The sequence below is a fragment of the Silene latifolia genome, chromosome 1 (genome assembly GCF_048544455.1).
Source record: "Silene latifolia isolate original U9 population chromosome 1, ASM4854445v1, whole genome shotgun sequence".
Classification (NCBI taxonomy): Eukaryota; Viridiplantae; Streptophyta; class Magnoliopsida; order Caryophyllales; family Caryophyllaceae; genus Silene; species Silene latifolia.
The window spans coordinates 200510057-200582145 of NC_133526.1; the positions used below are offsets into that span (position 1 = coordinate 200510057).

General features: G+C 39.0%; 2 protein-coding genes across 6 annotated transcripts; one reads left to right on the forward strand and one right to left on the reverse strand.

The window, feature by feature from the left end:
• The first annotated feature begins 10295 nt into the window (after positions 1-10295).
• Positions 10296-11312, forward strand: LOC141622797 (uncharacterized). Its single transcript, XM_074438846.1, has one exon. The coding sequence runs from the start codon at positions 10377-10379 to the stop codon at positions 11067-11069; it is 693 nt and encodes a 230-aa protein (XP_074294947.1). The 5' UTR covers positions 10296-10376; the 3' UTR covers positions 11070-11312.
• An 11662-nt stretch (positions 11313-22974) lies between these two features.
• On the reverse strand, positions 22975-33264 carry LOC141617466 (uncharacterized). 5 transcript variants are annotated; one of them, XM_074434684.1, is made up of 9 exons: positions 33142-33264; positions 32902-32985; positions 32602-32673; positions 32074-32139; positions 24678-24725; positions 24221-24289; positions 23775-23844; positions 23500-23640; positions 22975-23327 (listed from the first exon to the last, which is right to left on the reverse strand). In XM_074434684.1, exons 1-9 carry the CDS (start codon positions 33189-33191, stop codon positions 23253-23255), a joined length of 675 nt encoding a protein of 224 aa, XP_074290785.1. In that variant the 5' UTR covers positions 33192-33264; the 3' UTR covers positions 22975-23252. The 5 variants fall into 5 exon arrangements, with proteins under 5 accessions (XP_074290785.1, XP_074290771.1, XP_074290780.1 ...); XM_074434670.1 differs by having other exon boundaries at positions 23433-23640; XM_074434679.1 differs by having other exon boundaries at positions 24648-24725.
• Between the last annotated feature and the right edge of the window lie 38825 nt (positions 33265-72089).

Genomic DNA, 72089 nt, shown 5'->3' on the forward strand with positions numbered 1-72089 from the left:
CTAAACATGGGGGTAGAATGGTAGATCCATACTTAATCTAATATGTTTTCATAATATTGCTTGCTTGTTGTAGTTTCAGCTTATGCACATGTTATGCTTGATGAATTGCTTGATTGATAACCTTGGATGAATCTCTTATCCATTCAACAAGAGTTATAAGATATAAACTAACTCAAGGCTTGTTAGACCATGCATATATTTGAATAGGAAGAAACTAAGTCGACTTGTAGATGTTGTACAGTCTTGACCGACTCAGCTCCGGAACCCAAATCTTCCTAGGAATTGTAAGACATAAACTAACTCGATTCCACTACAACAATAATTTGCTTGCATCTATGTAAACATGTTTGTATGATCACCACCATGAATCCTCTATAAACCCATGACACCCTAGTGCCTTAATCAATTGTTTACAACCCCTATTTGTTTACTTGCTTTGTTTTACTTTCATTTCTTTACATTTCATTTTTAAGTAGTTTAGAATGCAAACCTCAAACTCAACCCGATTCGTGACACATCAAGACATAGCTCTCTACAACCGATAACTTGATTCAATACCCGTCCTTTGGAATCCGACCTTTACTGCCACTCTACTAAGAGTAGTTAGTTAAGTTTCTCATAAAGATGGAATTTTGTGTTTCATCTTGGATTGTTATTGGGGTTTGCTAATGACCACCCTTAGTTTTACTCAACTTGTCCCTAAGAATTTTTTTTTTTTTTTTTGCCCTTGAGTAACTAAAATCCCATATACCACCCACTAACTTTCTTTTCTTGCATTTTCGATTTTAAATTTCAAATCTAAAAAAAAACGCTTTAAAATTGCTTCAAAAATTAACAAAAATAAAACCGTCTCATACTAATACGACGTAGCGATTTAAATTGGGACAAAAATTGACGACTAAGAACGAAAACACTTTAAACGGCCATAACTTTGTGCTCGGGTATCCGTTTTGCGACGATTTGTTTTTTCAAATCGCTTATCGGCGAACGCAATGGAAAAAAATTAAGAAATGGTCCATTCATGCAAAACACACGAATTGGCCTACGCCGTTTCATGTGGTTTACACAAACCAGCCATGACCAGTTCGTGTAATCCACATGAACTGGTCATGGCTGGTTCGTGTAAACCACATGAACCAACCTAGGTCAGTTTGTGTTTTTCACAGGAATTGACTCACTTTTCAATTTTTTTACCATTGCGTTCGTCTCATCGAGTTAATAAGTTATTTGAAAAAAGAAACCGTCAAAATCGGACACCCAAGCACAAAGTTATGGTCGTTTGAAGTTTTATGTATTTAATCGTCATTTTTGTTTCTAATTTAATCGTTGTTGTTATTAATTATCGTAAAATGGGTCACCTTCACTCATTTGTCGAATTACCGATAAAAATTAGTTTAGAGAGTGTTTTAAAGTGAAGGGCAATTTTGACAAGTGAAATGAATATTAGGGGTGAGATGAATAATACAGAGACGTTCTTTTAGCAATTTATTGTTATTATTGGGCTACATCATTTTTTAACTCGTCCTTATGGTTACGGAAGCCCAACTACATTCAATTTGAGCCCGCATTAACACCTCAAAATTGTGGAAATTTTTTATCCTTTTTTTTTTTAAACAGATTCTGATTTAAAAGGATAAAATGTTAAGTATGATAAATGAGACAAAAAAATATCTAAGAACTGACAAAAGATTTGTCCTATATAAAAAACAACGATAGCATATTTAACTTATTTTCATCTTAAGAGGGATATCTTTATCTTAACAGAGATTAATTTATACCTTTCATGGGTTAACCAAGGCCTTAATATTAAAAATCATTACATAATCAATCACATTTTTTTGTCTTATTTCTAAACAAAAGAATAATTCATTAATAGAACGTGTTACGACATTTACAAAAGATATGTATAATCGAAAATCAATCTAATGGATACCAAAAGTAATTCTCTTATAAACTAATATGGATTTCAAAACATGATATGACAATTCGGCTCGTATTCGTATCGCTATCTTAATGCAGCTTTTGAGGGGACCCTTCGACCTTCGTTTAATTCATTATGAGTGAATTTAATTTACCTCTTTTTGGTTCCAAAGGTCGTTGACAAATACTTTGTATCCTTTAAAAGAACACGCGACACCATCAATGAACTAGTGTTTTCTTTCTTACCGATGAAACTAAACCCACGAATAAATGAAAACTCCTAAAATAAGGGATTAAAAAACGATTCTCACCAAAAGGGAGACTTTTATTAACCAAAAAAAAAAAAGATATCCATACTATTGACTAAAACATGATAATGACTTGGTTTTTAAACAATAAGGATCATCTATCTCACTTTTGTGTCTCACTCCATTTATCTTCTGACATATCACTAATTAAAGGATAAAATATGCAATATATATACCCAGAAATTAATTAATGTGTCAGAATATGTATGGAGCGAACACCAAATAAGACAGATGATTATTAGTGGTTTTTAACGAGAAATTTTTAGAGAGTGTTATTGATCCATATTTTTTGTCAATGGGTCATTGATCAAATATGGTTAACAAGTCCAAGTTCAGTCTTGCTTTTCATATCACTCAAAGAGAGTTGGAGAATAGGGTGGTTGAAGTTTTAACAAATTAATGAAAACGTCACTAGTTTTCTAACCACAAGCTTCAAGAATATATCAAGGTCAAAAGCTTATAACCTATAAGCACATTGTTGGGCACGCATTATTCCCTCTTTGTCAAATTCACAACTCCCATATAGCCATCGTGGCACTTGCTTAATTAATTAATATAGGAAAATGAAAGTGTGTAATTGGGTGATACTCAATTTGGGCGTGACCCTTTCATATAGGGTGAATGAGAACCCCTTCAATTAAGAATGCATGTCAGAGGATGACACCCAATTTAGACGCCATTTGGTAACGCCCTATTAGTGTCAATTAATATATAGTCTGTATATTGCATGTAACAAATAGGTAATAATTAATGCAAAATAAAGATAAGTCATAGTTGTTGACTGTAGCATCCCCACGGCGACCAAACCATAGAGTTGAATCACGTAAATGTCATGAACTACGTAGTACTACCAAATATATACAAGTATACTATTAAAATGTCAAATAGAAACATCCCAAAAAGTCAATTAAAACAGATGATCAATTAGGAATCTAGATTTTGATTTTGATAGTCACCATATGCGTAAAACTGATCACGGTATATGTCATTCTAGATCACTTGGAAATATCCATTTTTGATACTACTACTATCAGCTAATTTTATGATAAAATTTGTGAGGCGCAGCCCCCACCATAGCATGATCTGATCGAATCAAGACTATTACAGTATTTCTTTTATTTTTGTCATTCTTTAATTTAGTATTGAACTTATCTTTCATTTTTTTTCCAGTTTTGTATAAAATGAACTAAAAGCGTGTTAATACAAATAACATTTTAAACCTAGATCATAAGTATCATTTCGTGATATTTCACTAATGAGTTATTTGACATCTACAATTTCTTTTCTTCACGCAGTAGTATGCAATTCGTTGGTCATTCGTGAATCCTCTTAAATTAGTACTCCCTCCGATCCACACCAAATGTAACACTTACCTAAAACGGACGGTTCACACCAAAGGTAACATATCTTATTTGGCCCACAACATTACTAAATTGTCCTTATACCCATTTCATATTTACAGAAAATGCAATTACATACCCCACACACCATCGCATAATTAAACCAACAATTATATGACCCACCTATTTTTTTCCTCTTTACCTTTACTTTTTTCTACATTTTCTTAAATACTCCATTTTTCTTTATGTTAACTTTGGTGTGGATCGGAGGGAGTAAGTTGGTCATATAAATCATGATTTATGAAACGCATTACTAGAAGGGTAGAATGTTCTAAAAGGAAGTAACAAGAAATCATCAGTGGGGGCAGTGTTGTAATCGCGAATAAGGAAGCCAGGTTTGAATGTGACACTTCTGGTTTAGATTTGGTGGGGTGTAAAAGCGTAATTAGCCTGGTATTGAATGGTGTACAACTACATACACTACATGCATATAAGAATACAAATCTAGAATACATACAATACATTTTGTGTGAACATGCATGTTGACATGTTGTTTTAGTTGGTGACGGCTTAGGTAAGACTTGACGCTGCACCGCGTTGATTCACTACCAACATTCCACTTCCGTCCCAATATTATATTACTTTTATACCCCTCAACCTTATTCTGACGCGCCATTTTACGCAAACAGCTCCTTCTCCTTCTCCTGCCCTACCTATTCTTTCTTTTTTTCTCATGCTACCTAGTCTTCCAACATTCAATATCATCCACTTCGAAATTTCTGCTGCTTCTATATTTGTTTACGCAACATTATTGTTTAATATGGTAATATGCATGTGAGAATATATCTAACCCGTTTTCACCTTAAGATAACATTATCGTTCTAAGAAAGACATTATACGTTTGTTTATGCACTCTATTCTATATAATTATTTCACTCTAACTTTATGAGTTGTATTGTGAATAAGAGAAAGTTAGATGTTTATGTTTGCATATTTGAACGCTTTATTTTATCTGCTTATTTCTTACCAATCTTGCGTGTACGAGAATAGAAAAGAGACGATAAGAGTAATTTCATAAGGTGTATTTTAAGTTTAGATGCGGAATTTCGAGTATTTTTCATAATGCCAACAAATTTATATATTTACCCTAGAAGATGCATGTATATATGCATCTTTATAAAAAATACTTTCAGACGAATTAGTTGATCAGGACGGAAAGAGTAAATTAATTGATCAGGAAAGTGGATAACGTTAGAGAAAGGAGATGCAGATAACTAAGTAGATAAGCAAGGAGAGACATATTATGATTATTGATTTATGAATAAAGTGGACTATGGACTATATTGGACTGTTTACCGATTGGTCTGCCGCAAATAACTCCTTACCTTGATTGGTTTGCTCACGCCACACGTTGCTGTAATCTAATACCACAAGTTTACCAAGTTACTTACTATAGCTCACGCTGAGTCATACCTGATGTACTCGCCCCCAAGAGATAAAATTTTGACATAATAATATCTTTACTTGATACTAGTTTTACACCCGTGCAGAAAATTGCACGGGATTCTTTTAAAATTCTGATATTCCACGTCTGATAATTCATATAAATATAATGAGATATAAATATTTAGGTGAAGTACTTCATGATTTCTCTATCTAACTTCTTATTACATATGATTTGTTATTCTTAGAATTATGGATTTGATATGATAAAATTGAATGTTTGAATTATAACTAAAAAAATGTGAGATGTAAGTTAGTTGTTTATACTCCCTCCGTCACAGTTATTTGTTTGCTTTTCTATTTTAGGGATGCCTATAATAGAGAATTGAATCCTCGATACTCAATTTGGTCCGCTTGTCATCTAATGATTGACCTACCCCTTTTTTTGTCTATGTGCTAAAGCCAAAGCAAACAAATAACCGAAGGCAGTACCGAATATGTCGTAGCTTAAATTATAATCCGGAATTAAGTTCTCATATTTTTTATTGACAAAAAGTGAAATAGTAATGAAATCCAACTATCCATTTATCCAAGTAGACCAAGCAAAGCTGACCCGATCCGAATGATCCGAGACGCGAAAATGACCGGAAATGTATCACCCGAAAGTGACGCAATACACCCGAAGTGACCCAACCCAAAACTGACCCGATCCAAAGTGACCCGATTGACCTAAAATGACTTAATTACTGCAAAATTATGACCCAAAATAACATAAACGACCCAAATTGACCTGACCCAATATAACCCGATTCGAAGTGATCATATAAATTATTGGGCCGATCCGATGTGACCCGACCCGAACTCAACCTGAATATCCCATTTACCACGTCTATATCCAAGTATACCAAGCCCAACCCATCATAATTACTAAACCTAAATTCTTGAACATACTTCCAAGTTCCAATCGCCTCCTTCACTTACTCACTTGATCACCTTCTATAGTTCTATGACTTCTATCACATTAACCTTGTATCCATTAACCATTTATTCATAATCAAAACCTCATATATATTCCTCTTATATACACAACCCGTTTAATTCAATCTCATATTCTATAAAACACATTAATTATTAAATACTCACACAATACAATGGAGTCTTTGCACAATTTATGGACTTCCTAACATTCACATATCTATCTATTTCAATCTATTTTTACCTTAGATCTCCCTGCTTTCATGATTTTTTTTTTGTTGAATGCCTCCAGGTAAAATTTTTGATTGAAACTCAAGTTCTAATCATCGCACCAATTTATTTAAGTTGTTCAATCCAAGCTTCATTTTTTTCAACCGGATTTATTTATGTATTTAATTTGGTTATAATTATTTTGATTTTGTAATCATGCCGACATTATTTTTTTCTAAATTATGATTTATGATATTTTTTTAGTGATTTTGTATTTTAAAATCATAGCAATGTAAATTTAATACCACTATTGAATTTTTTAAGTGGCATAAATTTTAATTGGGCATTAAATTGTATCGTGAAGACATCAGTAACAAATGAAGATTTTTTTTGTTTTGTAATTATAATAAACGTAGTATATTGATTTTGTAATTGGTTATTTTGGATGTAATTATTAATCATTTTAATTATTGATTCACGGATTAATTATGAAATGAAAGCATAGTATAATGTTAATTAATCTAATCTTGATTTATTTATGAATCCTATTCATTAAAAGAACAACCACAATGCTGAGTTGTCAGCACGTGGTTGTCTCTTGACTTTTCAAAGCAAAATTTATCTTCCTTATTTTAAGAAACCACTAACTTTTCCTGAATTAATTACACAACCTTAATTTAATTTACGTATACAATGTTCTATTAAATACAAAAATACAAATACCACTTCTACAATACAAATTTGATGTTTTAGTTTATGGAACCCACGTTTTCTCCCTGAATTTAATTTGCTTGCTTCATCTATTTGAGTTTGATGTTTTCTTTTTTTTGACACTTATGATAAATCTGATTGCTTACTTTAATAAAGTCAATTATACAAGAATTACTGCTATTTGAAAAATTGAAAAAAAATGACTTATTTACATGAAGAAGATTTTAATATTCGAAAAATAAAGGAGAACCTTACATTCAATATTTAAACGACGCTAAAAATTATAAGGAAAAAAAATGTAATACTCAAGAAATGAGTATGTTTTATAATATATTTAGAAAAAAAATAAATCATTTCACATCCACCAACAACACCCTAAATTAAAAATATAAAAGTTGAACTCATCAAAATGTAAAAAAATAGTACAAAGTTGGACGGTGATCTTCCAAAAATTAGAGATCCACGATTCCACACGTGAGTTTCGAGAAAAACTGGGTATAGATTTGAAAAAGAGGTAATAAGACGGAGAAAAAAAATTGGATGATTCTTTCAGAAAAATAATAAACCAGTTATAGCACATTAAGACCACTTATTCAAAGTAATAGATGGTGAAAAACAATACTCACGAAATGACAATTTGTAAAAAAAAATAAGAAAAACGAAAAAAAGATAATCACTAAATTTATAATACATGACATTGATAATATGGTGAGAAAAGGGTTGAAATTGCATGTGTGACTGGGTGTGGTTGAAAGTTGAGTTATGAGTGTGATCAAAAACTAATGGTGATCTTGAGGGCTTCTTTTTATACGGAGGCTGATAAATTGTTAGGTTTATTATGTCTTTAAATGGGCTGTGTTTTTGGGCCATGTTTTCTTGCGATGTATTATACGAATACAAATGTACAATGTGACTTTAGACCTGTCAAATGGGTCAGACGAGTCGCGTTCCATGTCAATACGGGACAGTCTACGGATCGGGTTTCAGATCGGGTTAAGGTTAGAACACGGGTAAGAAAATAGTTTCCGGCGATTTTTATTTTATCATTTTTCAGTTAAAAACATACTTTTAAGAATCAAATTAAATATTAATAATATGATTATATTAATTGTTTATCCTATATTAAAACATTTTTTTAATAATTTTATTTATTTATTATAGAATGATATAAAGTTATACTTCTTATAAAATTGATTTTTAAATTAATTATTTAACTAAAAATATTAAAATAATTTTTTATTTACTATTTATCAAATAAAGTATAATATAAAAATATTAGTAATATTTTAATAATACTCTTGATTTATCGTTGACCCATCGGCTCAAACGTGTTAGATCGGATTTCGAGCCTAAAATAAGGGTCATCTCGCGTTCGACTCATTTCAGGTCACCAAGATTTACGGGTCTTTGACCTAAAAATGAGGTACCGTTGGATCGTGTTTTAACAGGTCTTACTGTAACAATCGTGTTTTATTGTAACATATATATGAGAACATATCGTACTTCAACAACTACCCAATCATCCAACCCGAATCCATTACTTACGTTACATGATTACTTTTTACCATCTCCATTACGCCCGATGATTGCAAGGTAACCAAGTGGTTCAAGTCAACCAGTTATCGATCGCGCAACCTGATTAGTCATGATTTGAGTACAGATTCGTGTGGATAATTCAAGACTCATGAGTATTCGAGTAGGGTTAGTTGATGATGACGAAAGATTTATTTTATAGAGTATAATATATTGGATTTTATACAAAACTTAATCTGACATTATTTGGTAATAACAAAACTTGAAATAACAAGCCCTTGCAATATGACATTATTTAGTTACGAGTTACGACATATGTGTCTCTACTAAGACAAACATATTCGTTCTAACCTTAAGACGGGTCAGGTAGTATTAGTAAGACAAAAATGAGTTTACATTTCACCAAAAAAAAAAAAAAAAAAAAAGACAAAAATGAAGTTAATAGGGACTAGCAAAATAATTATTCTATCTAGCCAAATGAAGTAGTATTGGACCTGTTTTATTAGACGGGTATATCAATTGATCTTATGGAGGCCAATTTCCGAAAAGAAGTGATACAAGGATTTGACATCATATACATGAATTATGTTGGTCTTTCAAAAGACGGTCTTACAATATGTAGTAATATGATAAGAGTTTTATAACTATCCACTTTAAACAAAAAAAATTCAATAATTTAAAATAACTATCCAATTATATGAGTCGATCTCACATAATCTTATTGTAAAATAATCTTTTTAATAGTATTTGTGTACATAGCCACACACTTCTAATCTTCATAATTAGGTAAGACTTCTTAATGTATATCAACAAATGACTAATTAAAACATAACAATTGTTTATAATACAATTTAAAATTTAAAAATCTTAAATATGATCATTATTTTTTACATTTTTTTTAATAACAAATTTTGTAAAAGCAATTCCGTGCAATTTGCACGGGTTTAAAACTAGTTTATTTATGAAAGCAGGAACCTAGTTAGGTAGAAGAGAGATGGTAATTAATCTATTTCATAGAACGTGGGTTGCATTTTGAAATAAAAGATTTTTTACCCCCTACAAATCAGGGACCAATCACAATCCTCTAATTGCTTCAGCTTTTATAGATAGGGGATTGCGTGTTATTTTTTTCCCGTTCCACATAAAAGTTTTGGAATTTTTTCCAAAATAGCATTTTAATAAATTATTTTTAAAAATTGGACCGGAAATAAAAAAAATTCAGCATTATATTTTCGTGTACATATAGGATCTATCGTTTTGTGGGTCAGGGAAGTGAGGTTGAACCGTCATTAGACAAGACAAAACCGTCATTGAGCTAATGGCTTGCGATTTTTATTTCGTGGATAGTATAAACAAAATAAACCGTCACCGGGTGCGTGGCGGTGGTTGAACCTAATAAAAAAAACGTTATTTCTAGTGGCGGTTTTCTCGACTTAGCCAAGCCCAAATTAAATGACAATTCTAAATGGACATTTGTTAATTACTCAGTTTTTATAAACCCATTAATTTTTTTATATTGGCCAAAGTCTAGTAAAGTATATCAATTTAGAATAAAATAATTCTACTATGGAGTTTGGAGTATATTCTATAATCTATAATCAATGAATAAAAATAAAAATAAAAAAGAAGAAGAAAAAGTGATTAGTACAAGCGCGTAGTGATTAGTAGTACGGAGCACTAATTAGACTTAGACTAAAATATCTTAGCCCCCAAGTCAATGAGGACAAATTCGTAATTTCACACGCTCACAGAAACACAGAATAGTCCTACAAAGTCGGTTTACTTACTTGCCCCACACTTCATACCTTACCATCTCCTATAAATACTCGGCAACCAGCACCATTCTCATCACACACAATTTTATTCATTCAACCCCCCAACTACAATTACTTACACTCATTCAATTCAACAGATAATAATAATAATAACAATAATAATGAATACGTCAACGATTCCTAGTCATTTTTACAAAGGCGGCGCCGATGAATTAGAGACATTCGTCATGGAGAATTGCTTAATGCTCTTCAAACAACAAGCCGCCGCAGCCGCAGCATCCGCCTCTAGAAACGCTGCGTATCATGTATCTGACGATGTCGGAAGATCTTACCCGTGTAAAACGTGTGGAAAGAAGTTCCATTCTTTTCAAGCACTCGGCGGCCACCGTGCAAGTCACAAGAAGCTCAAAGTTGATAACAATACTACTGACGTGGCGTCCACGGTGGCAGCGAAGCCGAAAACTCACGCGTGTACGATATGCGGTGTTGAGTTTCCGATTGGCCAGGCGTTAGGAGGTCACATGCGCCGTCATAGGGCGGTGGTTTCAACAGCGGGGTCTGCTAACGTGAGCACGGTGACGGCGGAGGTTAGTGATGGGAATAACAGCGTAAAGAAGCGGAAGAACGAGGATGTTTCGGATGGGGAAGTGATGCCGGTGTTGAAGAAGTCGAATAGTAGTAAGCGTGTTTGCTTAGATTTTAATTTGAGTTTTGCGCCGTGGATTGGGAAAAAGGAGGAGGAGGAGGAGAAAGCTGGTGGTGAGGTTGAAGGAAGCGAGATTGTTGAACAAGAAGGCGGAGATGAAGATGAAGATTTTTTGAAGCTGGAGTTGCGACCTCCAATTAGGGTTTGATTAGGGAAATTAATTTGTTGATTAGGAATTAGTTGATTTGTTGATTGGTTGATGATACTGGTGCTTAACAGTCTGATGGTGTATAGACTTTAGGTTCAGAAGGATGTTATTATTAGTTACTCTAATTACATTGTTAGGGTTAGTTTTAATTTCGTTCCATGCCATTATTTGATTTGTTGATTATATATATTTTACAATTTATGTGATATTATATAGAAAATAAAATAAAATACAGTTTATTATTATTGGACAGAGTTTAATGTTTTGTAATTCAGTAAATATTTCAAGTTTAGTGATTCTTTGATTTGAATGAATGGATCAAGTCATGACAAGGCAAGAACGTAATATGCATGCAAAAGAGATTTGCGCCATCATATCATATGCAACACAATTTTCCGGGACTAGTTACTCCAATTGTAAAACGAGGGTTATATGCAGTCATGAATCATGATCCATCCATAGATCTAAAGTTAAGTTAATATAATTTTCACATTAGGATGCTTCTTATTAGACTCCGACTCCTTGACTATGACATTAATTTTTGACTTTTGGCGGTCTCTATAAGATATTTTGTAACATCTAAGGTATATATTTCCGTTCATATTTAAAAAAGATATTTTTCAATATTAATCTTTACAAAGTTTAAATCTAAGAAGTCAAATAGGAACATTATAAGTAAATTGAAGAGTTCAATATATAGTCGGTCGGTACTTCAAATTTTTCATGAAATATAAAAATAAAACTTATTGATAAATATGGTCAATCGTCAACAACAAGATTGTGAGCCAAGAAAATGATTTTTGTCTCATTTTCTTGGCCGGTTAAATTTTACCTGTCTCATTTTCTTGGCCGGTTAAATTTTACCTTTAATACTACATCCCTCGACATACATAATTTACACATTCTTTGTTATGGCAATCTATCATAACTATAATTAATGGTAGATGAGAGAAGATAGAGAATATATCACTCAAATTGAATTGAACAAATTACTATGCATGGTTTACATTGGAAATTCTCACTTCAAATGTTAGAATGCTAAAGAGTAAGTTCAATCGTAAGCTAGTAGCTTATCTTTGCTATATGAAATTTTAAGCTACAAAATTTTTTAACTAACAATGCATTCCAATGGTTTGACTTAATTTTTCACTAGCGATTGGACCCTTATTTTAAGATACTAAGTCCATTTAATCAAATTCAAGCAACTAGCTTAATGAAGCTAGCTAGTAGTTTAAACAAAGCTAATTTATATGAACATTTCTAATGACTTGACTACTAGCTTGCATTTTTTTAAAATTACAAGTGATGGGGCATATTCTGCACCCGCTGACCAAGTCAACATATTGAGCAAGGTCAAAGATATCCACAGCAAGTCAACGGCTTAGACAGCCTAACCAACGAGGCCTGTCGGCCTGTCTCTCGGGTCCCGGCCGGGGCAACTAGCCAGCCGGGGCACACATCCGCGAACTCATATCCAAGACCCCTCGGCGGCGAGTCAACTGGGCCCGCCGGCCTGCCATGGCCCCTCGGCCGAGGGTAGCTCAGTCTTTCCACCTGCTAGCCACTTGGCCACTTGGCCACTACGTGACAAAAGGTGAAAGTCTATAAATACTCCTCAACTATCATTGAGGAAATGATCCATAATTTAACCTAAGAATCACTATTCATCTGGTAATATCTTCCTTATCTCTCTACAATACATACTTCGCCAAGTAACAACAACTTATTCTCTCTAAGTTTACTGACTTGAGCGTCGGAGTGAGTTCGCTCGGCCCAAAGCCGAGCCCTCAGTTTGTTCATCGTTTCAGGAGACCGCAAGGAGGATTCAACTAAAGACGTCATTCTACAAGCACGGGTGGTAACTATCACTGCTCTGGAATTACACCCGGAACAATTGGCGCCGTCTGTGGGGAGTACGATACTAGAAGCTAGTCACATTCATTCCCAAACAAAAAAGAAAAACCAAAACAAAAACCCACCCAAAAAGCTAAGAAGATGTCAAAACAACAAGAGGTATTCGTAACTGACGAAACCGAGTTCTGCCAAGATGATACCGTCCACAATTCTGGAGTTGCGCAGCCCTCCACCGGCCGGGTAATTCAACCGGAGTACGGGATGCCAATAATACCAGATACGCCGCTGCCCGCCAACCAGGTCACCATCATGGGACGTGTGGTTGATGTAGCAAAACTGAAGCTACTCCTGGACCTCATTAGTAGTACGTCGGCTCACACTGTCACACCGACAAGAGCGGCGGAACCCGTCCAGGAGACCAGGGCCCAGAATGTTCGGTGATGTTCGGCGAGGGGAATGCGGCGAAGAATGTCCTATCTGAGTTCGTAGTCATTGACGGCTCGTCCGCCTACAACGTCCTCATAGGCCGCGTCACTCTGAGCGAGGGCGATGCGAATGTCAATCCGGGCCCTGACACTGATGTATGTCTCGGACCGGGGGGAAGCGCATAAGCTCGTCTCCAAGGACGAGAAGGACGAGGTGGTCAACACCCAGATATCCGCTAGAGGGTGCAACATGCAATCCCTCAAAGTGGCAAAGAAGTCAGGGAAGGGGAAGAACCCATCTTTGCAGCAGGAGGGCGACCCGATGAATACCGACGTCGGCATGGTTGAAGGAACCCCGACCAACCAAGAAGAGCCGCATCCCGGCGTATGGGAAATAACTACTGACGCGCCCCCTACGGCGAACAGCTCAGGAGCCGGCATCCTTATCACCAGCCCAAACGGGGACGTGTTCAAGCACGCCTTGAAATCTACCTTCTCGGCCTCAGACAACGGATCCGAATACGAGGCGGTGATAAAGGGAGTCGAGTTAGCTAGGGCTGCCGGGGCGGAGCACGTCGTGGTAAAAACATGCTCACTTTTGGTGGCCAACCAAATCAGTGGAGAGTATGAGGCTCGAGATGACGGGATGGTAAGATACCTGGAAAGGGTGAAAGCCGACACCGCCAAATTAAAGTCCTTCCAGATACAGTACATTCCCAGGTCCGACGCTCTCTCAAGACACACCGGCTGACAGACGTGGAGGGTGCGCCTTTGATAAGCCATTGGGGCGGACAATCTCGGGAAAAATTTTGTATAACGACGGAGGTGCCCGAGACAACTGTGGGCACCCCGACGCATGTTTATTTCTAATGAAGAATGGTCCCAAGTTTTCCATCAAAGTGTTCATTTCCCCCATAGTCACTGTCAAGAAGCAGGCGCCGTCGCAGTCACCCCAAGAAGTAGACGCTACGGCAGTCACCCCAAGAGGTAGACGCCGCAGCAGTCACTCCAAGAGGTAGACGCAACGGCAGCCACTACCAGCGCAGTTGATACTCGCAAAAGCGATCAGCATGCCTCAGGAACGTTAAACACAGTTGAGACACGCATTCTAACTGCCTCGGCCATACCGAGGTAGAAATAAAAGAAGCGCTCAATTAATAACGTAAGAAGACAACTCAGACGAAGACAAGAAAAGACCTCGGCCAAGCCAGAGGCAAAATAAGCAAGCTCTTATTAAAAATTATTAACAGGTTACAAGGAGAATACAGACGACGGCCGTCCCCATAAGGATAAGCCAAAACACAACCTACCAAAGTTGTACAAAATACAAGGAAAAGAAAGGTAAAAGGTTACAGACATATCATTTAAGCGCCAAAAGATGGCAGGGAGGAAAGGCTTAATAATTGGCCCCCGAACAGCTAAAGCTATCCGAGACGCCGGGCGAGCCTGGTGACGACCGCCCGTCTCCCTATGCCGTTCTTTGCTTGCCATCGCGGCGTTAGCAAAGATCGTCCTTAATGGGCGACCCAGAAGCTGTCTCAGCTTCCTCAGCAGCCGCAGCCTCAGCAGCCTCAGCTGCCTTCATCCTCTCGGCTTCCTCTTTGGCCGCCTTAGCCTCCTCAGCAAGGGCCGCCCTCTCCGCGGCCGCCTCTTCCTCCTTCTTCACCCTTACCTCCTCCTTGGCCTTTTCCTTCGCGGCTTCCTCCTTAGCTTCGAGCTTGTCATCAAACAGCTCGTCAAATCTGTCCCACGGAAAGGAGCCATCAAGAGGGAAGAGCTCCTCAATCACTTCCCTGGCAGCTTCTTCGGCCAGGTCCCGGTATTGGGCGCACATGTTAGGGAGAAGAACGGTTTGGAGTCTCTCAATGTCCTCCTCCCTTTGGGCAATGATAGCATCCTTGTTCCGGACCACCTTCCCCCGGACTCGGAACAGTCCCTAAAGTCGTTCCTCGTGTAAGGTAAAGGTCGGCGTGCTTCGAACGAGGTCACGCATCTCTCCGCGGCTTGCCGGCCTTCAGCCCGCCGCGGCCTCGGCCTTGGCTCTCTCGGCGAGGACTTTCTTTTCGGCGTCCTCCCCGAGTTTTCTCTCAAAGACGGACTCGCCTCTTGACCTCGGCCTTGGCCCTCTTAGCCTCCTTGTTTGCCGCGTCAAGTTCCAGCCTTAGCCGCTCGAGCTGTGGGGCAGCCTCAGCCATGGTCTTCTCTTGCTCCATAATGTGGGAGCCGGCTAGCTGAGTCCATTTTGCCAGCCTCTTGCCTATTTTCACCCCCTCTGCCACAAGCTCGGTGGGGGAAACCTTCTGAGGTAGGGGATCGACGGTGACATTTCTACCACCCGCCTTCTCAGGCTGCTTCTCCAATTGTCGCACAGTGAGAACGGCGGCTGCCGACGGTTGATCTACAAAAAGTCAATTAAAACATCCGTGTCAGTATACATGGACATATCGGAAAGCCTCTCATCAGGAACGCCCAATGAACCGGCTAAGTTTGAGCCATAGGATAGATCGGTACCAGGCTTGGACTTCTTTGTCGGAGGGCCCATTTCCTTGCCGCCCTCGGTAGCAGCAGCGGCAACAGCAGCAGCAGGGGTGGACCTTTTCCTCTTAAGGACAAGGGGAGATCCCTCCGCATCAGAGTTCTCCCCATTGGTGATGTCAACGATCTCCACCGTCTCCTTCTGGACTGAAGGGATGGAAGGTGGAACGGATGTCGGCGCCGTCGCCGCCGAAGATTTTATTTTCCGCGTTCGGCGCGGCATGTTACTAGCAACCCTCGCCTGGGCCGCCTCCACATTCAGGCCTTTCAGCTGCTGATCCATCAGATGATTCGGCGACGTCCTGCGATCACGGGCCAGAGCCCTAGGGTGCAAATCAGCAACGGTCTTATCCTTGTGCAGCCCCATCCTCCGAAGGATATCCTCAGACAGGTCCGGTCCAAAGTGGTCTGCAAAGGAGGCAAAGCAAGAGTTAAGTAGAAGTAAATCGAAATTCAAGAAACAGAAACGTTGAGAGCAGAGATGGGCCTCACGCCGACCCCACTCACCCTGCGCTAGGGCCGGTATGAGGCCGACATGGCAGAGCGACTCATCTCGAAGGATGATCTGCGTCGGGGATCCATCTTTTCGACACCCCACTCTTGTCCGTCTCAAAGAGCCTCATCGCCTGACCTCTCATCCTCATTAAGAGGGACCTTGTCGGCGTCCATCTTAAGCTTTTTCCGTTTGACCCATCTGTCATGCTCCGCCTCAGTCTCGCACCGCAAATTAACTTGGTGCTGGAAGGACCGGGGCAGCGGATAGTCATCCGGCACCTCAACGTACACCCACCGATCTTTCCAATCCTTGCAGGAGGAAAGCTTGTCAACGAAGATGTAACCCGGCTCCACTTGCACGCTGTACCATCCGACACGACCGGGAAACGACGGCCGAAGGTGGTGAAGCCGACGGAATAAATTAACCGTTGGGACCTCCCCCTTGAAGAGACAGAGCCAGACAAAGCCGACTATGGTCCTAATAGCCAACGGGTGCAGTTGGGCCACGACGACGTTCATGGCTCTAATGATAGCCATGACGTAATCATTCAGCGGAAATCGGAGCCCGTACTCCAAGTGCCGGATGTATACGCCGGTGCAACCGGTGGAGGACAAAGATGGCCTGGCCCTCCTCAGGGATAACAATTTTGTACCCCCTGCCAAAGTGGAAATGGCCCTCGAAAAATGTCTCGCCGGAACAACTGGCGAACTTATGAGTCCAGACACGGTCCAGGCGGACCTTACAGGCCTCGCCGTGGTCCATGACGTACTGCCTCCTCTCATTAGGACGAGTCCTCCCAACATCATCACCGTCATCGTCACCATCATCATCGTCGTCGTCATCATCCTCCCAGTCCTCCAAAACCTTTTGGTCGACCTCGGGAGAAGGAGACCTAGGACCCCCGGACCTTAGCGGGACGGCGGCCAGTGCCTCCTCTTCATCCGACGCGACAGGAACCCCCGGCGCACGATTACTAGGTCCGGCCTCAGTAGAAGACATGGTAGCAACAGTTATTCAACAAAATAAGAGATCGAGAAAAGTTTGTTTGTTTACCTTGAAGAAAAACACTAGCCGAAGTAACGACACTGAAGATTAGAAAAGAGAAAAGCCCTTGAAAATTTGGAGGAAAGAAAATTTTAGAGAGAATGAAATTGATGCCCAATTTCAAGGACTAACTGCCCTATTTATAGGAAAAAGCCCATGAAGAAGGACCAATCAGGGCACAGCCCATGAAACGTCAGCCAATCAGTGAACAGACACGTGTCAGACATGCAACCACGGAACGTCAATCGTCGCAACAGTTGAACGTCAATCAATGCAACAGTGACCAAACGTCTTCAACACGCCCCTTCAAATCTCTCTGCCTATTCATCTTCCTCAACAAATTCCTAAGTATCTGTTCTCCGCCGGCCACATGATCAACCAAGCTTGTCAAGACGGCCGGGGGCAATCGAAACAACCGGCACTCTCCACCCTGGTCTCGGCCCGGCGTCATTGCCTTTTCCACATCGGATGTCCATTACACAACCATGTGGAGGGGGATATGGTACGGCCTAAGCGAGCCAAGCCGAGGTAGAAGAAGCGGGCGAGAAAATTTGGTCTTGCGCAGAATATACGCTCAACATACATCGGAGCCCATACCACGGCATAGACTACGCTGGGGCAAATTGATGGGGCATATTCTGCACCCGCTGACCAAGTCAACATATTGAGCAAGGTCAAAGATATCCACAGCAAGTCAACGGCTTAGACAGCCTAACCAACGAGGCCTGTCGGCCTGTCTCTCGGGTCCCGGCCGGGGCAACTAGCCAGCCGGGGCACACATCCGCGAACTCATATCCAAGACCCCTCGGCGGCGAGTCAACTGGGCCCGCCGGCCTGCCATGGCCCCTCGGCCGAGGGTAGCTCAGTCTTTCCACCTGCTAGCCACTTGGCCACTTGGCCACTACGTGACAAAAGGTGAAAGTCTATAAATACTCCTCAACTATCATTGAGGAAAGGATCCATAATTTAACCTAAGAATCACTATTCATCTGGTAATATCTTCCTTATCTCTCTACAATACATACTTCGCCAAGTAACAACAACTTATTCTCTCTAAGTTTACTGACTTGAGCGTCGGAGTGAGTTCGCTCGGCCCAAAGCCGAGCCCTCAGTTTGTTCATCGTTTCAGGAGACCGCAAGGAGGATTCAACTAAAGACGTCATTCTACAAGCACGGGTGGTAACTATCACTGCTCTGGAATTACACCCGGAACAACAAGTAAGTTCCTAAATCAAACAATTGGACTTGCTCTAAGTGATTAGCTAGATTAATTATAAAACAAGTGCAAACTATTAACTGGAACAGAGTGAGTATTAAATTCCCGAATTTTATATTTTACTCATTCCATCCAAATTATATATCTACCTTTAATTTCAATTATTTATTAGTCTTTAATTAAAATACATAGAGAAAATTACAAATAATAAAGTGTGTATGAAGATTCTCATTTTCCATCTAAGAGCATCTCTAATGATTTGGCTTAGAGACTTGTTTGCAATTTCATAAAATTGCAAGCTAGTAGCTCAACCATTGGAGTTGGCCATGTAGACTAGCTTTGCCCAAAAAATTTTAAGCTAGTAGCTTCATGGAGCTACTTGCTTAAATGGACCCACAAGTAATTTTGTCAGGATCGGGATTCTACTTTGGATCGATAGGGAGGGTATGATCGAATCGGTAGAATCGGATCGTAGAATCGCAAGATTCTACAAACTCACTAAATATAATTTTTTATTTGGTAAAAAGATATAATTGAAAATTAAAACACTTATTTATTAATATTTATTCATAAAATATTGGTAAGTAATGATTTTAGTGTCATTGTATGAACATGTTTCTACAACTTAACACGAAATTTGAGTTTATGGTGTCATTATATAAAAATATATATTAATTTTTCATTATGGAATCAGATCGTAGGATCGTAAAATCGTAGGATCGTATTATGATCCCATCTCTAAAAATTTTCAAATTAACAGGATCGTAAGATTCTACAACTATGATGGAATCGTAGGATCCAAGATCGGTCAAGCATTTTTGGATCGTAAAATCGTAGAATCGTTGGATCGAATCGCGATTCTGACAACAATGCCCACAAGTGTAATTTAACCAATAGGAAAATAATGATCCTATTAATAAAGTTATTTTTTTTTTTGGAAATTTGGAAATTGAATAAATAAATAGAGGAGTATATTAAGTGGGTTCAATTAAGCTAGTATTAAGTTGGCTAAACCATTGGAGTAAATTCTAGCCTAAAATGGTTGTAGCTTAAGAAAATGACGTAGCAAAGGTAAGCTAGTGACAATTAGCTTACCATTCTATATGATCTAATAATTCTATTTGATCACCTATCCACTTTATTAAAATCGAGCCAAACAATGGTGTACTTCAACTGAGATCTTATTTAAGACCTCCGATAACTTCATTTTATTTCACGGCTATTTTAACTATGTGTGAGCGATTTTAAGTTAAAATATACTTCTTTCGTCTCAGTTAATAATTTACATTTATTTTATTTTTTTAAATAAAATAAAGTAAATGTAAACTATTTATTAAGACATAGGAAGTACTTAAATAAGAAATAGTGTAACTAAAGCCACAAACAATACAATGATCAATTAAGTCTTATTGAAAACTGGTAACATTTCTTCATAAGCTAAATATAGCCTACACGAGATAAAATGTGACCCATTTAATATAAAATGTAACCAATTTCAGATAAAAAGTTATCAGGACAACTTCTAAGCTATAATATTTTGTCATTAAAATGGTCACATTTGACCCGTATTAAGCTTGTGACAAAAAGTGTCCGACTTCATTAAAAATTGGTGTAGAATGATTCTCACGTACTCCGTCCCGGTCAATTGTTATATATTTCCATTTTATTGGTGTATCACTCATTTGTTATCTATTTCCACTTTTGGTAAGCTTTACACAAGTGGACAAGTGTAGATGTTAGAGAACACCTTAATTTATTATTATTTTTCTCTACTTTTTATCATTTTCTTGGTCTTTATGCCGAAATGAATAGATAACAAATTACGTACACGTGAAGTAATATCCACTAGATAGAAGTTTTTCCCGCCAAATAAATGAAATGATGTCTATATTAGACCGGCGGCGGTAAATGACCTGCTAGAAGCCTACATGTCTACATATGTCAAACCTTTACATCACTCATCTCTGCTACATTATTATTTGGTAGAATTTGAGGAAATATTTAGCCAAAACATCTCCTTCATAAATTTTGACTATACCAATTTCTGGAAGTACCAGGATTCAAGATGGTACCACTATACTTCTCTTCCTTTTCAATTTTTCCTTTTACTTTTGCTTTGTCTCTTTGTCATTATTATGCATTTATTGCTCTCTTGGACTTATATCTGATTCTCAAAATCATGTTCATTTGTTGACTTACATTAATGTTTTTGATGCTATATATCTTGCTTGCTTAAGTAAATACGGATTACACTGTGAGACCGTCTCACACTGTGACAACTTACACGGGTCCACACTATAAGACGATCTATTAAGTAAAAAAAAAAATATCAATTCATTTATTAGTATTAAATAAATAATTTTTTTTTATTAAAATAAACCGTCTTGTCTTATTCTATACTTTGTGATCTTGCTTTGTTTCCTATCAATTTTTAAATTTCAATTTATTTTATTTTATTTTATGGTATGCTTAAAACGAGTGTGGGGTGGGAGACCAATTGTTACGGAATTGTTAATGTTAGGTAATAAGGCAAGCAATTGTGATTGGTTTGTGAGCAATGTTTACTCCGACACTCCCTTTGGTGGTGTATTACATGTCGAACACTTAAAGTGTTCAACATGACGCGATACTTTGAAACTTCATTTAAGACCAAAAAATTGATCCCGGAAAATAATCATATTCAACACTCTGACACGGTCGGGTAGGAGTAACATAGTTTGTTAGTAGTGTTCTATTCCCAAAAATACGTGGACCCATTTTCGGTAATAAGTTTGAAAGTTAACCTATTTTGTTAATTATTTTGAGAGAAAGCCCCATTTTGGAAAAAAATTCGCTATTGTAGGAGTCTTATGTCTTCATCTGCAGTGTTGATGCTATGTTCAATTTTCAGTATTTTTCGCTCTAATACTACAGAATAACGATCTCTGCACGAGTAAAGATGTAGGCAACATTACTGATGATGGAGTTACTGTAAGTAGCTTTACCAGTTGCCACCGTAAACGGCCACATGAATCTTGTCTGAATCCCATTGAGGCAGAGATCTCTCCTAACAAGAAGCAAACTGTACAATCTCCTCTCTCAAAGCCTAAAAATATTAATGCTCCACGCAGCTTCCCGTTAACTGTTAGATGCTTAACCTCTACTGGAATTTTGGATGGTGTTCCCGTCAAGTATATATCCACATCCGGGGAGGTCAGGCTTCAGTTACATTTGCTTTGTTAAAACATTTTCTCTTGCGCATCCTTTATTGTACACCTTCCACGGAAGTACAGGGTACTGAACTAAACTTTGGTTAGTCGTCTTTTCAGGAGTTAAATGGGATAATCAAGGGTACTGGTTATTTATGTGGATGTGAAGCATGCAAATTCTCGAAGGTGAGTCTTTATTTGTTCACTGTCAACTTTACAGTCCGATTTTTGTGGATCAAAGAGGAGTTTTGATGAACTAAGCAGGTAGTGAAAGCTGATGAATTGGAGAGCCATGCTGGGTGCCAGACCAAACACCCAAATTGTCGTATCTATTTTGAGAATGGAAAGACGATATATGGTGTTGTTCAGAAACTGAGGAGTACTCCTGATTACCTGTTATCTGAAAAGATTGAGACTGCTACTGGTTCGCCTATTAATCAAAACGCCTTCTCTGCTTGGAAAGGTCGGTTCTCTGCTAATACAATACATTGTGTAGAATAGGCTTCTTTACTCACTCGTATTTGGTATTTCATCACTTTCTCTTGATTCTGTCTGTATTAATCATTGTTTTCAGATTCATTTCAATCTAAAATCAATAATCTAACCCAAACTGTGGGTGAAAAAGTCGACCAGAGTAAGAAAAAGTAATTTCTATCATGTGCTCTTTCTACCAGGCAGTGACTAAAGAGTAAAGACCTTGGAAATAGTATCTCGTATCAAGTAGCGATTCTAGACCTTTTTCTGGGATTACGAGTTACAAGCCTTGCGACTGTTCAAAACCGGTTCAATTTTTTGGCGCATAAGGTCCAAGGTGACCGAGCAATCTGGTTCATTTTGTATAGGTAAATCAGTAAGTGAGAGACTGATAGGTAGTTCCAGTGTTTTATGTCCTGTCATTTTGCCTACCCAGGTTGTGGTCTATCTTTATTTCGCGATGTCAAAAAAAAATTCGGGTTAAGTTTGATTGTTGTTATAGTTTAATCTTTTGGATCAAGGAATGTATTGCTATTCACAATTATCAAGGAATCTTTTGGATCAAGGAATGTATTGTGAGGACTGAGGGATGACTTCCCTCACAATTATTGCTATTCAGAATTATAACTAAGTTAATTTGTTGCACGGGCTTTCAGCCTAGTTGAGAATAAAGTAGTGCAATTAAAGTGATCATTACCCAAAGACATCATATACATTGTTCTTACGATACAGGAGCACCGAACTAGGCGGTCCAACAAGCCACATATACATACGGAATAAAAACATAAAGATGTTCCTTAGTTCATACCATCCACAATACTTAACCCATCCTACAATCATAGCTTACCCCTTATGTAATAACACGCTTCTTCATCGGTGGCGATCCAGGCTTCTCCATCGGTGGCGACCCACGCTTCTCCATCATTGGGCAACGTGTCACCCGTCCCCATATTATCCCCTCACAGCCACCTTCCGGGTGATGAACAATGCCGCGACAATAATGGCATCCACGGTTGTCTCGTTTATCTACAGTGAAGCGTGATAAGAGGGTGAAACTTGGGAAGTTAATAACAAACAACAATCAAACTAAATAAAAGCAGACAAAATACACACACAGTAACAATTACATACAAGGTAGAGAGTCAGATGCTCCCAAAGAGACACAGCACTCAACAACCATAGAAGAAGCTGAACAAACCCGCAACTGGCCAAAATATGTCTCCACGGGAGCACTAGGGTCGTCTGCCCTCTTAGCCTTGAAATTGAAATGTGTCCTAACGCCTATCGCCATCAGTCCTGAGCTAAATAAACAAGGCTTGACCAGCTCCAAGTTACGACCCTATCAAATCCACGACACCATATCAATGAGTAAATAAAAACATACAAGGCCAAAAGGGGACATGAATGATAGGGGGTTATTATCTTCCTAGCCGAGTGAAAGAGATAAATAAAAAGAAGAAAAAAAAACACAACCTTCTTACGCATGTATGATATGGCCGCAGTTGCATATCCGTGTGCTTTTTTTCTCAAGGCTTCACTCGACCTAGCAAAAAAAGCAATGGGAGAAAGGCGTAAAGAGTTAACTCAATCAATACATGGACCAACAAGTTATATTGCCAGTCAGTGTAAACAGGGAATATGTGCCCATTTGCTCAAGCCCCAGAATGCAGATACTTGGAGGATTGTGGCAAACCACGTAATTTACATTTTACACTTGCATCAAAGATTTTAGAGGAGCACAACAGGGGAAACATACAGAGGGAAAGAGTAATAAGGCCTCAACAACAACATACAGAGCCTTAATCCCAAAATGATTTGGGGTCGGCTGTGAATAATCCTTTGGAACTATCCATGGTGGCGCACACCTCAAAATGCAAAAAACGTAGAAAAGTAAAGGTGAAAATAAGGCCTCAACATACCGGAAAAATAATTCATCCACCTCCTCTTTACGCTCTATTGCTTCATCCAAAGCACGCTTATCCACAGACCTTCAATTACAAGAATTAAAACAAGACTCCCTTCAAATTTTGATCAAGGTGGACAAATTACTAGCACTTGCGGAACACATACTGACATACACACATAGTAGCAAGTGGATTGATACAAGAGGAAGCTTCTCCTCTCCATATTACTTTACCACATAGTAGCAAATATGGATTGGTACAGCAATATATTGTCGTGAAAGAGGAACCATAAATGACCTCTCCTAATTTAGGAGCAAGCCCGTAAATAAGGTGTGATGATTATTTTTTATGCCGTGATAAAAAGAGAGGAGGTGGGTCCTTCAAGAGACCAACACTACATCCATGCCCCATATACACATCAACAACCATAAAATATAATTACAAATAGGAACAGCAGGAACGCCTCACATACGCAACCACAACAGCATCTTCATCATCCGAATCACCTTCCAGATCAACCCTTCAAATGCAGAAAAGAAAATCATTAATCCTTCCCAAAGTTTTTCAAGGTAAATAAATAAATTACCAGCAGTTGCGTAAAATACACGGAATACAATAATAAATAGTTTGGATCAATGGACATTTGTGCTAAGTAAAGACTAAAGAGTAGCCCACTTCAAAAGTCCCTCAATTATTAAAAGGAAATCATCTAAGATAATTGTACACGCCTTCAAGCATAAGCCTCCTTTCCCACTCTTCCCCCATGCAACTGTTGGGAAAAACTCGTATTTCCCTCTTTGTGTAATTACGGGAAAAATAAATAAAGTGAGTAAATTAAATTGAGACAAAGACACAATCGAATTTTTGGTTACGCGGAAAAACCCAAATAGGTAAACAACCGCGGGACGAGTAGTCCAATTCTTCCACTATAATATTTGTAGTAGGGACATGTCGTCGTCACCTTAATAAGGTGGATATCTCTCACTATTAATAGTGGCTTTCTTCTCTCACAAAAACTCTCACAATAATAATACTAATTATTGTGGATTAATAATATATGTTTTGTTGTTGTGATTGATGAAGTGAACTCTCTAATCTCATGTATTTATAGGTGATCATAGAGAGAGTAACATATGCTTTCTTAAAAGCTTAAGATGAATGTTTCTCATACATTCATTCAAGAAGGCGTTTGTGTGCATTTGTAGAATGAACGCATCTTACAAACTCATTCAATAGATAAGTTACATAGCATTGAAGCCATGAAACATCTTGAGATCACTTAATGTGGAAATTCCCTCAATAAAGTAGAGAATAACCCAACAAATCTCCCCCTTCTCGACTTAATTGGAGGGTATCACCACACCGGAACCACCACAACAATCATCGAACTTCTTTGTTGATATGGTCTTGGTCATCATGTCGGACCAATTGTCATCAGTGTGAACTTTATCAAGTTGAAGCTTCTTTTCTTCTAACACATCTCGAATCCAATGATATCGAACATCGATGTGTTTGGATCTTGAATGGTAGGCTGGATTTTTAGCTAAGTGAATAGCGCTTTGATTATCACAAAGTAGAACATATTCTTCTTGCTTTTGACCAAGTTCTAGCAAGAAATTCTTCAGCCATAACATTTCCTTACAAGCTTTAAGAAATTTGCAATATACTCGGCCTCGGTAGTTGACAAGGCAACACATTTTTGCGTTTAGATCGCCAAGATACGACTTCCCCGCAAAAGTAGTCAAATAACCCGATGTCGATTTTTCGGAGTCGACATCGCCCCGCCATGTCTCGCATCACAATAATCTTTCACAAAGGTTCGCCTTTTCCAAAACATAAGCATCTATTGGTTCCTCGGAGATATCTAAATATCAATTTCACGGCGGACCAATGTTCCTTTCCGGGATTAGATAAATGGCGACTAACTACTCCGATCGCATAAGCAATGTCGGGTCTTGTACATATCATGGCATACATTAGATCGCCAACAAGCGGAAGAATAAGGGACATTCGCATCTCGAATCTTTCATTCTCACTAATCTGGACTTTGCTTCTTACCGAGTTTGATATGTCCAAGAAGTGGCATACTAACGGCTTGGCATTGTTCATCTTGAATTTCTCAAGGACTTTCTCAATATATCTCTCTTGGGATAGCCATAAGAGTTTCTTCTCTCGGTCACGAGTAATTTTTATCCCAAGGATCTGTCTCGCCGGTCCCAAATCTTTCATAGCAAACGATTTGCTTAGAGCTTTCTTGAGCGATACAATTTCAAACTTATCTTGCCCAACAATTAACATATCATCAACATATAACAATAGTATGATGAAATCACCACTTGCGTACCTCTTCATGAAAACACAATGATCAGTTTGTGTTTTGTTAAAACCGTCTTTCGGTCATGAAGGAATCAAATTTCTTATACCATTGTCGTGGTGCTTGCTTCAAACCATAAAGACTTTTGTTAAGACGACAGACGAGATTTTCTGTACCTGGTTTTTCGAATCCTTCAGGTTGCTCCATATAAATTTCCTCGTCAAGATCTCCATGTAAGAATGCAGTTTTCACATCGAGTTGCTCAATATCCAAATCTAGACTAGCAGCTAGACCCATTATAACTCGGATGGATGACATCTTCACAACGGGGGAAAATATCTCATCAAAATCAATCCCCTTTTTCTGATTGCATCCCTTAACAACAATTCGAGCTTTATATCGAGGTTTAGGATTGTTCTCTTCATTCTTGAGCTTGAACACCCATTTACATCTCAACGCTCGTTTTCCTTTAGGCAACTCCACTAGATCATAAGTGTAATTCTCATGCAAGGATTGCATTTCTTCTTGCATAGCTTTCTCCCATTTTTCTTTATGATCGCTGGTTAGTACCTCTCGATAATTCTGAGGCTCCCCTGCGTCAGCGATAAGTTCATACTCTTCTTCACTATATCTAGTGGATGGACGTCGTTCTCTACTGCCACGACGTGGTTCAGGTTGAACCTGAGTATTTATATCATCCGCTTCAAATTGTTCAAAGATTTCGATCATGATTTTGTTCTCTTTCTTCTCTCCCTATATCATCGGGTACCACAGGGGATGGTGAAGAATTATCACGAACAATAATATGAGGCTGAGACTTCTCAGACTCCTTGAGGTCTTCTATTGTTTGATCCTCGAAAAATACAACATCTCGGCTTCTCACGACCTTTCTTTTGACTGGATCCCATAATCTATAGCCAAATTCATCTTTGGGTGAGCCAAGGTAAATACATTGCCTGGTTTTTGAATCAAGTTTGGCTCGCTCGTCCTTTGGAATGAGGACGAATGCGCGACAACCAAATACCTTCAGGTGATCATAAGATATCTTCTTTCCCGACCATACTTCATCTGGAATGCCTCTATTTAAAGAGTTTGATGGCGAGAGATTGATAATATCCATAGCAGTCTTCTTCATGACTTCTCCCCAATATGAGTTTGGGAGTTTTGCGTGAGATAACATACATCGAACTCTTTCACAAATAGTCCGGTTCATTCTTCGGCTATGCCATTTAGCCGAGGTGTCTTCGGAGGAGTCTTTTCTAGTCGGATGCCAAAAGACTTGCAATAATCTTCAAATGGACCACGGTATTCACCACCATTATCAGCACGGACGCACTTTTACTTCTTACCCGTCTGACGTTCAACCATGACATGAAATTCCTTAAAGGATTGGAGTACCTGGTCTTTGGTTTTCAACAAATATAACCAAACTTTTCTCGAATGATCATCAATAAAGGTGACAAAATATGATGCACCTCCTTGAGATTTTTGGTCATAGAGCAAACGTCGGTATGAACCAAATCTAGGATATATTTTCTTCTAGATGGCGAATCGGATCTTTTAAATGAGACTCTATCTTTCGCTTTCTGCTAAGCAGTGTGTGCAAGGATTAAGAGATTTACCTTTCACCTTTGGTAGTAGGTCTTTTTGTGAGAGAATTTGTAATCCTTTCTCACTCATATGCCCTAACCTTTTATGCCATAACTCCAAGGAAGAATTATCATGAGCAATATTTGCCTCCCCCTTGAATAAGCGCCCATGGGTGAAATATAAGGTACCTTCTTTCTTTCCTCGCGCGACAATCATATTACCATTGGTGAGCTTCCACTTTCCATCACCAAAGTAATTCATATACCCAGCATCATCAAGTTTACCAGCTGACATCAGATTAAGCCGCATATCGGGTACATGTCTCACATCCTTCAACATAAGCTTACAACCGGTACTAGTCACTAGTTGAATATCTCCTAAGCCAACAATTTTGCTTGTGACTTGATTTCCCATTTTCACCATACCGAAATCACCTTTCTTGTAGGATGAAAATAACCATTCATGTGGGGTGATGTGAAATGATGCACCTGGATCGACAATCCATAGGCTTTCATCAGAAGCTAAATTGAGATAATTGTCTTCTCCGATTATAAATATATCGGTTTCTTCCTCAATTGCGACAGCGCTGGTGCTTGGTTCTTCTTTCTTCTTTGGGTCAATTTGATCTGGCTTGACCGTACCATTTTTCTGGTCTCTCTTCAGATTTCGACATTCGGGTTTTCTATGACCCGGTTTACCACAATAATAACAAGTGACGCTTGCTCTAGAACGAGATTTGGATCTTCCTCTTGACTTGTCACGCCCCTTGTTTATAGAGTTATCACGATTTTCACTTCTGCCTCTGTTTTCAACAACATTAACATCTGAATATGTTGAAATACCACGTTCCTTTCTTCTGGCTTCTTCATTTAGAAGACTGTCAGTAACGACATCCATGGTGAGATTTCCTTCAAGGGATGAGTTACTGAGTGTAACAACTAAAGTGTCCCAACTCTCAGGAAGAGAGCTTAAAAGCAATAGTGCTTGTAGCTCATCATCAATCTTCATATCCACCTTGGTTAACTGGTTTACAAGACCCTTGAAATTGTTCAAGTGTTCAATCATGCCTTGACCATCTTTATAATCTAACTTCACCAATCATCTTACGAGAAGAGCTTTATTTCTAGGAGTTTTCTTTTGAATCATAGATTCAAGTTTTGACCATAATTCATGGGCATTAGTGAAAGTAGCCACATGCTCAAATAAACTTCGGTCGATATATTTACGTATCATAGCGACCGCTTTCCGATTAAGGAGATCCCAATCTTTGTCTGATTTTCCTTCCGGCTTGTCTTCACTAATGATAGGCTCATACAAATCTTTGCAATATAAATGATCCTCCATCATCGGTTTCCAATAGGAATAATTATCAGCCGTGAGTTTAAACATATCACCATCATAATGAGCGATGGTAGTCTCCATAATAATACACAAGAAAATATAATGAGCCCACTAACGTGGCTCTGATACCACTGTTGGGAAAAACTCGTATTTCCCTCTTTGTGTAATTACGGGAAAAATAAATAAATAGTGAATAAAATAATTAGAGACAAAGACACAATCGAATTTTTGGTTACGCGGAAAAACCCAAATAGGTAAACAACCGCGGGACGAGTAGTCCAATTCTTCCACTATAATATTTGTAGTAGGATTACAAGTCGTCACCTTAATAAGGTGGATATCTCTCACTATTAATAGTGGCTTTCTTCTCTCACAAAAACTCTCACAATAATAATACTAATTATTGTGGATTAATAATATATGTTTTGTTGTTGTGATTGATGAAGTGAACTCTCTAATCTCATGTATTTATAGGTGATCATAGAGAGAGTAACATATGCTTTCTTAAAAGCTTAAGATGAATGTTTCTCATACATTCATTCAAGAAGGCGTTTGTGTGCATTTGTAGAATGAACGCATCTTACAAACTCATTCAATAGATAAGTTACATAGCATTGAAGCCATGAAACATCTTGAGATCACTTATGTGGAAATTCCCTCAATAAAGTAGAGAATAACCCAACAGCAACTCCCCCTCCTATCATAATAGGGGTTTTTTCTCTTATCTTCAGTAACTGTGATGCGTGACGCCTGAATGGCCGACGGCCCACCCACGCACTCAACATGTTAATCCCTCCATTCAACTCCAAATACATCTCATATTTTGACACTATTCATGTTCAAGGAGAATATTCGATATTCCTTGCAATATATAAAAGAAAATATCTAAGATGTGGGATCTTGTTTAATTCGTCTTTGTAAATGCAATTAGAATATCAAACTTTTATATTTTTTATAACGTAAAATTGAAGATATTTACATTACGAATCTTGCATTGGCAAGTGTGTATTGCGACCATGTTGTATTTGGAGTTGAATAGAGGGAGTATAAACCTAAAAAGAGTATTCATCAATTTCTGAAAAACGAAGACACGTGGTTAGACGGTGTACATCTTTTATTAAAGGATGGCAATGGATCCAGGATCCGCTCCAGATCCGCAGGATACGGCCTGCATGGATCGGATATGGATCCTAATTTTTGGGACCCGTTGGATATGGATCGGATATGGATCCATTGCTTATAAAGGGGATATGGATCTGGATCTCACCACTCAGATCCAGATCCGATCCGCAGACCTGTTTTCAATAAAAAAAAATAAACAAATTACTCATTACTTACTTCACAAGTCATAAGTTTATAGTATAAAAAAATAAAAGTTGGTAGTACATGACGTAACTTAGTGATTGTTACTAGTTATGCCATTTAATTTGACCACTGACATTGAATTTTGTAGACTCTATGTCACTTCGTAGTTTTAAAAGATGAAGTTGAAATGCTATTGTGTGCGTATAATATGTCATTGACCTAGTTTGTTATTGGCACACTTAATATCGCATGGGTAGTTCGTGTTGCTTAACTTATAAAACTATTGTGTTTGTTGTTTATTTTGATATTATCTTAGATCCGCATAGGATCCAGATCCGACCCGGACCCGGCGGATATGGATCTGGATCTGAGAAAATTGGAGCCGTCGGATATGGATCGGATCTGGATCCAATGTGAAAAATGTGGATCTGGATCTGGATCTAGCTGAATCCGGTCCAGATCCGGCCCGTTGCCATCCCTAGTCGGTATACGATATGTAAAGCCAGGGGCGTTGTTAGCCCAACGGCTGTCTGCCCAACCAGCGAAAAAAAAAGTTGGCACAAGTTTTGGAAAAGTAAAAGTCAGAAGTCAACCTATAAACAAATAACAAAAACCCAAAGTGACGTTTCCCTTGTCACTCCAACACACCAAATTCATCGATCAGTTCAGCAGTCACCAGCGGTCCACCATCACTTACAGTTGTCTCTCCGGCATGTGGAAATATATTATACTATATTATACGGATAATATATTTACCATATCATTTACCCTATCATTCATCATTGTGTTGTATATTTTGTTAGGATATATATTATTGTTATCTTTTAGTTGCCTTACTTGTAGGAGATATCTTAGGATAGTTTTGACTCTCATGTATATAAGCTATGGTTGTATTCACGTTTATGTATCATCAAATAATATTCTGGCCATTGAGCCCTTTCACAATTCTCTTTACGGTTTATCACGGCAGGTCACCGGATCCATCGCCGTTCACCCCCTCCCTTCAGTTACTACTTTCATACTTTAATTAAGGTATTTCTCTTGAAAGTCTAATTCTAGATAAAAATTTTGATTTTGAACTTTTGATGATAATAAGAACGTCAACTTCAGTTTTTCTCTCTCAATTTCTTGTATTTATTATCATATCTGCCGACCCCAAATCATTTTGGGATTAAGGCTCTGATGTTGTTGTTTATCATGTTGGTAACACACTAATTCTATTCAGTAATTGTGCAATCCATGCATTTTGCACGGATGCTAAACTAGTTAAATAAAAACACAAAAACACATGAACTAGAGTAATAAGGCCCCAACATACCACCGGGGAAATAATTTATCCAGCATCTCTTCATACTCTTCATCCAAATCACGCTTATCAGCAGACCTTCAATTACAAGAATTAAAACAAGACTCTTTCAAATTTTGATCAAGGCGGACAAATTACGAGCATTTGTGGAACACATACACACATAGTAGCAAGTGGATTGATACAAGAGGAAGCTTGTCCATATTACTGGAACACATAGTAGCAAGTATGGATTGGTAGAGCAAGAGAAACCATAAATGACCTCTCCTTATATAGGAGCAAGTCCGTAAATAAGGAGTGATGATTATTTTTTATGCCGTGATAAAAAGATGAAAACCAAGAATCATTTAAAAGTTCATTAAGGTGAATTATAGTATTATACTAGAATTTCTAAAATATATAGATAACAATTTGGACTGTTAAAGGAAAATTGTTCAAGACTACATTGTACTAGGGCAAAATGTAAGGAATGTGAAAAAGTTGGTAGCAAATACGGAGAGCATGGTAGAAAGTTGGGAGAGCAAGAACATGACAGCATACCGAAAGTTAACATCTTTCAAAGGCTTTAAGGGGATAGGCTCCTTTCGAGAAGAGGAGGTCTTCCCACCAGACCTTCAAAATGTAAGCAATGTGAAAAAGTTACTAGCAAATATGGAGAGCATATTGGAAAGTTGACATAGGCATGAACAAGATACGATAGAAAGGCTTGGCTTATAACAATGGATCCCCAAGAAATCACGATTGTTTTAACTTAAATCAATGATCCAGATGTTCTGCTTGTAACTGGATTTGGTTCATAGCAAATTTGTATCAGACTTACTACAATGGTCTAGACATTACCTGAACTGAACATCCTTCCGAGGTTTTAAAGCATTAGGGTTCTTTGGAGAACGGGGCACCTTGCCCAAAGAAAGCTTTTGGCACCTTAAACGTGAAGAATGAAGCAGCAATTAGCAATTAATGCAGACAGATACAAAACACAAACCCCATTAAGAATCAAATCAGACATACCCAAATTCAAGAGTACTAAAATTGAAACGTAAAGAATCAATAATTCATCTTTCAAATTTATTTACAAACCTCGATCCATTTGCATCGTCCCTATCCGGACTCATCCGCATGTTCTCCATCTCGATTTCCCCCACTTTTGTACCTTGCGATTGATTTCTTGATTTTTCTTTTTTCCCAAACCCTCCAATTTTCAAACTAATTTATATTTATATATATATATATATATATAAAACTGGGTTGAAACGCTGTGGATGCGCCACGTGTCTTATACAGTCTTAATGACAAGCATTAATTACAGCTAATCATTTAATATGAGCATAATAAATACGGTATAAATCTCAGCAAAATATTAATTATAGTTTAATAAATTTATTATAAAATTACATAAAAACATTACGGTGATTTGATTCGAAATTTAGTAAAAAATTATTTTGAAAAAAATTCTAAAATGTAAATAATAACGTCCATTGCGAAAAATGCTTTCAATTGAGTATAAGTTTCATTATATTTATTGAAATATTTTGATATGTAGAGATGATTAAAGTGAGTGTCTCACAATAATTTACATTTACGTAAAAAACGTTTTGAGAAAGTTATAAAACTTAGACCATTAAATCCGGTAAGAAAAATATATTTGGGAGAGTCATTGTATTTATTAAAAATAGAACTTAAAAGAAAACTACTAAGAGATAAGTTTTTATAGTGTTAGAATAAAAAAATTATATTGCGAGAAATTAAATACATTTGAGATCTTGATAAGTTTAAATAGTGTGATAAGAAGTATGTATGTACACAGCAACACGAGTGCATTTGAATAATCAAAGCAAAAGTAATGATTGTTAAGTAATATAGTATTATAAACGAAATGAAAAAGTAGAAAACACGCTACATTTTTCTTTAATATCTTCAATTAAATATGTGTGCGTCAAGTATAAAATATTGATTATGACTAATTAAATATTACTTTTAGTTAAATATTTTATATGTTATCTTTTAAATATTTTGAAATTAAACCTCAGAAAATAATATTTGATAAAGTTCAACCTATTTTATTGAGAGGTAATCTATTAAACATCATTGTAGAAAAATAATATAATTGATAGTTGTTTAAAAAAACAAAAGGTGCAAATTTCTTATAGATATGTTTGACACATGACACTTCCAACACACAATCAAAACAATTGAATAAGTTGAGTTTGGACGCTATATGTTTGATACATAAATATCACACGTTATACATAATAAATTATATTCACATCATATTGAACAACATTAACTGATTCGGGATATAATGTATCGTTAAATAATATAATTTGAGAACTCAATGTTGATCATTGCGTTATTCAAATAAATTTTATTTTAATTAATATGATATTTGATAAGTTACAAATTTATTTATAAAACGCTGATCATGCATAATTAATTATCACTTATTAATTTTAATTACAATTGTATGTATTTTATTTTAAAACATTGAAGTTAAACCTAAAAAAATTAAATTTGAGAAAAATTAATTTATTTTTATTTATAAGTAAAAATATTAAAGATCATATATGAGTTATATTATTTTTCTTCAATTATAATAATAAAATTTTAAAACAGGTCGCGCGAAGCGCGGGATACTACCTAGTTTATATTTATTTTTCGTCCCAAACCCTAGAATGTTCAAACTAAAGATATAGATTGGACCTATACGCGGAAAAACGGATCCGGATATAAATTGTACTAGTATAGAGCGGTATTTTAGAATGTCATGTGTAGAGAACTTAACAATTAGAGCTAATAATAATAATAATAATAATAATAATAATAATAATAATAATAATAATAATAATAATAATAATATATAAATAAACTTTGAATTTTATTTGTAATTATCTACAATTGTTAATGTGTAAAAATACTAAGAATTAAAATAGAACGAATTTTACATTTTTACTCTGAATAAGTTTATGATTAAAAAAAGAAGATTGTTAGTTTAATTACAAAAACTTATGCTTATTTTTACGCATTTGAAGTATATAACTATTTTTGTAATTTTTGTTACAATATACGGAATAACAATTTAAATGGAGTAAAAAATTTAAAGAATAAAAAAGTGAAAAGCACACACTGATTTTAATAATATGAGTAAAATCTGCATATGTTTTAAATAGAAAATTTACGACATTTAAAATACATATATTTGACTAATGAGATAATAATGAATGAAATAAATTTGGCCCAACTATAGAAGTTGCGATATTTGATAAGATACTTGACACATAAAGACCATATATTAAGTTCAATACATATCTAGATAAAGTTAGGCCAAATTTCTAGTTAAAGCATTTAGGCGGGAAAATTTTCAGTTTTCTTATTCTTTTAGTTTAAGGGGGATGATACAGATTCAGATTCATATCGAGTCCTCTATCTACTTCAACAATAGGTGAAACTCCCATTTTTCCGTTTAAAAAATATTTCTTAATTTGGGTTTAGTATTTTTAGCATATAATTTAGGTAGGATGAGTTATATGTGGGAATAATTTTTTAAATGTAAATATGTATATATAAGATTCAATATATTACACTTGAATCTCAGCAGTTCGGAAGGTCGTATCGGACCCTGTTTCTTTTTCTCCCTGTTTTTCAATTACGCGTCCGAGCTCATTTCAGGAATCAACCTGTTCGATTTCAGCCTCAAATAACGAGTTTTAACACATTTTTCACGTTAATCCGAGTTTCGGCGAATGCTGGTTTGTGGCACACCGACACCCCCAAATGTCTTCCGTTGGTGCTCAAACTTTGCGTGGCCGCTTTATCTGACCCGAGGAACTTTCTATGTGATTTCCGGAGAATTTTGTTCCGGGACCCCGAAATCCCGAAAAACCGTGTATTATAACTAGATAAAAAGGTGACAATCATGGACCTTGCAGTAAAAGAGATACATCAAAAAATCTCTTCATTACACCAAGAACTATTGCGACTTGCAACGACAGTCTCCGTAGCATCTCCAATTATTTCCCAAAAAGAGGCCGAATTAAAAACCCTAAAAGCACAGTTATCCTCCTTACAAAATCCAAAAACACCACCAAATATGCCCTGTGACATATTCACTCCATACCCCAGTTTATACACCACCTTTTGAAAAACATCCACAACCTCTTCCAATACTACCCCCAGAATCAAATCCTTTCGGAGCATCTTCTTTCCTTCCAACAAAAGTTTTGGAGGAAGGACATGTCACAAAAAAGAGGCAGTCAACATCAACTGATGAAGGAAAAACATCTACAGTAACCCAAACTGAACCTTCTACAACTCAAAATCCAGAAGACGCCTCACAATTCATGAAGGAATACCATAACCCCATCTCTTCCTTTCTAACCAAAATAGCCAATCCCAAAATAAAGAAGCCTATGTCTCAATGTTCAGTAGACGAGGTTTTAATGCCAGAATTTATGATGGCTGAACCAACTCATGTTGAGGAAGTCGTTGAGAGTGATACAGAGAATCCAGAGGGAACTGAACAACCTGAAACTCATCCTCCACCAGGTTGGAACCCTAAAAGTCAAGATATACCAGGCCATGGTTTCTCCTTTGATAATATCCCACCTTCAAAATGGAGAGACAAGATTTACGAAATGCATGCCTGGTGTACCGAACAACTTCTTTACCCTGGAGCTCAACTTACAATAGTAATAGATAGACTAGTCTCAAGATTTTATGGTTGTCTACGGCAATGGTGGATTAGTCTTGGGGGTTATAGACAATTGCAAATCCGACAGTCCTCCACAGTGGACGCTTTCATTGGAAACATCCATAATGAATTTCTAGGTGCTTGGGATCATTACACGACTCAAGCAAGAGAAGAATTCCTCAATATGAAATGTTGTTCATTCATGAGGAAAGATAAGAGCCAAAGCTTAAACTGCCATGGCTCTGATACCACGTTTACGAACACATAGTAAGTACAACCACAAAGGAGGTTGAATAGGATCGAAGTTGTAATATTAAGAATAAGGAGAAGAAGCTAGAACTTATTTTAGGAACAAGAGTAAAGAAGATTTTTATGTGAAGTGTTTTTTTTTTTTGATTTCAACTTAGCTTGTGTTTGTGAGCTCACAAGCCTCTCTATTTATACTACTCAATGGAGGTTACATGATAAGCATGCCACACACACTTGGCACACTTTGGTGTTACACCCTGCACTACACCTAAGACACTTTGCTAACTTATTTATCTTACACTTAGCACCTATGTAGAGAGGCTTGTGAGCTCACAAACACAAGCTAAGTTGAAATAAAAAAAAAACACTTCACATAAAAATCTTCTTTACTCTTGTTCCTAAAATAAGTTCTAGCTTCTACTCCTTATTCTTAATATTACAACTTCGATCCTATTCAACCTCCTTTGTGGTTGTACTTACTATGTGTTCGTAAACGTGGTATCAGAGCCATGACAGTCTAAGCTTTGGCTCTTATCTTCCTAAAAGGTATTAAAGTATAATGAGTTATCCCCTCTACAAATACCCTAAGTATGGAAAGTATGCTCTGTGGTTGCCACTATGTGGATCTTCCACATCAGAAAAAATTTATACTAGGAGAAATAAAGTGTAGAGAATTAATTATGATGTTCTTAAAAGCTTGTACCTTGAGACAAAAGTTTAAAACTATGTGTTGTCTCGGTTTAGCAATTTTAAAAACATCAAAATTACTTCTTTATACCGCTATATTATACTAAAGAGGAGGAACACTCATTATAATTTAAAACTTTAAAGGAAAGATAAGAAATAAGGCATTCTGTTATGGTTTCTGGTCTCATATAAAAAAATATGGAAAATACTTCTAATATTTTAGCACATCCATTTTCCTCTTCTCGCAAATCAAATGCTAATAAAGTAGATTATCTTTATGAAGTAGAATATGTAGATAAAAAAGAAAAAGTCCCTATTACTCAACTTCCCTTGTTAAATCCATACCGAGCCTTTACAAAACCAAATTCCTCATTTCCAAAAGTAATCAAACAAGCACTCGGCCCACACAAAAATACAGCTAGAGAGATTGTTCTAGCCTCACACTTAGAACAACATTTTGTTCCAGCTACAGAAGCAGAACAAATGATTCCCCTCCGACTTAATGAAGCTATGCTTCACTCCTGGAAAACAAGTGGTTACACCCACCTTCATTATGGAGCAGTACGTTTAGCACTAACTCTCCATGGAAGGAAAGGTCTTCCTGTTGTGGCACGAATAGCCCTATTGGATACAAGGTATAAAGAATACAAACATGCTTGTATTGCAACTATACAAACAACACTCAATGCAGGTACTGTATTTATTACTCTGTTTCCAAATTTTAATATGGCATTAGAAGACCCACAAATTCTCCAAAATCTCCAAATCCAGCTACAAATAACTGGAACCCCACAAATTGGAAACACCTATGCCGCAACTTTACACCATCAAATGGCATATAGAGTCCAAAACCATGCAATGGATCTTAGTATTCCAAGGGATACAAATGATGCTCTCTTTATCCAATTAGAAACACCACATAGCCCCTCTTGTATCCATATACCCAGACAAATTCCCAAAAATGAACTCATCAAATTGCTCCCAGAGTCCTGGATTACTCACTATGAAAGAATACATGATGTCAACACTCCTATACAATCCATAGACTCCAAAATTACCAAACAAAAAGATGGCACCATTGAGATCTTTTTCAAAAAAGAACCAAATGAAAAATCGTGTCCACCAATTTTCTGTACTAAAATAAATACTATCACTCCACTTTTCATTCCGATGAAACAAAATGAGAGTTAGCTTAACATTCCTATACATTCCTTTAACTCTCTCGGAGATCCAGTATACGTATTTAAAGATGAGTCAGGACACAAGTACTTTGACATCTGTGACTGTGAGAATTGCATGATGACAGACTTAGATGAAGATGACTATCCAAAGAAACAAAACAAAAACAAAAAATCCTCACAACAAATCCTCAAAGAAAAATATATATCAGGGGATCCTAATGTTGGTCTCTTGGGAGAACCAACTGGAAAAACTTTTGAGTACTATGTACAATATTCCAACCAAGAAAAACTTATCAATCCACAACAAGAGATCCCTACCTGTTTCATATTTGGTCCATCCTCTTCTCAAGACATAAATTTTCCACCAACCGAGTTTGAGGAAGAAAATTCAAAACATTCTTGGAAAATTAAAAATCCAGTCATCAAAAACCCTGATGGTTCCACAAAGCAAATAAGTGCTGCAGAAGCAACATTAAACTGGCAATCAGAAAATGCACGAGCCCAAAACAATCTATTGCAGCAACTAGATAAAAAGGTGACAATCATGGACCTTGCAGTAAAAGAGATACATCAAAAAATCTCTTCATTACACCAAGAACTATTGCGACTTGCAACGACAGTCTCCGTAGCATCTCCAATTATTTCCCAAAAAGAGGCCGAATTAAAAACCCTAAAAGCACAGTTATCCTCCTTACAAAATCCAAAAACACCACCAAATATGCCTTGTGACATATTCACTCCATACCCAGTTTATACACCACCTTTCGAAAAACATCCACAACCTCTTCCAATACTACCCCCAGAATCAAATCCTTTCGGAGCATCTTCTTTTCTTCCAACAAAAGTTTTGGAGGAAGGACATGTCACAAAAAAGAGGCAGTCAACATCAACCGATGAAGGAAAAACATCTACAGTAACCCAAACTGAACCTTCTACAACTCAAAATCTAGAAGACGCCTCACAATTCATGATGGAATACCATAACCCCATCTCTTCCTTTCTAACCAAAATAGCCAATCCCAAAATAAAGAAGCCTACGTCTCAATGTTCAGTAGACGAGGTTTTAATGCCAGAATTTATGATGGCTGAACCAACTCATGTTGAGGAAGTCATTGAGAGTGATACAGAGAATCCAGAGGGAACTGAACAACCTGAAACTCATCCTCCACCAAATTGGAACCCTAAAAGTCAAGATATACCAGGCCATGGTTTCTCCTTTGATAATATCCCACCTTCAAAATGGAGAAACAAGATTTACGAAATGCATGCCTGGTGTACCGAACAACTTCTTTACCCTGGAGCTCAACTTACAACAGTAATAGATAGACTAGTCTCAAGATTTTATGGTCGTCTACGGCAATGGTGGATTAGTCTTGGGGGTTATAGACAATTGCAAATCCGACAGTCCTCCACAGTGGACGCTTTCATTGGAAACATCCATAATGAATTTCTAGGTGCTTGGGATCATTACACGACTTAAGCAAGAGAAGAATTCCTCAGTATGAAATGTTGTTCATTAATGAGGAAAGATCTTGAACGACATTATGAAAGAATGTCCAAGCGGTTTTATGCTCTTGGAGGAATGGATGATGTAAATCTTAAGCAAGCTTATCTAAATTCCCTTCCAGAGCCATTAGGAAATGAAACCGCTAGGCAGTTTTCCCTCAAAAATATACCCCTGAACACTGCCACACTAGGAGAACTCTATCAAACATCGCTTGCAGCTCTAGAAAAACTATGTAACCATCAGAAGTTTTTCAAGCAACTACAAGAACAAGGAAAACTTCTGGGAAAAGCATGTGATCACCCTGAGCTCTCAATTAAGTGCAAACCTAAAAAGTGTGGATGCACATCCTCAGAAGGACAAAAACACAGAGGTTACAAAAAGAAATGGAAAAGATTTCCCCGATTATTGTAGACACCTCGTTTCTGCACCCCTCGCAAACCACCCGGTGATGATTGGGCCGCATGTTTGGTACGAGGAACGATTTGTGACAGTTCGTAAGTTTATCGTCAAGTGATTGCTCAAACATTAATGTCTACCTCTTAGTTGTCATCTACGTGCCGATACGGTCGTTTTGGCAGTAATTAGAGTACATTTGGAGTCCGGGTCAAAAACCGTCTTCATTTCTATAAACCGTCAAATCCCGAGTCAAAGCAATGTGCTTGTCTACCTAAGGTTAGGATGTCATAAAATGTCATGATTATTCTCATTTTGAGTCCCATGTCACTTCATTAGGCTAAAACTTAAAGTTTACATTACAAAATGTGCATTTCATTTAGTTAAAATGACAACCCGACTTTTAGGCCCGTTTTACGAGGTCATAACGAGTTTTATGGGTCAGGCCTATTTCACAGAAAGTTCTAGATCTTTCTCTTAGCTTTCCAACGCCACCGAAATCACCTTATTCCGAGTCTTGTAGAGAAAGTTATGCTTAAAATACGACAGGCTGTCAAACGCGTTTTTACGCGCGAGAGAAACCTACTCGGGAAAGGACGCGCAAGTTTGCGCCTCTTCCAAGGGACGTAGCACCTGCTGCGCCTTTTCCCAGGGTTTTCTTTTTGTCCAAGTTTCCGTGTTTTAACCTAAGTCGGTTATTTCCGGATCTTTCCTTCCGTATCCTAGTCCTACCATATTTCCTCCGTGTGATTAGTATAAATAGGAGCCTTCGTTCCTCATATTTCTCACGCGAGTGTCCGCCCTTCTCTTCTCCCTTTGCATTCTAGACTTCGTTCTTACTAATTGGCGCCTACGTGCTTGGACTTCCGACCACGTAAGCTCGGATCTTCCGGTACCAGACCTCTCCGTTGCATGACCGACCAATTTGACCAACTACACTCAATCAATCTAATTAATCAATTTGTTTCAATCGTTTTCCTCTTACGAGGGCACTCTCTTTGCATTCGCGTCGAGCATTCACTAGTCGATATCTTAGTTCATCTCGTTCCGTCAACATGTAAGTCTGAGGGTGTATAATTCTCTTTTATTTATTGTATTTCATTTATCGTATCCATTGTAAGATTTATGTCGAAAACACCATTAAAACCGATTTCTAAAACCGTGCTTTAAAACTCTTTTTTTGCGGATTTCCAGTAGACAGACGTCGAGAAAAGACGCAGCAACTGCTGCGCCTCTTCGAAGGAGCGCAGTTCCTGCTGCGCCTCTTCGTGAGGCTGCCGCAGTTCCTGCTTCTTTTCTTCTTCCTCGTCCTCTGTAATTCGTTTCTTTTTCATTTGTTATTTGTTCGTATGTTAATTCTTTGATATAATCGCCACTGATAATTCACACGTATATTGTATCATATTAATCATCATCGTTAACATGTTTTAATTATTCAAATCCGACTTAAATCCCAAGTAATTCATATTCGCGGGTTTTCGTCATTAAATTCAAACCCGGATTTTAGAAATTCAATTTGTCCATATTGAATTTCTGGAATTCATCCTTTGATATATTTGCATCCATATTCATTGTATATTCGTCATTAATTCGTCATCATTCATTATGTTTAGTCTAATTAATTTGTTTAGTTAGTTTGTTAATTCTTTCATTAACATCGCTCCTTCTTGTAATTAATCCATCTTAATTCCGTCTCATTCATGTTTATCGCTTTTATGACCATCATTCGCATGTAATTAACCTGTTAATCACTTCCATCCGAGTAAATATTATCAATCAATCATTAAATTTACCAATCGACATTAACGATTTGCAGTTCCGGCTTCACAGCCAGAATTCACCCTTGGAACAGACGCAAAGAATCGCCGCGCCTCTTCCAGGGCGCGATCTTGCGCTTTGTTCGAGGATGAGTTCGTCCTCGAACTCCTTTTCGCCTTGACGTAATTAATTAGGCTACGTATTTACTAACTAATATCCGTATTATCACCTTCTAATTCCTGTTCGTTAATTTATTTAATTCTTTCTTATTCTTTTTCTCAAATCATCCGTTTTAAAGGTATTTTCGACATAAATCGCCTATTCTAATGTAATTATTGTAATTTTCGTTATTGTAATTTATAATTATTGTATTTCTCTTATCATTTGTATGTTTTCACATGTAAATCAGTATTAAATCCAACTTCGACATTGATTGTATGCTAATTACGTGTTTCACCGACTTAGTTAATTCTTCACATGCTAGGATTAATCTAATGGATGTTGCATTGCATGCATATAGCCGACGATATATCGAGTACGAATAACTTCCCTAATCATTAGTAGAGGCCGCTATCGAGGCGGGCGGGATTAGGTGTTCGATCAAAAGAGCTTCCTAATACGTACCCTCACCCCTTACTCCAGATCTCCGTGAGCACCCGTGTTCATTGGCATCCACGAGAGTCATTCTAGACATAGGATGCTAAGGGTAACGATTGCTTAGTGTTCATGTCACTACTTTGTGTCTTGACATGACACGAGGTATTCGAACGGTTCCAATTTCCCATAAAAATTGGTGGCGACTCCATACAAAATGCAAACGCTTGTTTTTCGTTCCTCACCAAGCGCCCCCGTGGGCGGCCCGCTGTCCACAGTTTGGCGACTCCCCTGGGGATAATACACTTACGTGTAGCAAGGGTGAAACTTGAACAAGGTTAGGGAATAAGTTTGTACAAGACAATTGTCGGTTTTCATAACTCGGTCTTCCTAGATCGTTTATTCGGCCTTATTAGGCCCAACCCAACCCATTCGACCAATCGTCCCGTCTAAACGGTCCTAGTTCTTATTTGGGCCTAAGGATGGATAGCGATTGACGTCATCCATACCATGATGCTTACTCTTGTTTGTATCAAGGGCCTTCACTACTTGAAGAAATGGGCTAGGAATCGGCCTTACTCTTGTTTGGCACGAGCCTCTCCACAGACTTCGGGTTTGATGGTTCGGTATGGCAACCCACCCTTTAAACCAAAACCCTTTTAAATGCACTCAGCATCCCGTTATAATGCTTGTATAAATGTTTGTACCTTACGTGATCACCATTTTCTAAACGAAACCATGACGATATTTGTAAAATTAAAACCTCTTTTTAAAACGTAAATATTTTCGGGAAAAGGCAAAACAAAGTCCAAACTCTGTCCGTATGTCGAGTCAAACTTCGGGCCTAAAACCCATTTCAAAATCCGTGCAACAAAAAAAAAAAACCAAATAAAAAACGAAAAAAATAGAAAACGTCCAAAACAAAAAAAACCCAAAAAAAAAAAACAAAAAAAAACAAAAAAAAAAACAAAAAAAAAACGTCAAAAAAAAAAGAGTCCGAAAAAAAAAAAAAAAAAAGAAGAAAAAAAAAACCAAAAAAACGTTTTATTCAAAAGATTTTCAAACCATGTAAATGTGAATGTGTAAATTCAATCGGGCTAAGTTAGAGTCAAAGTTCAAACGGACTGTGTCCTAGTCCGAACTCCGTCGAGTCATGAACCCGTCTTTTCTTTATATTTTGGGTCTTTTCAAAATTAAGTCAAATCCTAAGGCGTCGCGCCGTCATTGTGGACCTCCCTACCCCAATTCAGTTAGGATCTAAACACTCGAGTCACACGTCCCGAGGCTCAACACACGAGTCTCAATGGGCCTCATATTTGAGTCTAAATTACAGCAGTCTTCTTAACACCTATAAGCAAACCTCGAGTCCAGAATCAACACGTGTCTTCAATCCCGTCAATAAGGTCAACTGCATAAATGTCATTCTGTCAAAGTCAACACTCGAGTCTAAAATTATAGTCAAGCACCGTGAATTCAAACACGAGAAGTCGCTCACGACATTTCATGAATTCACAAGTCAAGTCTAGATTTGTCATCTTGTCCCTTCCTTTGTTTGTTGCCTTAGTATGCGTGATCCCATGTCAAATCAAGTTGTAATGCGCGTCATTTCTGTCGAGTAGGAATCCGGCAAGTTCTGTCAATCAACAAGGTCACGAAGGAGCTCAAGCCACAATCACCATGTCTCTCCAAGACATTTATGCCATGGTCCTACGAGTTCAAGCTACACTGGAAAATTTGAGCATTCGCGTCCTCACCCTCGAGAATGGAATGGTGGAAAAGAACATCCCAACTAGAGAAACCTCTAGTCTAGGTCGTCCAAAACTTAACCATCGTCCTAGAAAGCCGAAAATAGCTGAAAGGAAACCTGGGAGGCATCAAATGGTGCTTACCGATTTAGGCATGTCTTATGCCGATGCTTTGAAGAGACTTTCTGCCCAAGGCAAGCTACATCCAATAGGACCGACTCCGGATCCACCTTTAGAGAAACAGATGAACCTCTGGAAGGGCAACAAATACTGCTTATATCACCAAGGTAGAGGTCATGATATTGAAGAGTGTTTTCTCTTGAAACACACCATCCAAGATATGATCGAAGAGGGCATGCTTCCTAAGCCACCTTCTGTCGAGCAATCCAAGAAAATCGACCCTCTTGGGTCTAATATCATTAAACATGACGAAGAATCATCCCTAGACTGTTCTCACCTCCTCGCTCCTCATGGTAGTGAAGAAATCAATGTCCTCGAAGATGAAGATATCCAAAATGGAATGCTCATGCTTTCCATGGCCTTTGACAACAAATTCTCCAAAATAGAAGGAGCCATTGATAATCTAAACTTCCGACTTTCCAACATGGAGAAACAGTTTGCTGAAATGAGTAAAAAGCTTGATGCCCAACCTCTCAAGATAAAAAATGTCCAGACAAACCCTCAACTTGACAGTCTTAAGGAGAAAGCAATAAGCGGGCAATCTATTCCTAGTTCTTCTCATCCAAGAATCAAAATCAACAAAGGCAACCTCATGGAGCCTTCGGGGTCATTTACAAAGGCTTCTGAAAATAAGGGCACACCTCTAGGAAATTTACCAACATTGGTATTAGATACGCCGATGCCTTTCAGAGACTCATGGAACAACGAATGTTGAAGCCTATAGGACCTACACCAGAACCAGATAAGAAATCCAAGTTCTGGGACGAGAACTCGCACTGTGAATACCATATAGGCAAAGGGCATGATACAGAGAAATGTTTCAAATTAAAACATGTCATTCAGGATATGATCGAAAGTGGGAAGTTGTCCCTCTCAACTTTTAAGCCACAAGGTAGCTTAGGCAATCCTCATGGATATACCACTTATCAAGAAACTCTTCTTGACTGTTATCCTTCCAGTGTTCCCAATAATGAGGACGGGGTGCTCAAATGGATGAATGCTCAAAGTCAGATGTCGAAGCCAGTTGCTAGAAGAGTAAACGTTCAAGCGTGGGCCGATGATTACGAGTCTAGATCTGAAATCGAGTCAAAGTCTGGGTCCGAGTCCGAGTTTTAGGCTTTCTATCTCATATTTGTTCTAGTAACTTTCTTCGTGTCCATTTCCATTCCTAGTGACAACCTGGGGGCTGTCCCATGAGTCACGAGTCTTCTCATATCTATGTTATACATTTATTATTCATTTCAATAAAAGCACACTTTTCAATCCATATATTCTATCCCGTCTCTTCCTTTATCCTTTTCCTGTGACAACAAGAATTGATTTGAGACATTTTAAAAAATGAACAACAACAACCACACGTTCCAAGTCGATGTGAGTACACTTAAATGATGTTCCGTTCAAAGTTGTAGAGGACCTGAAACTCCGTGTTCTTTTCTTACCTATTCCATGTCTGGCAATAGAAACCACAATATAACCCTAGTCTAGGACGAGCCTATCTCAAGAGATTCTAGGACAAATCCACACCATCTCCCTTGTTAGCGATCCATGACGGAAGGCAAGCCCATTCCCCACAATAAACAACCCGTGTTACTAAAAGACCAACCCGTTTCACACCAAAGGTGCTAGTCTGACCCAAGTCCATCCAAGACGATACGAGCCATGATGAAAGACAAAAGGCTCAATCAAGAGAAATACCAAAGATCAATATCCAAGACAAAAGAGTCAAAAGAAGAAGGCTCAATCAAGCAAGTCAAGTCAATATCCAAAGTTAAAGTAATCCTTCAAAACCTGATCAAAAATCTGAGCAAAAGCCGAGATATATTCTAGACCAAGAATCTGAGTCTGAATCAAGAACAATCCTGAAATCAAATACTGTATGGAATACTGCTGGAGTCTATATAGAATCAAGACATCAATCAAGATGGTCATCTAGCACCCTCATTTAGCCTTTCACCCATCATACCCTAAGTCCTTCTCGAGACCGTTATAGGGAGATAGTTAGGAATTTTGAGAATCCTCTCAAGCTCGTCAAATATACCTATCCTTTAGGGCCAAGACATGGAAACTTGATCCCACGTCATTTCAACCTACCTTTATGTGCTCAGGCTACGTCAAGCCAAGAGACCCCATTTCCAAGCCACATTACAAGCCATAACCCCATCAAGCCTTAACTCCACAAAATCAAGCTCCAGAGATTTATTCATCAAAGCCTCTTATTACCGAGCTCCACATTCCAAATATCCAATCCAGTTTCACCTTGACCCATACACGGAGTCTTCAAATACTTTGCCACCTAGAACGGGACACACCCAATTCATCCTTAGGGTCCACTTTAGGTGCGCTCACATGACAAGGAAATTTTTACAAACTTAGTTATACCTCTTTGGTCTATGATCAGAGAGGGTTATCTCAAATCAGTTCTTCGAGTCACCAAAGGAATACACCCTTGTGACCCCTGCACTTTAAGGCCCTAACAACATAGCTTAGGCACACACCTGAACTACGAGCATGGTTTGATTTCACCTCTTCAGGTGGATACGTAGGCAGTCCTTTCTTACACAAGAAGGATACAACCACAACACCTAAACAAAATTAACCAAACCTCAGAACTACGATCTGGTTTGATTTCACTTCGCGTGAATACGTAGGCAGTCCTCAAGGACACAACCATCCCCACTTCCAACTTTCAATCCCAATTATCAACCACCTCAACCATCCAACTTTCAACCTCTATTTCACAAACTTCCAACCTCAATTAACATCCCTTCCACAACCAACACCTCTACACTGGGGGCTTAATCTTGTCGCCCAGCCTCCTTTTTACCAAATTCCAGAGTCATCTTCTCATCCTGGGGGCTTCTCTTCCAAGATGTCACCATTCCTTTATTCCTCTAAGTCTAGCTAGTACTCGGTCCGGACAATGACAAAGGTCTTAGATCGATTCTCCAAGTTATCGGGCCTCGAGAAGTCTCTCTTGCAGCAAGCAACGACGAAGATGTCCTAGTAGACAGATGATCCATGGCTTATGCCTTGCCTTCATATGCATTCATCATTCTTGCAATTCTTATACCTTTGGAACTGATACGCATTATCACCCACACTTGGCTAGGAGTTGCGCATGCTTAAACAAAGTCTGTCAAAGTCATCCTCGTGTCGCGTCAAATCTAATTTGGTGTCGCGTCAGTCCAGGCTAAGTCTACCTTTCGCGTCGTGTCCTAGAAGGTTTATGTCGTGTCAAGTCACATGTCTAAAGCCCATTGAATATGCATAACGCATTACAAACGACAAACTTCTTTGAACAAGTTTTTAACAACTTTTATAAAGAAACAACTTTTGCAAAGCCTATGTGTTTCCTCATTCGGGGTCCATGCGATAATTGCTTACATGCATATATTAGATTGCATTCTTGTGTGGCTACTAACCGTGCAGGTAAGTATCAGAAGCAGTGCTCGCTCCAACTGGGGGCTTCGCCCAAGTCTTCATTCTCCCAGTAGCAAGCAAAGATTTTTGCAAAGTATTGCTCACTCAAGATTTCTTCCATGACGATCAAGATGTTCCTAGTCGTCAAAATATTTGTCCCAGTAAGCAGAAGATATTTTGCAAAGATTGCTCACTCAAGATTTCTTCCATGGCGATCAAGATGTTCCTAATCGTCAATATATTCCCCAACAAGAGTTCGCTTGAGACCGACGCAAGCAGATTCAACCTCAAGTTTTTGCCAGAGTTCGCTTGAGACCGACGCAGCGATTCCCTGCCAGTTTCTACCGACGTCCTGCTACCTTCGATATTATTGTTTCCACACAGAGTTCGGCAATGGTGTTGTTCTCCAGAAGTTCCCAAACCAGAGCCTCCTTCCTTAGGTTCGTAAACCCAAAGTTAGGATTCTTACCCCTAGATTCTTAGATCCCAAAATGGCTTCCTTTAGGTTCATAAGCCTTTAAGCTCCCACACCAACATCCTTAGGTTCATAAACCCATAAATCCTTTTGAAGTTCCCATACCATAGAAAGCTTGGATGCATGTGTCCAAAACAACAATTAGTAACCATTAGTTCCCAAACTTAACCCTAGGATCCCAATTCCTATTAGGTTCATAAGCTTTTGAAGTTCCCATACCAGCCGTCCTTTTAGGTTCGTATACCCAGGTTCGCACACCTAGCTCTTTAAGTTCCCAAACTCCCTAGAGTTCATACACTTCTACCCTTAGGATCATATTCCTTTAGGATCACCTTTTCCTTTTAGGATCATATTCCTTTAGGATCATCACTTCCTTAGAGTTCCTACACCTAAACCTTGGTTACCCCTTAAGTTGAACTTACTTTAGGCCTCCTTCCCGTCAATGCTTTCCTTTAGGGTCCCCATACCCTAGCACAATCCTTATATATCTTTTAGGTCTTACCCATAGCTCATACGCTTAACCTTAGCTCCTACGCTTACCCTTAGCTCCTATGCACCTCCGGAAGCATCTCGAGAAGAAGTCTCAGGTATGGTCTCTTCTTATGGCTGGCGAGCCTCCTTACGTAGTCTAATGGACTTTAAACGACCCTCCCCGATAGTCGACAGACTCTAAAATGTTCCCGACGACAGGTCCTTGGCTCAGACCCCTTGAACCGCCTCGCGTCGCCATAGTCGTCAGGTTGTAATCTTCGATTGACCTGATGGCTATACTTTGACTTTCGCCTTGTCCAAGCCTCAGTCAAAGTGGGGGCTCTGTAGACACCTCGTTTCTGCACCCCTCGCAAACCACCCGGTGATGATTGGGCCGCATGTTTGGTACGAGGAACGATTTGTGACAGTTCGTAAGTTTATCGTCAAGTGATTGCTCAAACATTAATGTCTACCTCTTAGTTGTCATCTACGTGCCGATACGGTCGTTTTGGCAGTAATTAGAGTACATTTGGAGTCCGGGTTAAAAACCGTCTTCATTTCTATAAACCGTCAAATCCCGAGTCAAAGCAATGTGCTTGTCTACCTAAGGTTAGGATGTCATAAAATGTCATGATTATTCTCATTTTGAGTCCCATGTCACTTCATTAGGCTAAAACTTAAAGTTTACATTACAAAATGTGCATTTCATTTAGTTAAAATGACAACCCGACTTTTAGGCCCGTTTTACGAGGTCATAACGAGTTTTATGGGTCAGGCCTATTTCACAGAAAGTTCTAGATCTTTCTCTTAGCTTTCCAACGCCACCGAAATCACCTTATTCCGAGTCTTGTAGAGAAAGTTATGCTTAAAATACGACAGGCTGTCAAACGCGTTTTCTACGCGCAGAGAAACCTACCCGGGAAAGGACGCAGCAAGTGCTGCGCCTCTTCCAAGGGACGCAGCACCTGCTGCGCCTTTTCCCAGGGTTTTCTTTTTGTCCAAGTTTCCGTGTTTTAACCTAAGTCGGTTATTTCCGGATCTTTCCTTCCGTATCCTAGTCCTACCATATTTCCTCCGTGTGATTAGTATAAATAGGAGCCTTCGTTCCTCATATTTCTCACGCGAGTGTCCGCCCTTCTCTTCTCCCTTTGCATTCTAGACTTCGTTCTTACTAATTGGCGCCTACGTGCTTGGACTTCCGACCACGTAAGCTCGGATCTTTCCGGTACCCGGCCTCTCCGTTGCATGACCGACCAATTTGACCAACTACACTCAATCAATCTAATTAATCAATTTGTTTCAATCGTTTTCCTCTTACGAGGGCACTCTCTTTGCATTCGCGTCGAGCATTCACTAGTCGATATCTTAGTTCATCTCGTTCCGTCAACATGTAAGTCTGAGGGTGTATAATTCTCTTTTATTTATTGTATTTCATTTATCGTATCCATTGTAAGATTTATGTCGAAAACACCATTAAAACCGATTTCTAAAACCGTGCTTTAAAACTCTTTTTTTGCGGATTTCCAGTAGACAGACGTCGAGAAAAGACGCAGCAACTGCTGCGCCTCTTCGAAGGAGCGCAGTTCCTGCTGCGCCTCTTCGTGAGGCCGCGCATTCTCGCTTCTTTTCTTCTTCCTCGTCCTCTGTAATTCGTTTCTTTTTCATTTGTTATTTGTTCGTATGTTAATTCTTTGATATAATCGCCACTGATAATTCACACGTATATTGTATCATATTAATCATCATCGTTAACATGTTTTAATTATTCAAATCCGACTTAAATCCCAAGTAATTCATATTCGCGGGTTTTCGTCATTAAATTCAAACCCGGATTTTAGAAATTCAATTTGTCCATATTGAATTTCTGGAATTCATCCTTTGATATATTTGCATCCATATTCATTGTATATTCGTCATTAATTCGTCATCATTCATTATGTTTAGTCTAATTAATTTGTTTAGTTAGTTTGTTAATTCGTTCATTAACATCGCTCCTTCTTGTAATTAATCCATCTTAATTCCGTCTCATTCATGTTTATCGCTTTTATGACCATCATTCGCATGTAATTAACCTGTTAATCACTTCCATCCGAGTAAATATTATCAATCAATCATTAAATTTACCAATCGACATTAACGATTTGCAGTTCCGGCTTCACAGCCAGAATTCACCCTTGGAACAGACGCAAAGAATCGCCGCGCCTCTTCCCAGGGCGCGATCTCTGCGCGCTTTTCCAGGATGAGTTCTGTCCCTGAACTCCTTTTCTGCCTTGACGTAATTAATTAGGCTACGTATTTACTAACTAATATCCGTATTATCACCTTCTAATTCCTGTTCGTTAATTTATTTAATTCTTTCTTATTCTTTTTCTCAAATCATCCGTTTTAAAGGTATTTTCGACATAAATCGCCTATTCTAATGTAATTATTGTAATTTTCGTTATTGTAATTTATAATTATTGTATTTCTCTTATCATTTGTATGTTTTCACATGTAAATCAGTATTAAATCCAACTTCGACATTGATTGTATGCTAATTACGTGTTTCACCGACTTAGTTAATTCTTCACATGCTAGGATTAATCTAATGGATGTTGCATTGCATGCATATAGCCGACGATATATCGAGTACGAATAACTTCCCTAATCATTAGTAGAGGCCGCTATCGAGGCGGGCGGGATTAGGTGTTCGATCAAAAGAGCTTCCTAATACGTACCCTCACCCCTTACTCCAGATCTCCGTGAGCACCCGTGTTCATTGGCATCCACGAGAGTCATTCTAGACATAGAATGCTAAGGGTAACGATTGCTTAGTGTTCATGTCACTACTTTGTGTCTTGACATGACACGAGGTATTCTAACGGTTCCAATTTCCCATAAAAATTGGTGGCGACTCCATACAAAATGCAAACGCTTGTTTTTCGTTCCTCACCAAGCGCCCCCGTGGGCGGCCCGCTGTCCACAATTATCTAGAAACAAAAAATGGAAATTTTTCAGAAAGAAAAAACAGAGAGGATTCAAGAAATCAGATCGGTGCTATATTTGCAAAAAGAAAGGGCATTATGCAAAAGATTTCCTAAACAAAAAGAAAAGAAATAATCTTATGGGATATCTGGCACAAATTGAAGATATTGATGATGCCGATGTTGAGTCCATCTTCTCCTTTGATGATGAACCAACGGATGACACCATTTTGGCAATGACAATGGAACCTGGGAGGATCCATCTGAGGAGTCAGACCAAGACTCTGACTATGATGAAGGTATTACCGATCAATTTGTCAGGTTTGATCTTTGTCCCATAGAAGCCTGTAAGGCAGAACCACAAAATGACATTATTCCGACTTATCCCTTTCAGCCTTCCCCAAATGCAAAAATCTACATTTTCCCAAATAAATATGACAAACCAATACCTTTGCATACTTTAATACTGGTGTTGCATCCTCCATAATCAAACCGAGTATTCTCCCATCATCACATTGGGAGGCATGCTCTGTAGCATTTAAGGCAGCAAATGGACAGGTTTTCTATATATCTCTTAAGAGTAAGCCGATCTACATTCAACTATTTCCAGGTTACACACTGAAAACTAAAGTATATGGGTCTAATCTTCCTGGAAAAGACTTTATACTTGTGTTGATGTCCTACACAGTCTTAGAAGAGTATCATGGCATCCAAAAGGCCTAAAAGACAAAAATCATTTGTTGCCATGGACATCAACCCCTCGCCTTTATTCTTATGAAATCCTTCATCCCATAAGAGATAGTATAACCAAAACCTCATGTGCAGAGTCCCATTCTGAATTATTCACCAAATGCTCCTCTCCATTATGGCAAAATCCTGAATTCTTTATCACTTTGCCATTCATAAAGAATGAGGATGTCAACCCAACAAAGGCGAGTCATATAGGAATGAACCTAGATCATTACACTCTAGCCCTCCAAGAAATTGACCAGCTACAAAAAGAAAACCTAATTGAGCCAACAACCTCCCCATGGGCTTGTGAAGCATTTTATGTCAACAAAAGAGCGGAACAAGTACGTGGAAAATTGCGGTTGGTTATCAATTACCAACCTCTTAACCATTTCCTTGCAGATGACAAATTTCCACTACCAAAAAGAGAGGTTCTTTTCCAAAAATTACCCAAGCAAAAATATTTTCAAAATTTGATCTTAAAGCTGGATTTTGGCAGTTAGGAATTAAACCAGAAGAGAGGCCAAAAACCGGTTTTTGCATTCCTAACCGACATTACCAATGGAAGGTCATGCCATTTGGGTTAAAAACAGCTCCATCTTTATTCCAGAAAGCAATGATCAAAATCTTTAAACCCATCCTCACCGATGCCTTGGTCTACATAGATGATATTCTCTTTTTTTCCACGGATATTGATTCGCACTCAGTCCTGATAACAAAGTTTCATGATATTGTTCAACAATATGGGATAATGCTTTCAGAGAAAAAAAATGGTCGTTGGGGAAACAGAAATTGATTTTCTTGGAATGAAAATCTCCAAAGGTCATTACCACCTTCAACCTCATATTGCTACCCAACTTGAAGAATTTCCAGATGAAAAGCTCTCTTACAAGCAAATCCAGCAATTTCTTGGTATTGTCAATTATATGGCAGATTTTATTCATGACCTAGCAAAGCACATGTCAATATTATCAAATTGAGTTGAAGAAAAATCTTTGCTCCTTGGAGCCAAGAATGCACAGAAGCCATAAGAGAGTTGAAACGCATTACAAAAACTCTCCCAGCATTAACAATCCCTTCAAAAGGAAAGAGAATTCTACAAACAGATGCAAGTGATTGTTATTGGGGTGCTGTCCTACTTGAAGAAGACGAGAAAGGCAATAAACAGATATGTGGATATAAGAGCGGAGCTTTCAAAGAAGGTGAAAAACACTACCACTCAACTTACAAGGAGATCCTTGCAGTCAAAAGAGGTATTGAAAAATTCAAATTCCATCTTATCGGACAACATTTCCTGATAGAAATGGACATGTCATCATTCCCGAAAATGATACAATTTAAGCAGAAAGCTCTTCCCCAAGCACAACTCCTCCGTTGGGCAAGCTGGTTTTCTCAATGGAAGTTTGATGTCAGACATATAAAAGGAAAAGATAATTTCCTTCCAGATTTCCTGTCAAGAACACAACGTCAGATTTCCTCAATCATCCCTATGATTTATATGTTCAATCCTGCACAATCAGATGAAGACTCCCTAAATTCATTGGTACACCGTATGCCTCAGGGTTTACAAGAAGAAATTATCAAAAAAGCCCTAACCACCAGAGGCATTGAAACCCTTCATAAACTCCTTATCTTATACGTCTATAGATATGGATTAGATGAAGGCCCTCTTCTTGGTCTACCTTTCCATCCGACGTATCCGTTCCTCACCACTATCAGCCTTAACCCAAGCCATTATAGCAAATTTCCCTGTAAAGCCTATCTCCTGCTCTGGTATCTTGCTGAATTATACACTATTGGGGTGCTCATAGAGAAAGGTCCAATATTACAGTATTTAGCGAAATGTCTTTTAACCAGAAGGAAGCCTCAATACAAGCTACTGTATAAATGGTTAACCTTGTTCCAAAATCCCACTTGGTGGCAAGAAAGTATCCGAGAGAAAGAAGGCCATACAATATTTATCACCTTCAAGATTACCATCTTCCCAGTCCAAGAAAGCAATGAAATCCAGGTGCAACGAAGATACGACACCCAAGTCAGAACAGGATATAGGGGATCCTTAGCTAAAGAAAAACATTTCAGCAGGCGAACACGTGAACTAGCTGCTCTCAATAGAGTAAAAGACTCCACCGTGGATAGAAGGTTATTTTGCTTACTCACAGCAAATTGGCATAATACAGACACGTATCCTCAAAAGTTTGCTCAAGAGATCAGAGAAATGTTAGATGTCTTCCATAGCCAGTACTCCTGGCCCATCAATCATCATGATCACCCAAGATTCAGAGTTGAGAGACATCCACGTATGGTCAAAAAATATATTCCCGGTCTTAAAATATATGTTGATGAATATCTCTCAAGAAGTGAAGAAAGTGATTCTGATGACAGTGACAGCTCAATGTGAACGTCGCCCTTTTCTGGAGAGAGGGGGAATAAGACAAGAAAATATAGAATAAGACAAAGGAATGTAAATGTAAATAAATAATCCAAATTTACCATTAAGGTAAATAGTTTGTAGTAATCATGTATACTAGGTGTAGATACTACATAGGTGCTAAGTGTAAGATAAATAAGTAAGCAAAGTGTCTTAGGTGTAGTGCAAGGTGTAACACCAAAGTGTTCCAAGTGTGTGTGGCATGCTTATCATGTAACCTCCCTTGAGTAGTATAAATAGAGAGGCTTGTGAGCTCATAAACACAAGCTAAGTTGAAATAAAAAAAAAAAAAAACACTTCACATAAAAATCTTCTTTACTCTTGTTCCTAAAATAAGTTCTAGCTTCTAATCCTTATTCTTAATATTACAACTTCGATCCTATTCAACCTCCTTTGTGGTTGTACTTACTATGTGTTCGTAAACGAGAAAACCTGTCCATTTGCTGCCTTAAATGCTACAGAGCATGCCTCCCAATGTGATGGTGGGAGAATACTCGGTTTGATTATGGAGGATGCAGCACCAGTATCAAAGTATGCAATAACAGGTATTGGTTTGTCATATTTATTTGGGAAAATGTAGATTTTTGCATTTGGGGAAGGCTGAAAGGGATAAGTCGGAATAATGTCATTTTGTGGTTCTGCCTTACAGGCTTCTATGGGACAAAGATCAAACCTGACAAATTGATCGGTAATACCTTCATCATAGTCAGAGTCTTGGTCTGACTCCTCAGATGGATCCTCCCCAGGTTCCATTGCCATTGCCAAAATGGTGTCATCCGTTGGTTCATCATCAAGGGAGAAGATGGACTCAACATCGGCATCATCAATATCTTCAATTTGTGCCAGATATCCCATAAGATTATTTCTTTTCTTTTTGTTTAGGCAATCTTTTGCATAATGCCCTTTCTTTTTGCAAATATAGCACCGATCTGATTTCTTGAATCCTCTCTGTTTTTCTTTCTGAAAAATTTCCATTTTTTGTTTTTAGATAATCGGGGAAATCTTTTCCATTTCTTTTTATAACCTCTGTGTTTTTGTCCTTCTGAGGATGTGCATCCACACTTTTTAGGTTTGCACTTAATGGAGAGCTCAGGGTGATCACATGCTTTTCCCAGAAGTTTTCCTTGTTCTTGTAGTTGCTTGAAAAACTTCTGATGGTTACATAGTTTTTCTAGAGCTGCAAGCGATGTTTGATAGAGTTCTCCTAGTGTGGCAGTGTTCAGGGGTATATTTTTGAGGGAAAACTGCCTAGCGGTTTCATTTCCCAATGGCTCTGGAAGGGAATTTAGATAAGCTTGCTTAAGATTTACATCATCCATTCCTCCAAGAGCATAAAACCGCTTGGACATTCTTTCATAATGTCGTTCAAGATCTTTCCTTATGAATGAACAACATTTCATACTTAGGAATTCTTCTCTTGCTTGAGTCGTGTAATGATCCCAAGCACCTAGAAATTCATTATGGATGTTTCCAATGAAAGCGTCCACTGTGGAGGACTGTCGGATTTTCAATTGTCTATAACCCCCAAGACTAATCCACCATTGCCGTAGACGACCATAAAATCTTGAGACTAGTCTATCTATTACTGTTGTAAGTTGAGCTCCATGGTAAAGAAGTTGTTCGGTACACCAGGCATGCATTTCGTAAATCTTGTCTCTCCATTTTGAAGGTGGGATATTATCAAAGAAGAAATCATAGCCTGGTATATCTTGACTTTTAGGGTTCCAACCTGGTGGAGGATGAGTTTCAGGTTGTTCAGTTCCCTCTGGATTCTCTGTATCACTCTCAACGACTTCGTCAACATGAGTTGGTTCAGCCATCATAAATTCTGGCATTAAAACCTCGTCTACTGAACATTGAGACGTAGGCTTCTTTATTTTGGGATTGGCTATTTTGGTTAGAAAGGAAGAGATGGGGTTATGGATTCCATCATGAATTGTGAGGTGTCTTCTGGATTTTGAGTTGTAGAAGGTTCAGTTTGGGTTACTGTAGATGTTTTTCCTTCATCAGTTGATGTTGACTGCCTCTTTTTTGTGACATGTCCTTCCTCCAAAACTTTTGTTGGAAGGAAAGAAGATGCTCCGAAAGGATTTGATTCTGGGGGTAGTATTGGAAGAGGTTGTGGATGTTTTTCAAAAGGTGGTGTATAAACTGGGTATGGAGTGAATATGTCACAAGGCATATTTGGTGGTGTTTTTGGATTTTGTAAGGAGGATAACTGTGCTTTTAGGGTTTTTAATTCGGCCTCTTTTTGGGAAATAATTGGAGATGCTACGGAGACTGTCGTTGCAAGTCGCAATAGTTCTTGGTGTAATGAAGAGATTTTTTGATGTATCTCTTTTACTGCAAGGTCCATGATTGTCACCTTTTTATCTAGTTGCTGCAATAGATTGTTTTGGGCTCGTGCATTTTCTGATTGCCAGTTTAATGTTGCTTCTGCAGCACTTATTTGCTTTGTGGAACCATCAGGGTTTTTGATGACTGGATTTTTAATTTTCCAAGAATGTTTTGAATTTTCTTCCTCAAACTCGGTTGGTGGAAAATTTATATCTTGAGAAGAGGATGGACCAAACATGAAACAGGAGTGTTGACATCATGTATTCTTTCATAGTGAGTAATCCAGGACTCTAGGAGCAATTTGATGAGTTCATTTTTGGGAATTTGTCTGGGTATATGGATACAAGAGGGGCTATGTGGTGATTCTAATTGGATAAAGAGAGCATCATTTGTATCCCTTGGAATACTAAGATCCATTGCATGGTTTTGGACTCTATATGCCATTTGATGGTGTAAAGCTGCGGCATAGGTGTTTCCAATTTGTGGGGTTCCAGTTATTTGTAGCTGGATTTGGAGATTTTGGAGAATTTGTGGGTCTTCTAATGCCATATTAAAATTTGGAAACAGAGTAATAAATACAGTACCTGCATTGAGTGTTGTTTGTATAGTTGCAATACAAGCATGTTTGTATTCTTTGTACCTTGTATCCAATAGGGCTATTCGTGCCACAACAGGAAGACCTTTCCTTCCATGGAGAGTTAGTGCTAAACGTACTGCTCCATAATGAAGGTGGGTGTAACCACTTGTTTTCCAGGAGTGAAGCATAGCTTCATTAAGTCGGAGGGGAATCATTTGTTCTGCTTCTGTAGCTGGAACAAAATATTGTTCTAACTGTGAGGCTAGAACAATCTCTCTAGCTGTATTTTTGTGTGGGCCGAGTGCTTGTTTGATTACTTTTGGAAATGAGAAATTTGGTTTTGTAAAGGCTCGGTATGGATTTAACAAGGGAAGTTGAGTAATAGGGACTTTTTCTTTTTCATCTACATATTCTACTTCATAAAGATAATCTACTTTATTAGTATTTGATTTGCGAGAAGAGGAAAATGGATGTGCTAAAATATTAGAATTATTTTCCATATTTTTTGATATGAGACCAGAAACCATAACAGAATGCCTTATTTCTTATCTTTCCTTTAAAGTTTTAAATTATAATGAGTGTTCCTCCTCTTTAGTATAATATAGCGGTATAAAGAAGTAATTTTGATGTTTTTAAAATTGCTAAACCGAGAAAACACATAGTTTTAAACTTTTGTCTCAAGGTACAAGCTTTTAAGAACATCATAATTAATTCTCTACACTTTATTTCTCCTAGTATGAATTTTTTCTGATGTGGAAGATCCACATAGTGGCAACCACAGAGCATACTTTCCATACTTAGGGTATTTGTAGAGGGGATAACTCATTATACTTTAATACCTTTTAGGAAGATAAGAGCCAAAGCTTAGACTGCCATGGCTCTGATACCACGTTTACGAACACATAGTAAGTACAACCACAAAGGAGGTTGAATAGGATCGAAGTTGTAATATTAAGAATAAGGAGTAGAAGCTAGAACTTATTTTAGGAACAAGAGTAAAGAAGATTTTTATGTGAAGTGTTTTTTTTTTTTTGATTTCAACTTAGCTTGTGTTTGTGAGCTCACAAGCCTCTCTATTTATACTACTCAAGGGAGGTTAGATGATAAGCATGCCACACACACTTGGCACACTTTGGTGTTACACCTTGTACTACACCTAAGACACTTTGCTAACTTATTTATCTTACACTTAGCACCTATGTAGTGTCTACACCTAGCATACATGATTACTACAAACTATTTACCTTAATGGTAAATTTGGATTATTTATTTACATTTACATTCCTTTGTCTTATTCTATATTTTCTTGTCTTATTCCCCCTCTCTCCAGAAAAGAGCGGCGTTCACATTGAGCTGTCACTGTCATCAGAATCACTTTCTTCACTTCTTGAGAGATATTCATCAACATATATTTTAAGACCGGGAATATATTTCTTGACCATACGTGGATGTCTCTCAACTCTGAATCTTGGGTGATCATGATGATTGATGGGCCAGGAGTACTGGCTATGGAAGACATCTAACATTTCTCTGATCTCTTGAACAAACTTTTGAGGATACGTGTCTGTATTATGCCAATTTGCTGTGAGTAAGCAAAATAACCTTCTATCCACGGTGGAGTCTTTTACTCCATTGAGAGCAGCTAGTTCACGTGTTCGCCTGCTGAAATGTTTTTCTTTAGCTAAGGATCCCTTATATCCTGTTCTGACCTGGGTGTCGTATCTTCGTTGCACCTGGATTTCATTTCTTTCTTGGACTGGGAAGATGGTAATCTTGAAGGTGATAAATACTGTATGGCCTTCTTTCTCTCGGATACTTTCTTGCCACCAAGTGGGATTTTGGAACAAGGTTAACCATTTATACAGCAGCTTGTATTGAGGCTTCCTTCTGGTTAAAAGACATTTCGCTAAATACTGTAATATTGGACCTTTCTCTATGAGCACCCCAATAGTGTATAATTCAGCAAGATACCAGAGCAGGAGATAGGCTTCACAGGGACATTTGCTATAATGGCTTGGGTTAAGGCTGATAGTGGTGAGGAACGGATACGTCGGATGGAAAGGTAGACCAAGAAGAGGGCCTTCATCTAATCCATATCTATAGACGTATAAGATAAGGAGTTTATGAAGGGTTTCAATGCCTCTGGTGGTTAGGGCTTTTTTGAGAATTTCTTCTTGTAAACCCTGAGGCATACGGTGTACCAATGAATTTAGGGACTCTTCATCTGATTGTGCAGGATTGAACATATAAATCATAGGGATGATTGAGGAAATCTGACGTTGTGTTCTTGACAGGAAATATGGAAGGAAATTATCTTTTCCTTTTATATGTCTGACATCAAACTTCCATTGAGAAAACCAGCTTGCCCAACGGAGGAGTTGTGCTTGGGGAAGAGCTTTCTGCTTAAATTGTATCATTTCCGGGAATGATGACATGTCCATTTCTATCAGGAAATGTTGTCCGATAAGATGGAATTTGAATTTTTCAATACCTCTTTTGATTGCAAGGATCTCCTTGTAAGTTGAGTGGTAGTGTTTTTCACCTTCTTTGAAAGCTCCGCTCTTATATCCACATATCTGTTTATTTCCTTTCTCGTCTTCTTCAAGTAGGACAGCACCCCAATAACAATCACTTGCATCTGTTTGTAGAATTCTCTTTCCTTTTGAAGGGATTGTTAATGCTGGGAGAGTTTTTGTAATGCGTTTCAACTCTCTTATGGCTTCTGTGCATTCTTGGCTCCAAGGAGCAGCATTTTTCTTCAACTGGGCTGATAATATTGACCTGTGCTTTGCCAGGTCATGAATAAAATCTGCTTGTAAGAGAGCTTTTCATCTGGAAATTCTTCAAGTTGGGTAGCAATATGAGGTTGAAGGTGGTATTGACCTTTGGAGATTTTCATTCCAAGAAAATCAATTTATGTTTCCCCAACGACCATTTTTTTTCTCTGAAAGCATTATCCCATATTGTTGAACAATATCATGAAACTTTGTTATCAGGACTGAGTGCGAATCAATATCCGTGGAAAATAAGAGAATATCATCTATGTAGACCAAGGCATCGGTGAGGATGGGTTTAAAGATTTTGATCATTGCTTTCTGGAATAAAGATGGAGCTGTTTTTAACCCAAATGACATGACCTTCCATTGGTAATGTCGGTTAGGAATGCAAAAACCGGTTTTTGGCCTCTCTTCTGGTTTAATTCCTAACTGCCAAAATCCAGCTTTAGGTGTTGTTTGGCCAAGCTTAAAAAGTGCTTTTGCAATTGAAAAAGTAGTAGCTTGGGCAAACATGGTAAATTATAAGGTTTTAAAAGTGCTTTTGAAAAGTCAAAAACTGATTATTCACCCCCAAAAGGAGAAGTAGATAATTACTACTTCTACTTCTACTTTTCACATAAAGAACCAAATAAGCAAACAAAAGTTGTATTAAAGTAGTTAGGCCAAACATATAAATTTTGTGAGAAACCACTTTTACAAAAGTATGGCCAAACAACTAAAACTTTTCCGAAAAGTAACTTATGAATAAACTCCTTTTGAAAAGGAAAAACCATTTTCCATAATCAAGGCCAAACAACACCTTAAGATCAAATTTTGAAAATTTTTTTGCTTGGGGTAATTTTTGGAAAAGAACTTCTCTTTTTGGTAGTGGAAATTTGTCATCTGCAAGGAAATGGTTAAGAGATTGGTAATTGATAACCAACCGCAATTTTCCACGTACTTGTTCCGCTCTTTTGTTGACATAAAATGCTTCACAAGCCCATGGGGAGGTTGTTGGCTCAATTAGGTTTTCTTTTTGTAGCTGGTCAATTTCTTGGAGGGCTAGAGTGTAATGATTTGGGTTCATTCCTATATGACTCGCCTTTGTTGGGTTGACATCCTCATTCTTTATGAATGGCAAAGTGATAAAGAATTCAGGATTTTGCCATAATGGAGAGGAGCATTTGGTGAGAAATTCAGAATAGGACTCTGCACATGAGGTTTTGGCTATACTATCTCTTATGGGATGAAGGATTTCATAAGAATAAAGGTGAGGGGTTGATGTCCATGGCAACAAATGATTTTTGTGTTTTAGGCCTTTTGGATGCCATGATACTCTTCTAAGACTGTGTAGGACATCAAAACCAAGTATAAAGTCTTTTCCAGGAAGATCAGACCCATATACTTTAGTTTTCAGTGTGTAACTTGGAAATAGTTGAATGTAGATCGGTTTACTCTTAAGAGATATATAGAAAACCTGTCCATTTGTTGCCTTAAATTCTACAGAGCATGCCTCCCAATGTGATGGTGGGAGAATACTCGGTTTGATTATGGAGGATGCAGCACCAGTATCAAAGTATGCAATAACAGGTATTGGTTTGTCATATTTATTTGGGAAAATGTAGATTTTTGCATTTGGGGAAGGCTGAAAGGGATAAGTCGGAATAATGTCATTTTGTGGTTCTACCTTACAGGCTTCTATGGGACAAAGATCAAACCTGACAAATTGATCGGTAATACCTTCATCATAGTCAGAGTCTTGGTCTGACTCCTCAGATGGATCCTCCCCAGGTTCCATTGCCATTGCCAAAATGGTGTCTTCCGTTGGTTCATCATCAAGGGAGAAGATGGACTCAACATCGGCATCATCAATATCTTCAATTTGTGCCAGATATCCCATAAGATTATTTCTTTTCTTTTTGTTTAGGCAATCTTTTGCATAATGCCCTTTCTTTTTGCAAATATAGCACCGATCTGATTTCTTGAATCCTCTCTGTTTTTTCTTTCTGAAAAATTTCCATTTTTTGTTTCTAGATAATCGGGGAAATCTTTTCCATTTCTTTTTGTAACCTCTGTGTTTTTGTCCTTCTGAGGATGCACTATACACTTCAATTTCAGCCGTTCGGAATGTCGTACTGGACCCTGTTTCTTTTTCTCCCTGTTTTTCAATCACGCGTCCGAGCTAATTTTAGGAATTAAACTGTTCGATTTCAGTCTCAAATAACGAGCTTTAACACATTTTTCAGGATAATCCGAGTTTCGGCGAATGCTGGTTTGTGGCACACCGGCACCCACATATGTCTTACGTTAGTGCTCAAACTTTGCGTGGACGCTTTATCTGACACGAGGAACTTTCTATGTGATTTCCGGAGAATTTTGTTCCGGGACCCGGAATCCCGAAAAACCGTGTGTTATACACTTCAATTTCAGCCGTTCGGAAGGTCGTACCGGTCCCTGTTTCTTTTTCTCCCTGTTTTTCAATCACGCGTCTGAGCTCATTTCAGGAATCAACCTATTCGATTTCAGCCTCAAATAACGAGCTTTAACACATTTTTCACGATAATTCGAGTTTCGGCGAATGCTGGTTTGTGGCACACCGGCACCCACAAATCTCTTCCGTTGGTGCTCAACTTTTGCGTGTCCGCTTTATCTGACTCGAGGATTTTTCTATGTGATTTCCGGAGAATTTTGTTCCGGGACCCGGAATCCCGAAAAACCGTGTATTATACACTTCAATTTCAGCCGTTCGGAAGGTCGTACTGGACCCTGTTTCTTTTTATCCCTGTTTTACAATTACGCGTCCGAGCTCATTTCAGGAATCAACCCGTTCGATTTCAGCCTCAAATAACGAGCTTTAACACTTTTTTCACGATAATCCGAGTTTCGGCGAATGCTGGTTAGTGGCACAACGGCACCCCCAAATGTCTTCTGTAGGTGCTCAAACTTTGCGTGGTCGCTTTATCTGACCCGAGGAATTTTCTGTGTGATTTCCGGAGAATTTTGTTCCGTGACCCCGGAATCCCGAAAAACCGTGTATATACACTTCAATTTCAGCTGTTCCGAAGGTCATACCAAACCCTGTTTCTTTTTCTCCCTGTTTTTCAATCACGCGTCCGAGCTCATTTCAGGAATCAACATGTTCGATTTCAGGCTCAAATAACGAGCTTTAACACATTTTTAACGATAATCCGAGTTTCGGCGAATGCTGGTTTGTGGCACACCGGCACCCCCAAATGTCTTCCGTTGGTGCTCAAACTTTGCGTGGCCGCTTTATCTGACCCGAGGAACCTTCTATGTTATTTCCGGAGAATTTTGTTCCGGGACCCCGGAATCCCGAAAAACTGTGTATTATACACTTCAATTTCAGCCGTTCGGAAGGTCGTACCAGACCCTGTTTCTTTTTATCCCTGTTTTTCAATCACGCGTCCGAGATCATTTCAGGAATCAACCTGTTCGATTTCAGCCTCAAATAACGAGCTTTAACACATTTTTCACGATAATCCGAGTTTCGGCGAATGCTGGTTTGTGGCAAACCGGCACCCCCAAATGTCTTCCGTTGGTGCTCAAACTTTGCGTGGCCGCTTTATCTGACCCGAGGAACTTTCTATGTGATTTCCGTAGAATTTTGTTCCGGGACTCCGGAATCCCGAAAAACCGTGTACTATATACTTCAATTTCAGCCGTTCGGAAGGTCGTACCGGACCCTGTTTCTTTTTATCCCTGTTTTTCAATCACGCGTCCGAGCTCATTTCAGGAATCAACATGTTCAATTTCAGCCTCAAATAACGAGCTTTAACACATTTTTAACGATAATCCGAGTTTCGGCGAATGCTGGTTTGTGGCACACCGGCACCCTCAAATGTCTTCCGTTGGTACTCAAACTTTGCGGGACCACTTTATCTGACCCGAGGAACTTTCTATGTGATTTCTGGAGAATTTTGTTCCGGGACCCCGGAATCCCGAAAAACCGTGTATTATACACTTCAATTTTCACCGTTCGGAAGGTAAATCAGGACCCTGTTTCTTTTTTCTCCCTGTTTTTCAATCACGCGTCCGATCTCATTTAAGGAATCAACCTGTTCGATTTCAGCCTCAAATAACGAGCTTTAACACATTTTTCACGATAATCCGAGTTTCGGCGAATGTTGGTTTGTGGCACACCGGCACCCCCAAATGTCTTCCGTTGGTGCTCAAACTTTGCGTGGCCGCTTTATCTGACCCGAGGAACTTTCTATGTGATTTCCGTAGAATTTTGTTCCGGGACTCCGGAATCCCGAAAAACCGTGTACTATATACTTCAATTTCAGCCGTTCGAAAGGTCGTACCAGACCCTGTTTCTTTTTATCCCTGTTTTTCAATCACGCGTCCGAGATCATTTCAGGAATCAACCTGTTCGATTTCAGCCTCAAATAACGAGCTTTAACACATTTTTCACGATAATCCGAGATTCGGCGAATGCTGGTTTGTGGCAAACCGGCACCCCCAAATGTCTTCCGTTGGTGCTCAAACTTTGCGTGGCCGCTTTATCTGACCCGAGGAACTTTCTATGTGATTTCCGTAGAATTTTGTTCCGGGACTCCGGAATCCCGAAAAACCGTGTACTATATACTTCAATTTTCACGTTCGGAAGGTAAATCGAACCCTGTTTCTTTTTATCCCTGTTTTTCAATCACGCGTCCGAGCTCATTTCAGGAATCAACATGTTCGATTTCAGCCTCAAATAACGAGCTTTAACACATTTTTAACGATAATCCGAGTTTCGGCGAATCTTTGGTTTTAGGCACACGGCACCCTCAAATGTCTTCCGTTGGTGCTCAAACTTTGCGTGGCCGATTTATCTGACCCGAGGAACTTTCTATGTGATTTCCGGAGAATTTCGTTCCGGAACCCCGGAATCCCGAAAAACCGTGTATTATACACTTCAATTTCAGCCGTTCGGAAAGTCGTACCGGACCCTGTTTCTTTTTTATCCCTGTTTTTCAATCACGCGTCCGAGCTCATTTTAGAAATCAACCTTTTCGATTTCAGCCTCAAATAACGAGCTTTAACACATTTTTAACGATAATCCGAGTTTCGGCGAATGCTGGTTTGTGGCACACCGGCACCCCAAATGTCTTCCGTTGGTGCTCAAACTTTGCGTGACCGCTCTATCTGACCCGAGTAACTTTCTATGTGATTTCCGGAGAATTTTGTTCCGGGACCCCGGAATCCCGAAAAACCATGTATTGTACACTTCAATTTCAGCCGTTCGGAAGGTCATACTGGGCCCTGTTTCTTTTTCTCCCTGTTTTTCAATCACGCGTCCGATCTCATTTAAGGAATCAACCTGTTCGATTTCAGCCTCAAATAACGAGCTGTAACACATTTTTCAAGATAATCCGCGTTTCGACGAATGCTGGTTTGTGGCACACCGGCACCCCTAAATGTCTTCCGTTGGTGCTCAAACTTTGCGTGGCCGCTTTATCTGACCCGAGAAACTTTCTATGTGATTTCAGTAGAATTTTGTTCCGGGACCCCAGAATCCCGAAAAACCATGTATTGTACACTTCAATTTCAGCCGTACGGAAGGTCGTACCGGACCCTGTTTCTTTTTCTCCCTGATTTTCAATCACGCGTCCGAGCTCATTTCAGGAATCAACCTGTTCGATTTCAGCCTCAAATAACGAGCTTTAACAAATTTTTCACGATAATCCGAGTTTCGGCGAATGCTAGTTTGTGGCACACCGGCACCCCCAAATATCTTCCGTTGGTGCTCAAACTCTGCGTGGCCGCTTTATCTGACACGAGGAACTTTCTATGTGATTTCCGGAGAATTTTGTCCTGGGACCCCGGAATCCCGAAAAACCGTGTTTTATACACTTCAATTTCAGCCGTTCGGAAGGTCGTACCGGACCCTGTTTGTTTTTCTCTTTGTTTTTAAATGACGCGTCCGAGCTCATTAATCAACCTGTTCGATTTCAGCCTCAAATAACGAGCTTTAACGCATTTTTCACGATAATCTGAGTTTCGGCGAATGCTAGTTTGTGGCACACCGGCACCCCCAAATGTCTTCCGTTGGTGCTCAAACTTTGTTTGGCCGCTTTATCTGACCTGAGGAACTTTCTATGTTATTTCCGGAGAATTTTGTTCCGGGACCCCGGAATCCCAAAAAACCGTATATTATATATACAATTCAATTTCAGCCGTTCCGAAGGTCGTACCGGACCCTGTTTCTTTTTCTCCCTATTTTTCAATCACGCGTACGAGCTTAATTCAGGAATCAACCTATTCGATTTCAGCCTCAAAAAACGAGATTTAACACATTTTTCACGATAATCCTAGTTTCGGTGAATGCTGGTTTGTGGCACACCGACACCCCCAAATGTCTTCCGTTGGTGCTCAAACTTTGCGTGGCCGCTTTAACTGACCCGAGAAACTTCTGTATGTGACTTCGGGAGAAATTTGTTCCGGGACCCCGGAATCCCGAAAACCGTGTATTATAACACTTCAATTTCAGCCGTCTAGAAGGTCGTACCTGACCCTGTTTCTTTTTCTCCCTGTTTTTCAATCACGCGTCCGAGCTCATTTCAGGAATCAACCTGTTCGATTTCAGCCTCAGATAACGAGCGTTAACACATTTTTCACGATAATCCGAGTTTCGGCTAATGCTGGTTTGTGGCACACCGGCACCCCCAAATGTCTTCCGTTGGTGCTCAAACTTTGTGTGGCCGCTTTATCTGACCCGAGGACCTTTCCATGTGATTTCCGGAGAATTTTGTTCCGGGACCCCGGAATCCCGAAAAACCGTGTATTATAATACAATTCAATTTCAACCGTTCTGAAGGTCGTACCGGACCCTGTTTCTTTTTCTCTCTGTTTTTCAATCACGCGTCCGAGCTTAATTCAGGAATCAACCTGTTCGATTTCAGCCTCAAATAACGAGCTTTAACGCATTTTCCACGATAATCCGAGTTTCGGCGAATGCTGGTTTCTGGCACACCGGCACCCCCAAATGTCTTCCGTTGGTGCTCAAATTTTGCGTGGTCGCTTTATCTGACCCCAGGAACTTTCTATGCGATTTCCGGAAAATTTTGTTCCGGGACCCCAGAATCCCGAAAAACCGTGTATTATACACTTCAATTTCAGCCGTTGGGGAGGTCCTACCGGACCCGGTTTCTTTTTCTCCCTGTTTTTCAATCACGCGTCCTACCTCATTCCAGGAGTTAACCTGTTCGATTTCAGCCTCAAATAACGAGCTTTAACGCATTTTCACGATAATCCGAGTTTCGGCGAATCTTTGGTTTTCGCACACCAAGCACCCCAAATGTCTTCCGTTAGTGCTCAAATTTTGCGTGGCCGCTTTATCTGACCCGAGGAACTTTCTAAGGGATTTCCGGAGAATTTTTTTCCGGGACCCCGGTATCCTGAAAAACCGTGTAATATACACTTCAATTTCAGCCGTTCGGAAGGTCATACCGGGCCCGGTTTATTTTTCTCCCTGTTTTTCAATCACGCGTCCGAGCTCATTTCAGGAATCAACCTGTTCGATTCCAGCCTCAAATAACGAGCTTTAACACATTTTTCACGATAATCGCGTTTCGACGAATCTTTGGTTTCTGGCACACCGGCACCCTCAAATGTCTTCCGTTGGTGCTCAAATTTTGCGTGGCCGCTTTATCTGACCCCAGGAACTTTCTATGCGATTTCGGGAGAATTTTGTTCCGGGACCCCGGAATCCCGAAAAACCGTGTATTATACACTTCAATTTCGGCCGTTCGAAGGTCGAGGACCAGTTTCTTTTTCTCCCTGTTTTTCAATCACGCGTCCTACCTCATTCCAGGAGTTAACCTGTTCGCTTTCAGCGTCAAATAACGAGCTTTAACGCATTTTTAACGATAATCCGAGTTTCGGCGAATGCTGGTTTCTGGCACACCGGCACCTCCAAATGTCTTCCGTTGGTGCTCAAATTTTGTGTGGCCGCTTTATCTGAACCCAGGAACATTCTATGCGATTTCCGGAGAATTTTGTTCCGGGACCCTGGAATCCCGAAAAACCGTGTATTATACACTTCAATTTCGGCCGTTCGAGGCCGTTCCGAGGAGTTAACCTGTTCGATTTCAGGGAGGTATTTTCCGTTTAGGCGAATCTTCGGACCCGGTTTCTACTTTCTATGCGATTTCCGGAGAATTTTTTTCCGGGACCCCGGAATCCCGAAAAACCGTGTATTATGCACTTCAATTTCAGCCGTTCGGGAGGTCGTACCGGACCCGGTTTCTTTTTCTCCCTGTTTTTCAATCACGCGTCCTACCTCATTCCAGGAGTTAACCTGTTCGATTTCAGCCTCAAATAACGAGCTTTAACGCATTTTTCACGATAATCCGAGTTTCGGCGAATCTTTGGTTTTCGCACACCGGCACCCCAAATGTCTTCCGTTGGTGCTCAAATTTTGCGTGGCCGCTTTATCGACCCCCGGGAACTTTCTATGCGATTTCCGGAGAATTTTGTTCGGGACCCCGAAAAACCGTGTATTATACACTTCAATTTCGGCCGTTTGGGAGGTCCTACCGGACCGGTTTCTTTTTCTCCTGTTTTTCAATCACGCGTCCTACCTCATTCCAGGAGTTAACTGTTCGATTTGACCTCAAATAACGAGCTTTAACGCATTTTCACGATAATCCGAGTTTGGCGAATCTTTGGTTTTCGCACACCGGCACCTCCAAATGTCTTCCGTTAGTGCTCAAATTTTGGGTGGCCGCTTTATCTGACCCCAGGAACTTTCTAAGCGATTTCCGGAGAATTTTTTTCGGGACCGGAATCTTGAAAAACCGTGTAATATACACTTCAATTTTAGCCGTTCGGGAGGTAAATCCGGGACCCGGTTTATTTTTCTCCTGTTTTTCAATCACGCGTCCTACCTCATTCCAGGAGTTAACCTGTTCGATTTGAGCCTCAAATAACGAGCTTTAACGCATTTTTCACGATAATCGAGTTTCGGCGAATCTTTGGTTTCGCACACCGGCACCCCAAATGTCTTCCGTTGGTGCTCAAATTTTGCGTGGCCGCTTTATCTGACCCCAGGAACTTTCTATGCGATTTCGGAGAATTGTGTTCGGAACCGGAATCCCGAAAAACCGTGTATTATACACTTCAATTTCAGCCGTTCGGGAGGTCGTACCGGACCCGGTTTCTTTTTCTCCCTGTTTTTCAATCACGCGTCCTACCTCATTCCAGGAGTTAACCTGTTCGATTTCAGCCTCAAATAACGAGCTTTAACGCATTTTTCACGATAATCCGAGTTTGGCGAATCTTTGGTTTTCGCACACCGACACCCCCAAATGTCTTCCGTTGGTGCTCAAATTTTGCGTGGCCGCTTTATCGACCCCAGGAACTTTCTATGCGATTTCCGGAGAATTTTGTTCCGGAATCCCGAAAAACCGTGTATTATACACTTCAATTTCAACCGTTCGCGAGGTCGTCTAGGACCGGTTTCTTTTTCTCCTTGTTTTTCAATCACGCGTCCTACCTTATTCCAGGAGTTAACCTGTTCGATTTGACCTCAAATAACGAGCTTTAACGCATTTTCACGATAATCCGAGTTTGGCGAATCTTTGTTTTTCGCACACCGGCACCCCCAAATGTCTTCCGTTGGTGCTCAAATTTTGCGTGGCCGCTTTATCTGACCCCAGGAACTTTCTATGCGATTTCCGGAGAATTTTTTCCGGGACCCCGGAATCCCGAAAAACCGTGTATTATACACTTCAATTTCAGCCGTTCGCGAGGTCGTCTAGGACCGGGTTTTTTTTTCTCCTTGTTTTTCAATCACGCGTCCTACCTCATTCCAGGAGTTAACTTTGTTCGATTTGACCTCAAATAACGAGCTTTAACGCATTTTTCACGATAATCGAGTTTCGGCGAATCTTTGGTTTTCGCACACCGGCACCCCAAAATGTCTTCCGTTGGTGCTCAAATTTTGCGTGGCCGCTTTATCTGACCCCAGGAACTTTCTATGCGATTTCGGAGAATTTTGTTAGGGACCCCGAATCCCGAAAAACCGTGTATTATACACTTCAATTTTGACCGTTCGCGAGATCGTACGGACCGGTTTCTTTTTCTCCTTGTTTTTCAATCACGCGTCCTACCTTATTCCAGGAGTTAACCTGTTCGATTTGACCTCAAATAACGAGCTTTAACGCATTTTCACGATAATCCGAGTTTCGGCGAATCTTTGGTTTCGCACACAAGCACCTCAAAATGTCTTCCGTTGGTGCTCAAATTTTGCGTGGCCGCTTTATCTGACCCCGGGAACTTTCTATGCGATTTCCGGAGAATTTTGTTCGGGACCCCGGAATCCCGAAAAACCGTGTATTATACAATTCAATTTCGGTAGTTCGGGAGGTAACTGGACCGGTTTCTTTTTCTCCTTGTTTTTCAATCACGCCACCTACCTCATTCCAGGAGTTAACCTGTTCGATTTCAGCCTCAAATAACGAGCTTTAACGCATTTTCACGATAATCCGAGTTTGGCGAATCTTTGGGTTTGCACACCGGCACCCCAAATGTCTTCCGTTGGTGCTCAAATTTTGCGTGGCCGCTTTATCGACCCCAGGAACTTTCTATGCGATTTCCGGAGAATTTTGTTCCGGGATCCCGAAAAACCGTGTATTATACACGTCAATTTCAGCCGTTCGGGAGGTAAATCAGGAACCGGTTTCTTTTTCTCCTGTTTTTCAATCACGCGTCCTACCTCATTCCAGGAGTTAACCTGTTCGATTTCACCTCAAATAACGAGCTTTAACGCATTTTCACGATAATTCGAGTTTTGGCGAATCTTTGGTTTCGCACACCGACACCTCCAAATGTCTTCGTTGGTGCTCAAATTTTGTGTGGCCGCTTTATCGAACCCGAGAAC

Excerpts from the sequence above, each read along its gene's own strand:
- LOC141622797 (XM_074438846.1), top strand. The coding sequence starts at position 10,377 with ATGAATACGTCAACGATTCCTAGTCATTTTTACAAAGGCGGCGCCGAT.
- LOC141617466 (XM_074434666.1), bottom strand. The coding sequence starts at position 33,191 with ATGGAGAACATGCGGATGAGTCCGGATAGGGACGATGCAAATGGATCG. Across the intron at positions 24,726-32,073 it reads GATAAATTATTTCCCCGGTG|GGTTGATCTGGAAGGTGATT; the intron begins GTATGTTGGGGC and ends CTGCATTTGAAG. Across the intron at positions 23,328-23,432 it reads AGCATCTGACTCTCTACCTT|ATAAACGAGACAACCGTGGA; the intron begins GTATGTAATTGT and ends GCTTCACTGTAG.